We start from the raw sequence: 72089 nt of genomic DNA, 5'->3' as shown, positions 1-72089 counted from the left end.
ATAAATGGGAACTTCTTAACCTTTTCTCCTAAAAGTTTACTACCATTTGAAGTTTCCACTAACTAACAATGTGTTAAGCAGATGAAACGACTAACTCGAATCTAGTTTCCTTATGGCCACTGCAGTACGACAGTAGCACACTTTTTAGCACTCAGAGGCATATAGGTCAGGCGATAACCCTCTGCCATTGCTGGTTCATTAGTGGTCGTAAGCATTTGTTCGTCCAACCTGAATCCCGATTTTTCCTGCAGATTATAACGTCACTTATTCTTAATTATTTAGGAAGTAGAGGGTTGTGTATGTTGCATTGTGTCTTACTGCATGACTTTTAATAAGTGGGAGCTGTTTCCGAGAAGCAGAACAGAAGAGTGACTTATATTTGTTCCACTTCGAATGGTGATACGAAAATATCATACACTGATTTACGAAAGTTAGTTTAAATAGCTACGAAACGGACGATGACTTGATGCTTCAATAAGGGTTATGTCAACATATCTTTTCTTTTAGTCTCGTTGTACCACAAATTTCTTTTCACCACAGTCTGATGCTCTACATATTCATTAAATATCTGACCTCCTAACCATTTAATCTTCATTATTCATCTGCAGTGCCACTTTCCAAAGCTTATATTCTCTTCTTATTTCAACTCCTTATCGACAACATCTCACTTCCATATAGGGCTACAATCGGGATACAAACTGTCTGAAAATATTAATTTTGTTTGAAACATATATATTGAATGTCAAAAAAATTATTCTTTTTCAGGAACCCATTTCTTGCTACTATCAACCTACGTTTAATATATAATAGGCAATCATCAGTTGCTTTACTACGTCCAGTAAAAAATCATTTTTACTACTTTTAGTAGTGTGTCATTTCATATTCTGTTTCCCTCAGGATTAATTGATTTAATTCGACTACATTCCAAGCCCCTAGTTTAACTTTTGTAATTTCTTCTCTCTACACTAGCCATTGCGTTCTACTGTTCTTACAAGTTTGAATTTCTTCAACTTCAATTTAAATTGCCTTCTCGAAATTCCTCTTGTTTCCTTTCATACATAGCTCACTGCAGAGAGCACTTCTACTCCCTTCTGAAGTACTGCGCCACTTTCATTAATAATCTTACAAATTTTATAACTGCAGTCTGACTGCAGCGGAAACTGATTATACTCATTCACGTCGTGTATATGATGCATTCTACGCTCATAATTGAATTGGAATAAATGTATTCAGTTCATTATAAGTACATCAATTTAATTAGTAAATTAATAAGTAATTAAAAATATAAGAATAAATGGAACTATCATTCCTTGAAATGAGAATTAAAAGAAACCTCAGAGGAGCTGACAGAGAGTGCTGTATCTCGTGATGCGAGTCCAGTGGTCTAGTTTGGGCAACACGTCGTTGTGTTACTGTACGGATGCTAACGGCGCATACAATTTGCGCTAGGAAAATGTTGCTGCCCACTTATGACGCCTTACAAGCCATAAACAACAGCGTTCTAGTCTCTCTCCCGTGGCCCGCTGTGCTACACGATCGTTTACTTGCCATAAGCCGAAGGCTGTGGGTAAGTGTGTAATTTATTGCCTGGTTCTGTGATATACAGTGTTTACGGAGTTCAATATAGTTTGGTTCTTTGTTGTCAGTCACTGCAAAACACTAAAGATTTTCGTTATAGACAAGTCTGATTCGCACCTCATATGGTATTTTATTTTTATTTTGGAATAGTTTTATGATTGCTCTACAAATATGAAGTGTATGCCTGTATAAACTTGGAGACCGTGTATCCATTTTGCCCATGGCACATTCTACATTACCTCCCATATTTGTAAAGAGAATAGCTTGAAACGTCTGTTGTTACATTTTCTAAATGGCTGCCAAGAATGTTATCACAGAATGTACTATATATTATTCTACACTACAAATGCAGATGCCTTAAATTTTCTTCGGAATTTTTGCTAGCATCTGAAATAGTCTCTAACCCACAGTGCAGTAATTATGTGACACGTCCTTTACCTGTCTAGTTTCCTGACGTCTTTATAACGCCGGTCTACCTCATTTCCAGCTACCAGTGTCAATTGGGGCAGGTGACAAATCTGACCATTTTCTACAAGTTCTGGTTTATAACTGATCATAATATTTATTCGTCCAACCCAGATTTCGCCACGTTCTAGGACAATATAGCATAATACCTAACTAATAATATAGGTAGCGGATGACGGTAAACGTTACTTTTTTCGTTATTACATGATTTTAATAAGTGACAGCTGTTTCCGTAAAGCAGAACGGTAGTGTGACAGGATTTGTTTCACTGTGGATGGTGATCTGAATATACGAGGGGCGTTTGTAAAGACCGAGCAAAGTCCGAGAGATGGCGCCACCGGCGCTTATCGAGGTCAGGTTTAGTTAGTAACATCTTTGGAAAGCCCTCACACCAAGTTTCAGCCATATTGGTCTATTTCTTTGTGTTTGGCATTCGTGTGAATCAAGCAAGTCGAATGATTGTCAAAAAATGGACGAAAAGGAATATCGTGTGGTGATTAAACATTACTTTTGAAAGGCAAAACGCCTTAGGAGACTAAAGATAAGTTTGATAAACATTACGGTGACTTTGCACCTTCAGTTATAACAATTTATAAGTGGTGCTGAACGTTCTGGACGCCCTGTTGAGGTTACGACTCCACAAATCATTGATAAAATCCATGATATGGCGATGGATGACAGAAGAGTGAAAGTGCGTGAATTGCTAGTGGTGCGGGCATCTCGAATAAACGGGCACATAATATTTTGCATAAGCATTTGGACATGAGAAAGCTATCCGCAAGATGGGTTCCGCGACTGCTCATGCTTGACCAAAAACGCAATCGTGTGAAGTGCTGCAAGGATGGTTTGGAGCTGTTGAGGAAGGATCCGAAGGACTTTAAGCGTCGTTTCGTCACTGTGGATGAAACATGGATACATTACTATACTCCTGAGACCAAACAACAATCTAAACAATGGGTTACCAAGGGAGAATCTGCACTAAAAAAGGCGAAGACCATTCCTTCGGCTGGAAAGGTTATGGCGACCGTCTTTTGGGATTCGCAAGGTATAATCGTCATCGACTATCTGTAAAAGGGTAAAACTATTACAAGTGAGTATTATTCATAGTTATTGTACCGTTTGAAAACCGAGCTGCAGGAAAAACGCTGGCGACTGGACCGCAAAAAAGTCCTTTTCCATCACGAAAATGTACCAGCATAAACCTCAGCAGTTGTGGTCGCAAAATTAATGGAAACAGGATTCCAACTCTTTTCACATCCCCTCTATTCTCCAGGCTTGGCACCCACGGACTACTATTTGTTCTCCAATTTGAAGAAATGGCTGGTGGGACAAATATTTTATTCAAACGAGGAGGTGATTGCAGCAACTAATAGCTATTTTGCAGACTTGGATAATTCCTATTATTCGGAAGGGATCAACAAATTAGAACAGCCTTGAACGAAGTGTATACGTCTAAAAGGAGACTAAGTCGAAAAATAAAAAGGTTTACCCCAAACATGTAAGTAGTTTTTATTTTTGCACGGACTTTTCAAACGCCCCTCATAGGTGCCTTCACACTCTGATTTATGGAAGTTAGTTTTAACATTTTGTATTACATAAATAAGTCCTTCTCTTTTCTGTGCACCATTCCGACGTAAGATAGAGTACGAGCCGTTGGAAAACATTCGGAGCAAAGCTAATCTTGTTGTTATAAATGTTTTTGTGGTTCTCTGTTCGAGGACTGGATCGACACATCTATCCATCCTAGTTTTTTCTGTACAACCCTACCTCACTCCACTTCCAACCATTCCCAAATTGACAATATTTTGATGCGTCAGTAAGCGTCGTTTCAACTGATGCTTTCTTTTAGTAGGGTATTACCTTTAATTTCTTTTCACCGTCGTTCGATTCTGTACTAGTCATTAGATATCTAATCTACCCATCTGACCTTCAGCAATCTTCGGTCGCACCACATTTCCAAGTCCTATACTCTCTTCTTATTTGAACTGTTTATCGCCCATGTTTCACTTTCATACGAGGCTACAGACCAGATAAATACCCTCAGAAAGTACAACGTATGTTTCAATGGTAAGATACCCATTCGATATTCTGAAACTACAGTTTTTCTGATACCGTTTCCTTGATACTGCTCTTCTTAAGCCACTAGCCATTCCGTTCAGCTGTTATTCCAAGTTAGAATTTCTTTAGATTGAATTTTAATTGTCTTTCTGAATTTTACCTTGGTTTCCCTCAGAGCTTGCTCACCTTAGTGATAGGATAACACTTCTTCTCCCTTCTCAACTACTACTTTATTAGTCTTATAAATCTTATAACTGCAATCTGATAATGGTAGAAACTGTAGATAATCCTTCACTTGCTGTTTATTGTCAATTATACGTTCAGAATTTCAGGCAGGGTATTCACTTCAATGTAAGTACATAATTTAATAAACATAATTATCACAGCTATAAATATATATACCAGTACTGGATATGAGCGAATTAGAGAATCCACAGATGACCTGATCATGGATGATAAGATGGTTTTTAGAAATGCCATACTTTCTGATGCGCGTCCTGTGGGCCGGCTGCTGTGGCCGAGTGGTTCTAGGCGCTTCAGTCTGCGACCACTACTGTCGCAGGTTCGAATCCTGCCTCTGGCGTGGATGTGTGTGATGTCCTTAGGTTAGTTTGGTTCAAGTACTTCTAAGTTCTAAGGGACTGATGACCTCAGATGTGAGCTATACTAATAACGGTGGTCTGCAGGGGTCATAAGTGTGCATAGCCATTGCGTTAACAAAATGCCAAAGCACACTTGAGACCCCTTGCAGGCCACTGACAACGACGTTCCATCTGTGGCTTACTGTTCCACGCGATCGTCCACCAACCATAAGACGATATCTTGGGTAAGTGTGAAATTTATTAAACATTAATTTTCATGTATTATACTACTGCTTAGAGTAGTGATACGCAGTATTTGTGGATTCCTATGGAGTTTTCTCCATTGACGGTCATTCATTGCAGAACACTGAAGTTTTTCGTTACAGACGAATCAGTTTCCAATTACTGTATATAATTTTTATCTTGGGGTATTTTTATGTTTACTCGAGAAATACGAATTGCATGTGCGTATACTTGTATACCGGGAGAACGTTCATTAATTTTCTCAGGCTATATACTTTATTACGTCTGGAATTTTCAAGGGAAAACAGTTATTCTCTTCGAATATAGCTTGTAACGCCAGCTGCTGTTTTTTTTCTTGGTGGCTGCCAAGAATGCTCCTACATAACGTACTCCAACGTATTCTACACTATAAATGCTAATGTCTCACATTTTCTTCGAAATTTTTACTACCATCTGAAATTACCACTAAGTATGCGAGATGACGTATTCCCACCAAGTACCCTGAAGATCACTATAATGCCGGCGTACCTCAATTGCAGCCCCCAGTGTCACGTGGGGCAGGCGATAACTTAAGCATTTTCTGCTAGTGCTGTTTCAATTACGGATGACTTATATTTTCTTCGAAATTTGTACTACCAATTGTATTTATCATTAACTGACAATTCAGTAAGTGTGTGAGACGTTCTATACGCACCTAGATCGCTGATGATTACTATAGTGCCACAGGAGCCCTGTTACGAACCGCCATTGTCAGATGGGGAGCAACTTCTGCTAGTGCTGTTTCATTACTGGCCACAATGATTTACCCGTCCAGCCTGAATTATATCTCATTGTAGCATCGATTAGAGTTAAAAGTGTGAGTAGTAGTGGAGGGTGGTAAATGTAAAGCTGTTCCTTTATTATCTGGCAGCTGTTTCTGTAAAGCAGAACAGAAGTATGACATGGCTTTGTTCCACAGCGAATTTTGCTCTGCAGAAATCATGTCACTTAACATTGTATATAATTTAAGTTTACATTTTTTTTCGCGTCTAGAAATCCATGAACAACTCCAGTATCTATACTGTATACAGTTCCGACACACGATCGTTTACTAGCCTTTGGCAAATTTTTTGAATTAGTGCACGTTGTTAACCTTGTCGTGGTGTTCAGTACAAGGATTGGTGTGGGACAGCTCTCCATAGTACTCTGTCCTGTTCAAAGCTCTTAATTGCTGCATAATTAGAGTAACCTACATCTAGCTGAACCTGCATAGATTTGATATGGCTCTACAATTTTATACCCTCCCCCCTCTCCCGCTCAACTACGAAACGAACGATCACGTATTGCTTCGATAATGGTTCAGTCAACTGATCTCTTCTTTTAGTCTAGTTGTACCATAAATGTCTTTTCATTATAGTTAGATGCTGTAGATAATAATTAGATAGCCGGTCAAATCATTTAATCTGTATCGTTCTTCTGTAGCACCACATTCAAAAACTTATAATGTCGTCTTGTCTGAACCGCTTATCGTCAATGTCACATTTCCATACACTCCAGATAAATACTTTAACAAACGATTATTTCTGAATTAATCATGACATATGTTCTCGATGCCAACTTTGCATTTTATATCTACGTGGGCCATCGTCATTTATTTTGTAGCCCCTACAAAAAATTCATTTACTACATTTAATAGCGTCTCATATTCTATACTAATTCCCTCAACATTACTTGAGTTAGTTTGGCAACATTCCCTTGCTTAACTTTTGTTTACGTTCTTCTTGTAACATCTCGGGACATTATGGACTCCATTCAACTGTTCTTCCAAGTTTGAATTTCTTCAACATTCCCTTGCTTAACTTTTGTTTACGTTCTTCTTGTAACATCTCGGGACATTATGGACTCCATTCAACTGTTCTTCCAAGTTTGAATTTCTTCAACTTCTTTTTTTGCCTTTCCGAAATTCCCCTAGGTTTCGTTCACAGCTTGCTCGTTGTGCAGACAGGATAATACTTGTTCTCCCTTCTCAGCGACTGCTTCACCTTCGTGAGTACTCCTATAGCTTTGATAGCTGCAGTCTGATTGCAGCAGAAATTGTATTTTCCTACGGTCAGAATTTCTAGGAGTGTGTACAATTCAGTGTAAGTACATAACATAAAAATAAATACAGGTAGCATTATTTGAAATGAGCGATTTATTGAAATCACAGAGCACCTAAGCCTTGATGATCAGATAATAGTTTGTAGCGCTGTGCTTCCTGATCGAGTCCAGTACTGTACTTGTGTGTCACCAAGTTAAGTATGTTACATTAAAAAATGCTGGTCTGCCTGAGTCATAAGTGCGAATACACATTGCGTTATGCAGATGTCATTCTCACTTATGATGCCTTGCAGGCCATAGAGAACGACGTTCCAGTCTCTCTTCTGTGGCTCATTGTACAACGCTATCGTCCACTAACCGTAAGGTAATGGCTGTGGGTAAGTGTATAATTTATTAAATATTAATTTTCTTCATTATCCTACTTGTATCATACGCATGTCATATAGCAGGCCCTGCTTATTGCACTGCTATACAGTGTCTGAGTCTTATGCAGTGCACTCAGTTGACAGTCAGGTATTGTAAAACAACGGCGTTTATCGTTACGGACGGAAGAGTTTCGCGAGTTCTACCTTATTTTATATTTATCTCGGGAAACTTTTAAGTCTTCTTGCTGGCGTTTATAATACCTACTTGTATAAACCTGGAGGAAGTCAATATGTTTTCCTCATTTCACATATTTTAGTCCTTCAGGCATTTTCACATTCAATGAGATAAAAAATATTTCTTTCCAAAATACATTTTAGTGTCGGTTTTCATTTTTTCCGTACTGACTGGTAGGAATTTTCTTTTAGAATGGCCTCCACCACATTCAGCGCTAGAAATGAGTACGTCTTTTCTTCGAAATTTTTACTCTCTTTTGAAATTATACATAAATAGGTGAAACGATCCTTGCAAGCCTAGTTTCCTGACGACCACTGCAGAGCTGTTGTAGATCAACTTCTGCCAGTGGGAGGCAAATAGGTCAAGCGATAACACTGATCACTTTCAGACATTACTTTTTCATTACCGACCATAAGTATTTATTCCTCCAAACCGAATTTCAACTTATTCCTGCACATTAGAGCTTCATGTCAGTTTCATTATACAGGGTGATTCACTAACTATTGCCACCAAGAATAACTCCGAAAGTATGATAGGAGCTGAAAAGTTTCTGGGACAAAAGTTGCATGGGACAATGGGGGATATAATATGACATTGGTTTTTCGTTGCTAGGCGGGGTCGCTTCAGAGATATGAAGTTTAACTCTGTTTTTTTAAATGGTATGCTATAGTTTGGTATTTATTTTCTGATAGCGGCTATCGAGATGAATCCAATGATGTGTAACAAAATTACAGACCAATATCCTTAACATCGGTTTGTTGCAGGATTCTCGAACATATTCTCAGTTCGAATATAATGAATTTCCTTGACACAGAGAAGTTGCTGTCCATGCATCAGCACGGCTTTAGAAAGCATCGCTCCTGCGAAACGCAACTCACCCTTTTTTTACATGATATCTTGCGAACCATGGATGAAGGGTATCAGACGGATGCCATAGTCCTTGAAAATGGTTCAAATGGCTCTGAGCACTATGGGACTAAACATCTGTGGTCATCAGTCCCCTAGAACTTAGAACTACTTAAACCTAACCAACCTAAGGACATCACACACATCCATGCCATATTCCTTGACTTTCGGAAAGCGTTTGATTCGGTGCCCCACTAGAGACTCCTAACTAAGGTACGAGCATATGGAATTGGTTCCCAAATATGTGAGTGGCTCGAGGACTTCTTAAGTAATAGAACCCAGTACGTTGTCCTCGATGGTGAGTGTTCATCGGAAGTGAGGGTATCATCTGGAGTGCCCCAGGGAAGTGTGGTAGGTTCGCTGTTGTTTTCTGTCTACATAAATGATCTTTTGGATAGGGTGGATAGCAATGTGCGGCTGTTTGCTGATGATGCTGTGGTGTACGGGAAGGTGTCGTCGTTGAGTGACTATAGGAGGATACAAGATGACTTGGATAGAATTTGTGATTGGTGTAAAGAATGACAGCTAACTCTAAATATAGATAAATGTAAATTAATGCAGATGAATAGGAAAAAGAATCCCGTAATGTTTGAATACTCCATTAGTAGAGTAGCGCTTGATACAGTCACGTCGATTAAATATTTGGGCGTAACATTGCAGAGGGATATGAAGTGGGAAAAGCATGTAATGGCAGTTGAGGGGTAGGTGGATAGTCATCTTTGGTTCATTGATAGAATTTTGGGAAGATGTGGTTCATCTGTAAAGGAGACCGCATTTAAACACTAATACGACATATTCTTGAGTACTGCTTGAGCGTTTGGGATCCCTATCAGGTCGGATTGAGAGAGGACATAGAAGCAATTCAGCGGCGGGCTGCTAGATTTGTTACTGGTAGGTTTGATCATCACGCGAGTGTTACGGAAATGCTTCAAGAACTCGGGTGGGAGTCTCTGGAGGAAAGGAGGCGTTCCTTTCGTGAATCGCTACTGAGGAAATTTAGAGAACCAGCATCTGAGGCTGACTGCTGTACAATTTTACTGCCGCCAACTTATATTTCGCGGAAAGACCACAATGAGAAGATAAGAGAGATTAGGGCTCGTTCAGAGGCATACAGGCAGTCATTTTTCCCTCGTTCTGTTTGGGAGTGGAACAGGGAGAGAAGATGCTAGTTGTGATACGAGGTACCCTCCGCCACGCACCGTATGGTGGATTGCTGCGTATGTATGTAGATGTAGAACAGTAAGGTCTTTGAAGGTAAAAAAAGGTCACAAAGGTGGCATTAACGTCCATTTACAGAAGGTGTTCGAAGTCATGACCACTGGTATCAATGCAGTGCTGCAATCATCTTATCATGGATTGAGTAGTATTCCTTATCACATCGGCATTTATCGAAGAAACTGCTCGTACAGTTCTCTCTTGCCTATCTTCAGGTGTAGTTGGAACGTCTTTATAAACAATGTCTTTTATGGAGCCCCACAAGAAAGAATCCAGAGGCATGAAGTCTTGCAAACGAACCGGCCACGAGGTATCTCCTCCGCGTCAAATCCAACTATTTGGGAATTGTCTCTGCAACTCATTTCTAGCCATCAGCAAAAAATGTGCCGGACACCCATCGTGTTGATACCACATTCTGTTCCTTGTTCCTAAAGGTATCTCTTCCAATAACAGACCTAATGTTTCTTGCAGTAGTGTGGTGTACTTCCTACCATTAGGATTTCCTTCGATGAAATAGGGGCCTGTAATTCTGTCCTCCAGAATTCCACACCATGCATTCACCGACCACGGTTTTTGGTGTGCAACTTGCCGTAGCCAACAGGGATTTTCAGTTGCCCAATAATGAATGTTACGCAAATTAACATTTCCATGGTGGTAAATGTAGCCTTGCCAGTAAATAAAATCAAATTTATAAGTGTGTCATCCTTCTGAATTTGAAGTTTGAGCCCATCGACATAATTCAATGCGACGCATACAATCCGTACCAGTTGATTCTTGGTAGAGACCGATATGGTAAGGATGATATTTATGGCGATGCAGAACACGAACAACACTACCCTGGCTCATGCCAGATTCCCTTGCGATTTAACAAGAATTAACAGAAGGATCTCGAACGACAGTGGCAAGAATACCAATTTCCATTTCCCCAGTAGTAACTTTCCTTTGCCGGATATGTCTCCGATGCGTTAAAGATCCAGTTGTTCTCAATTTATCATACACATATTTAAATGTACGACGTGTAGGGTGAGTACGTCGAGGATATCTTTCAGCGTATAAGTCTCTAGTTCTCACTGAATTTCGTTGGCATTCTCCGTAAATGAGAAGCATATCGATTTGTTCTTCGAAGTTATACATCATTCACACTCGCTTGATACGACGATACTAGTCTTACCGTTCTTTTATTGCGTGTTTTATTGCGAAACCGTCGAATGGTGTTTACATGTCAATGGCACGTTAGATGGAGACGCCGTATTTGGCGAATGTTTACTATTTGTACGATATACGTGAGAGAATTGTCAGAGCATGTGTTTCGACAAGTGCCGAAGTGATAAGTAATACCACTGAATCAATGATAAGAAGACTGCAGCACTACATTGACACCAGTGGTCATCACTTGAACACCTTCTGTAAATGGGCGATCATGCCACCTTTTTCACCTTCCTTGACCTTCAAAGACCTTACTGGTACACTTCATTGGATTTGTCTCGATAGCCGCTATCAGAAAATAAGTACCAAACTATAGCATCCCATTTAAGGGGGGACGTACATGAAAATGACCAAATTTGTGAAAAAAATTTTATTGGCTCTTCATTTACTGCATGGTATTGAAATTTCAATTACCAAATATTACGTTCCAATTCCGCTTCTAAGGGGGAAAAAAATAATAATTTGTAATAGCTTGCACAGGGCGACGCCCCCCCATCTTGGTCTTCATCCTCTCGTATATCTATTTATACTGCGTTTTTTTCCAGTTTTGTGCAGTCACAATGCAGGGAACGTTTGTGTACTACATCAAGAAGGCTGTGGAATAATATCTCTGCCGCTGGTTTTATATTCTTTGATTTATAGCGTTTGTTTACGAGTGTTTGTTTGGAATACATTTTTACGAAAGTTGTAAGTAGACTTGTTATTATATTTTGCAGCATGCCGCGTTCTAGTAAGGTGTTTAAAAAGGTTAGAAAGTGTCAAGCTTCTCGATGTAGTAAAGACAACTTGAAAACCAGCCCCATAATAACAAATGGAAACGATACTTCAACCAAGAAAGCGAGTGCTTCGAGAAGGAAAATTGACAGCTGTCAATCACTTGATGATTGTGGCTCAGACACTCAAGCTACTAGTGGTTTTAGGCTTATTGATTTGAAAATACTATCTGATATTATATCATCTGCTTGTGTATGTGCTGACTGTGGTGCAAAAAGTTTGAGATTATATGACGAAGAAAACAGAATTGGAATAGTGTGTATGTTGCATCTTACTTGTGAAAGCTGTCATTCAGACACTGCTTTTAGAACTTCGGCATCAAGTAACCGGATATATGAAGCAAATATGCGTTTAATATATGGCATGAGATGTTTGGGCATAGGCAGGGAAGGTACCAGACTGTTTTGTGGGATCATGAACATGCCACAACCAAGTGCTAGGTACACCACTGGAAATAAAACACTGCTAAGTGCTCTTCAAGAGGAAGTGGAAGAAAACTTGAAGTCCTCTGCAAAGGAAGCTGTGAAGATGAATAGTGAACTAAAGACAGAAGCAGATAACACGCCAGACACCGATTTGTGTGTGTCATGTGATGGAACGTGGATGAAGCGTGGACATACATCACTGTATGGAGTATCATCTGTCATTAGTGTTGATACTGGAAAAATTCTTGACGTTCAGGTAATGAGCAAATATTGCTATAGCTGTGTACTCGGAAAGAGAGCTGGTGAAGTGGAAGAAAATAAGTGGCAGGTTGAACACAAGAAAGTGTGCTGTAGAAATTATTCTGGTTCTAGTGGTGGAATGGAACCTGCAGCTATGAAACTTATGTTCCATCGAAGTGTGGAAAAGTACGGTGTTAGATACACAAAATACCTTGGTGATGGTGACTCCAGCTCCTTCAAAACTGTTTTGGAAAGTGAACCTTATGGTCCCCATTGTGCTATAGAAAAGTTGGAATGTGTTGGACATGTGCAAAAACGAATGGGAGGCAGACTTTTAAAATTGAAACGTGAATTGAAGGGCAGGAAACTTGAGGATGGAAAACTTTTAGGTGGTCCCAACAGACTCACAGACAAAGAAATTCATTCTTTACAAGTGTACTATGGCAAGGCAATAAGGGACAACAGTGGAAATTTGAATAACATGCAGAAGGCTGTGTGGTCTATTTATTTTCATAAACTATCCACAGATGACAAACCTGTACATAATTTGTGTGACATATCGTGGTGCAAATTCAAGCAGGCTGAGCGTGATGGCATGAACTATTCACACAAGCACAGTTTACCTGTGGCTGTTTTAAGTGCTATAAAACCAACATTTAGGTGTTTAGCAGAGCCAGACCTCCTACGAAAGTGTGTGCATGGAAAGACACAAAACCCTAATGAAAGTTACAACTCACTGATTTGGAAACGTTGCCCAAAAACAACATTTGTTTCAACAATTATTGTTGAAATTGCTGCATATGATGCTTGTTTAGTTTTTAACAATGGTAATCTTGGAAGAATAAAAACTCTACAGAGGCTAGGATTTCATCCAGGAGCTTTCACCTATTCAATATTGAAGGACATCGATGACAAAAGAGTTGCTGCGGCTGATATTACAGCCAATAAAATTGAACAGCAGGTTAACCAAAGAAGACAAGCAAAGAAGAGACTGCTTGCAGATGAAGAGGAGTATGCATATGGCTTGCACTAGTTCACACAGAGACGGTAAGACCTAATACAAACACTATCAAATCATTGATTCAGTTTTCCCGTAACTTACATTTTTATAACTTTATGTACCTTTTTCTCAAAAACCACAAAAGGTAGAGAAGTGAAATTTGGTATATGACTAGTCAGTACTATAGTGAAAAATTCTGTGGAAGGAATTTTCATTTAATAAAATAGTAAGGTATTTATGGTAGAAAATATTCCTTAAATTTGATATATTATTTTTCAGGGAAATTGGGAGACCCGTAAAAACTGAACAAAAGAAGATATAAAAATTCTGCTCCACAGAGTTTTGTAATTATTTGGTATGAAAGTGTGTACAAAAATTCATTAACATTGCTCTCACAGTTTTCTCAAAAAAGGAACATTTGTAATTACATTGTTGAAAAAAAATTAATTGTTAATAATTAAAGATGTAAAAGGTCAATAAAAATGAAAATTTAGGTTCATATGCGCATAACATTTCTTAATAACTGTACCAAATTTGGATTGATTATCTTAAAAAATTAGAGTTTTATAAAATACTTTTAAAATTACTGCAGTTTCGTGTACGTCCCCCCTTAAAAAAAAACGAAGTTGACCTTCATATCTGTTACGCGACCCTACCTAATAACAAAAAACCAACATCATATTATCGCCCCCGTTGTCCCATGCAACTTTTGTCCCACAAACTTTTCAGCTACTATCATATTTTCGGAGATATTCTAGGTGTCAATAGTTAGTGATTCACCCTGTATAGAAAGCAGAGGGTAGTAACAACGCTTTGTGCCTTAATAAACGGTTTTTAATGACTGGCAGCTGTCCTTGAGAAGCAGAACAGATGTGTGACGTAGATTTGTTCTACTGTGGATGGTGATCTGCAAATATCGTAGGTGCCCTGTAACACCGCTTTACGAAGGTTTGTGTACGAGCTTTTAACATCTTATATTCCATGAAGAACTGTCTTTTTAGTGTACCATTCCGACACATTTTATTTTACCAGCCGCTAGAAAATATCTGAGTTAAGTAAATGTTATTGGTATTGTCGCTATTGTGGTTGTCTGTCAGGGGGCTGGGTTGATGCAGCTGTCCTGTAAAAGACTCTTCAGCTCTTCAGAATTATTGAGTCTACAATCACCTAAAACTGCAGACCGTAATCATGCTTTGTTATCCCTATATAATTTTACCCGCTACCTCCCTCCACTTCCCACAATGACGTAATTGACGATCACGTGTTTCGTAAATAAGGTCATGTTAACCAATCCCTTGCCTTAGTCTAGGTTTACCATAAATTACTTTAACCAGATTCGATATATAATCTACCCATCCAATCCTCAGCATTTTTCTATAGTACCACACGTCCAATGCTTATATTGTCTTCCTATTTGTACTATATGTTCGCCGGCCGAAGTGGCCGTGCGGTTAAAGGCGCTGCAGTCTGGAACCGCAAGACCGCTAAGGTCGCAGGTTCGAATCCTGCCTCGGGCATGGATGTTTGTGATGTCCTTAGGTTAGTTAGGTTTAACTAGTTCAAAGTTCCAGGGGACTAATGACCTCAGCAGTTGAGTCCCATAGTGCTCAGAGCCATTTGAACCATTTTACTATATGTTCAGGTTCAAATGCCTCTGAGCACTATGGGACTTAACTACTGACGTCATCAGTCCCCTAGAACTTAGAACTACTTAAACCTAACTAACCTAAGGACATCACACACATCCATGCCCGAGGCAGGATTCGAACCTGCGACCTTAGCGGTCACGCGGTTCCAGTCTGTAGCGCCTAGAACCGCTCGGCCACCCCGGCCGGCTATATGTTCAGAAAAGACTACTTCTGCTTTAAACATAATATATGTTACACATCGACACATCGGCAAATTAAGTATTTGTCGTATCCTTTGTCTTCCTCAAAGTTTGTTTCCTAACTTGGTACGTTTTTCTGTTTGAGAAGTGTAAGTTCTCATTTTGTAAGTGCAAAATAAGGCAGTGTGTGGCGCAGTTTTCATTTCTTCTGAACAGTCAGCTACTTAGCTCCTCAAGGCATCAGCGTCCATAGATGACACATCAGCAGGGTAGAATATTGCATGTCTAGGATTCTGTCTGCTTTTATAGTTTACTTCATCAGATAGTCCTGCTAGAATGGGTAAGATGTGTGCTTGCTGTGTGCAGATGCAGGTGGAGCTGTCCGCAGTTCATGAACAGTTGAAAGGGGTTTTGTCTACGGTTAGTCACCTTCATACTGCTGCCCAGGGATGTAGCGATGGTAAGTAATCTGGCACATAGCGTGGGACACGTCAGGTGTCGCTCGTTTTACTCAGGGGCTCCTTTGCGTAGGCACCTCCTAATGTACCTGACGCGTTGGAGTCGCCCTAACAGCAGAGTGAGTGGTAAGTGGTAAAGCGTTCGTGTCGCATCGAGGCGGTGTGGAGATTGGTCATCTAGCCTCGCCCATACAGCCTGTGAGTGGGAATGTGGCCACTGTTTCAGCAGGGTCCGAGCAGGCACATGGAAGGGGGGGGGGGGATGGGGGCTAGGTGACTAGTTATCGAGAGCTCCAACGTTAGGCGTGTTATGGAGTCCCTTAGGCAGATAGCGTTCAGCGCTGGGAAGAAAGCCAATGTGCACTTAGTATATTTGTCGCGCGGCCTCATCCGAGATGTGGAGATAGCTGTCACATGGGTTTTGAGGCCATTCTCAGTTCATGCAGGCGGCTAGTGGAGGTGGTTAGGGCTCCCGGTCTCATCCTTACGGTGCCAGCAGAGCTCGTAATTTGCAGCATTGCTCCCAGAGTTAGCCTGGGTCCTTTGGTTTTTAGCCGAGCGGAGGGTCTGAACCAAAGGCTTCGTCGACTCTGTGACGCTCTTGGCTGCAGATTTCTAGAACTGTGTTACCGTTTGTGGATTCGGAGGACTCCACTCGGTTTTTCAGTGGTGCATTACGCAAAGGAAGCAGCTACTCGGGCAGCAGATTACGTGTGGAGAACACTCGAGGGTTTTTAGGCTATTCTGTAGTTTGCAGCACTCTGATGAACACCGGACAGTCGATACATAGCAGGTGAAGTTGGACCACGTTCAGAGTAAAGACACTTCGACAGTCAAAACTTTATCAGTAAATTGTAGAAGTATCTGTAAAAAACTTTCCAAATTTACTGTCCTGCAGGAAAGTTCTCACACCTGAAATATTCGTGGGACAGCTAACTGGCCAAAACCCGAAGTGGAAAACTGTGAAATATTTAGCGAGTCATGGAACGCATGCCGGAAAGACAGATTAGAGGCCATAGGAGAGGGATTGTTCATTGCAGCTGACAAAAATATTGTTTCTATTAAGGTAGAAATTGAATGTGACAATGAAGTTATCTGGTCGTGTATGACAGGTGCAGGTGGAACCAGCTTAACTGTTGGATGCTTTTACCAGCCACCTGGTTTCACTACGACGGTTCTAGAGTCATTCACAGAAAGTCTACGGTCAGTAGCTCATACATACTCAGATCGTGCCATACTAGTTGGAGGCGACTTTAAGCCGCCGAGTATAGACCGGAATGTCTATGGATTCGTTGCAGAAGGTTCAGACAGACAATCGTGCGAAGTACTTTTGAACACGTTTTCTGAAAACTTGCTTGAGCAGCTAGTTCGGCAACCCACAAGCAGTAGAAATATCTTAAACTTTGTGCCTACAAATATGTTGGGTCTTATCGCAACGTCGGAATAGAAAGGGAGTTTATAGCTCAGTAAGTCATTAAAGCAACTATGGTTATGAAAGTTAATAAATGAGTCAAGAAGGATAGAAGAATATTTCTGCTAGAAAGAGCAGATAAGAAATGGTTAGCATTTCAGTTATGCAGCGAATTAACATCACATACTTACAGCAGGATGCACGTGGAGAAATTATTGCTCAAGGTTTTACAGGATATAAATGGTGATCTGGAGGTTTATGTTCCTAATAAGTGGATTAAGAACGGAAAAGCCCCGCCATAGTTTAATAACGAAATGCGGAAAATGTTGAGGAAGCAGAGGATGTTATACTCTCGGTTCAAAAGAGAACACGCAAATGACTAGAAGTAAAGGTTAGCAGAGATTCGTGCGTGTGTGAAAATATCTACGCGCGAAACATCAAGCAACTACCGACGTCATACCTTAGCAAAAGATCTGCCAGAGAATCCGAGAAAAATCTGGTGTTATGTGAAATCGTTAAGCAGGTCTAAAGCTTCCACCCACTCACTTATTGACCAGTCTGGTGTTGCAGATGAAAATAGCAAAGCGAAGGCCGAAGTTTCAAATTTCGCATTCAAGAAATCTTTCATACGGGAGGATCGTATAAACATACCGTCCTCCCCCTGCGGGTTCGGGGGTGAGAATAGGCCCGCGGTATTCCTGCCTGTCGTAAGAGGCGACTAAAAGGAGTCTCAAACGTTTCGGCCTTATGTGATGGTCCCCTCTCGGGTTTCACCTCTATCTTTCTAAATTCTTCCGAAGAGTGAGCCAATTGGGGAAGGGCGCCTTACATGGTGCGCTGTATCCATCGTGCGTTGAGACCTTGCGCCAGCTTTCTCGTCGTAGCAATGCTGTCCCGCTCGTTTTACATCTCTTGGACTAGGATACGTTCCCGGGTGCGATTACCACTCTGCACTCTGCAGTGTTGCTTTTTGCTGCGACGACGACCTTGGACTTTTTTGCACCTAAGATCCAGCACGGTAGCCAGTCCGTTGTGGCGGGGCCGCCATGTACCCTATGGTTGCAACCCCCTGACAACACAGGGATCGCTCTACTGATGCCTGCGCCATTTACTCCCCATGTATGCCAAGGAGTAGATGCCCATCTCCTTGGGGCATCAAGACTCCCGGCAATGGCCATCCTGGCAGGTGACCCTTGCTGTGGCTGGGTGGCGCACATGGGGAGGGCCCTTGGTCGGAGTAGGTGGCATCAGGGTGAATGACACGCAATGAAGCGTGACACATCATCTCTTGCTGGTGACCAGCCACCAGCAGTCTCTAAGTGTTCGAGGGCTCATTTTAGAGCTAACGTGTATGACCCCAAATCGTTCGCCTCCCTGGCCACACCTTGGGAGGAACGAAAGGCTATGAATGGCAGTGAAACGTATTCGCCCCAATATCTCGTCTGTACCAGAGGTGATAGGGAATCCTTTGTCTCTGGGAAGCCTCAGTTCTTTGTAGAGCATTTAAGAGGACAAGTTTGGGGAGGTGGAGGGCTTGTCCAAAATGCGCTCTGGGTCAGTTTTGATAAAAACGGCATCCTCTGCCCAGTCACGCCGGTTACTTGCTTGCGACAAGTTGGGGGATGTTAACGTTACCATCACACCACGTAAGAGTTTAAGTATGGTCCGGGGTATTATTTTCCATAGGGACCTACTTTTGCAGTCTGACGACGAGCTGCGCGCCAACTTAGAGCGTCGAGGTGTTCATTTCGTCCAGCGCGTTCATCGGGGTCCAAGGGACAATCAGTTTGCTACCAGTGCCTTCATCTTGGCCTTCGACGGTGATACATTACTGGAGAAGGTCAAGGTGGTGGTCTACCGTTGTGACTTCAAGCCCTATATCCCTCCCCCAGTGCGATGCTTTAAGTGCTGGAAGTTCGGCCATAAGTCTTCCCGCTGCACTTCCAGCCTCACAGGTCGAGATTGCGGACGCCCATCAAATCCCAATGCTCCATGTGCCCCGCCTCCCATCTGTGTCAACTGAGGAGTGCCTCATTCACATTGCTCGCCAGACTGCAGGATCTTACAGAAAGAGCGCAAATTCATGGAATATAAGACCCTGGACCGACTAACCTATACTGAGGCTAAGAGGAAATACGAACGCCTCCATCCTGTGCGAATGACTTCCTCCTAGCCGGTCGGAGTGGCCGAGCAGTTCTAGGCGCTACAGTCTGGAACCGCGCGATCGCTACGGTCGCAGGTTTGAATCCTGTCTCGGGCATGGATGTGTGTGATGTCCTTAGGTTAGTTAGGTTTAAGTAGTTCTAAGTTCTAGGGGACTGATGACCTCAGAAGTTGAGTCCCATAGTGCTCAGAGCCATTTCAACCATTTTTTTTTTTTACCTCCTCCTATGCCACTGCAACGGCAACTGTGTTAGCCCCATCAGTCACGCGACTTTCAGTCGGCTCGCCGATTCGTACCAAGTATGCCCCCTTGCCCGTAGGGGGCACTACACCTCCTGTTGCTCCTACGCCACCTAACTCGGGAGCAACACGCCCCCCCCCCCCCACACACACACACACACATCAGGGACATCCATCCCCGCTTCTAAGCCGGAGAAGCGTCCAACTTCTTCAGCTTCTCACGCTCGAAAGGGGTCCCTTGGGTCCCTCCCTTCCCAGGTTTCCACAAGCGGGAAGGCTGACGCCCGACAGTGGCATAAGTGCCCACAACCAGCTGGTCATAGGGCTTTGCGATCCTCCTCTGTCCACAACCTTCCAACTCTGCGTCTGAGGACGAGGTTGAGATTCTGTTCTGGTGTCTGCTGAGGACCTCGATCTCGCCGGTCAATCAGACGCAATGGATAGCACTTGCCCTGGTGCTCAATCGGAGGCAGCAGGTGACCCAGTGGCGTAATCTGTCTTTCACTCTCTTCACAGCGAGTCTGCCCTCTACAAACACCTTTAGAGGCTGTCGCTGTTTGGGTGTGGACGCCATAGGCTGTTACTGTCTGCAATCTTCCACCGGATGGTGATGTCCCGCAGCGTGTCCTGGCTACGCTGATATCCCAATTGCCGCCACCTTTCCTGTTAATGGGCGACTTCAACGCCCTTAAGTCTCTGTGGGATGGGTCAGTGGCGACAGGTCGAGGCGCCACAGTTGAGCATGTATTGGCACAGCTTGACCTCTCCCTTTTAAACTATGGAGCCTTCACACATTTCAGTGTGGCACATGGTATGTACTCCGCCATTGACCTTTCGTTCTGCAGCCCTAGCCTCTTACAGTCTGTCCAATGGAGTGTGCATGACGACCTATGTGGTAGTGACCACTTCCCGATCTTTCTGTCACTGCCACAGCGTCACTCTTCTGGGCGCCCTTGCAGATAGGCTATGAATAAGGCTGACTGGGACTTGTTCTCCTCCACTGCCGCTATTGAGCCTCTTTCTAATGAAGCCATTGATGAGATGGTTCACTCGGTCACCACCGGCATCGTTACTGCCGCAGAATCTGTCATTCGACCGTTCTTCTGGGTCCCCTCGGCGGAGGACTGTGCCTGCGATCCATGAGGCGATTAAAGATCGCAGGCGGGCGCTCTAGCGTCATACGCGGCATCCATCTTTAGAAAACCTCATCGCCCTTAAACGGCTCCGTGTTCGGGCCACCGCATCATTCGCCAACACATGCAGGAGTGATGGGAACGGTATGTGTCCACCATTGGCCTCCATATCTCTCCATCGCAGGTCTGGGCCAAGATTAGAATCCTCTATGGCTATTGGACCCCAGTCAATGTCCCTGCGCTGTCACTGAATGGAACAGTTTGTACTGACCCCGACATCATTGCAAACCGGTTAGCAGACCATTTTGCTCTCAGTTCCGCTTCTGTGAATTACCCACTGGCCTTCCGCTCCATTAAAGAGCGGTTGGAACGTGGTAGCCTTTCATTTCACACCCGCCATCCTGAATCCTACAATGTCCCATTCACTGAGTGGGAATTCCACAATGCCCTAGCTGCTTGCCCTGCTACAGCTCCCGGGCCAGATCGCATCCAATGTCAGATGCTGAAACACCTCTCAGTGGACTGCCAGTGACGCCTCCTCCACCTTTACAACAGTATCTGGGTCGAGTCCGAGTTTCGGTCGCAATGGCTGGAAAGCATTGTTATCCCCACTTTGAAACCTGGCAAGAACCCATTGGAGGTGGGCAGCTACCGCCCCATTAGCCTCACCAACGTTCTTTGCAAGTTGCTCGAACGCATGGTGAGCCAGCGGTTGAGTTGGGTACTCGAGTCTCGGGGCCGTCTGGCTCCGTCCCAGGGTGGGTTCCGTGAAAGCCGCTCTGCCGCCGACAATCTGGTGAGCCTGGAGTCAGCCATCCATACGACCTTTGCCCGCCGTCAGCACCTCGTCGCTGTCTTTTTCAACATGCGGAAGGCGTACGATACGACATGGCGCAATCACATCCTCTCTACGCTTAATGATTAGGGTCTTCGGGGTCCTTTGCCGATTTTCCTACGAAATTTTCTGTCGCATCGTACCTTCCGCGTGCAAGTCGCGGCCTCCCATAGTTCCTCCTGAGTTCAGAAGAACGGGGTACCACAGGGATCTGTCCTATGTGTTTTTAATTGCAATTAACGGGCTCGCTACGGCGGTGGGAACGTCTGTCTCAGCTTCCTTGTATGCCGATGACTTCTCCCTCTACTATAGCTCCATTGGCATTGCAGCTGCTGAACGTCAGCTGCAGGGCGCTATCCGCAAGGCGCAGTCTTGGGCTGTAGCGCATGGCTTCCAGTTTTTGGCTGCCAAGACCTGCGTTATGCATTTCTGCCGGCGACGAACAGTTCACCCTGAGCCGCGACTTTATCTTGCCAGCGAACTTCTTGCTGTGGTGGATACACATCAATTTTTGGGTGTTGTTTTTGATGCCCGATTGACTTGGCTCCCACATATTCGGCAGCTTAAACAGATGTGTTGGCGGCATCCTAATGCTCTGCGATGCTTGAGCCACGCTACCTGGGGCGCCGACCGATCTACCCTCTTACGGCTCTACCAGGCGTTAATCCAGTCCCGTCTGGATTATGGGAGCCTGGCTTATGGTTCAGCATCCCCTTCTGCATTGAAGGTGCTGGACCCTATCCTTCACAGCGGGATACGACTTGCCACTGGTGCTTTCCGGACCAGCCCTGTGAACAGCTTACTTGTGGAGGCAGGTGTTACTCCACTGAAGTTACGGCGCCAACGTTTACTGGCCGCTTATGCTGCACATGTTTTTTGCATGCCCGGGCAACCTAATTATCGGCTCCTGTCCCCTCAGTCAGTCGTCCGTCTCCCAGAACGTCGGCCCCGGTCGGATTGTACGATCGCGGTCCGAGTCAGAGAGCTTCTCTCAGGGCTTGAGGTTTTCCCTCTTCCACCTCCTTTCCGGGCCCCTCTGCGTGCACCCCCGTGGTGCGTGCGCTGCCCTAGCCTTCAGCTCGATTTGGCACAGGGCCCGAAGGACTCAGTCCCTCCAGAGGCCTTCCGCAGGCCGCTTTCTTTCCCTCCTTGCCACGTTTCAGGGCTCTGGCGTTGTTTACACTGACGGTTCGATGGTTGCTGGTCGTGTCGGTTATGCTCTGACTCTAGGGGACCACCGCTGAGCTGGTCGCCATCTTTCGTGCCCTAGAGTATATCCGCTCCTGCTCAGGTGAGTCCTTCGTTATCTGTAGCGACTCCCCTAGCAGTTTACGAGTTATCGACCAGTGATTCCCTCGCTGTCGTCTGGTGATGGCTGTCCAGGAGTCCCTCCATACTCTTGCCCGTTGCGGCCGCTCTATGCTGTTTGTGTGGACCCCAGGCCATGTTGGGATACCAGACAATGAACATGTCGACAGCGTGGCCAAATAGGCCACCAGTAAACCATCTCTGGAGATTGGCCTCCCGGATGCTGATTTGCGAGCGATCTTACGCCGCAAAGCTTTCGAACTTTGGGACACTAAATGGCGCAACCTGACGACGGCAAACAAACTCCGTCCCATCAAGGAGACGACGGATGTGTGGTGGTCATCCATGCGAGCCACTCGCAGTGACTCAGTAGTCCTTTGTCGGCTCCGCATTGGCCACACCCGCTTGACACAGAGCCATTTACTGCGCCATGAGGACCCGCCTGTATGTCGCTGCAGGTCGACTTTCACAGTGCTCCATATTTTGTTGGCCTGTCCCTTTTTAGCTGTGCTCAGGCAGACGTTTGCGCTGCCTGATACGCTCCCTGCTCTTTTAAAAGATGACATTGCTATGGCAGGCTTAGTTTTGCGTTTTATTCGGGCAGGGTTTTTTTGTCACTTAATCGAAGTGTTTTTCCTTTTTGTATTGATTCTGGCCTTTGGTCTACGATTTGAGTCTGAGTTTTTAGTGTGTTTCTCGGTGGTTGGCTTTTCCTTTTTCGTCTCTATGGTCGGCCAACCACTGTCACACTCTGTGTGATTTTAATTTCTCTTGCCTGATCTCTGTCTGCCTCTTTCTTGTCACATGTCGTCTGTTGTCATGTCCACTGTTCGTTTTTTATTCTTTGTGGGTGTTTGAAGGTTTTGGAATAAGGGACCGATGACCGTAGCAGTCTGGCCCCTTCAATCCCACAAACCAACTAAACGTACCGTCCTTTGACTATCGAACTGACTCCCGTATGGACGGCATAGTAATAAGTATCCCTGGCGTAGAGAAACGAAACAACCATGTCAGGATGGAATTCCAGTTCGGTTCTACTACGAGTACGCTACGGCATAAGCGCCTTACCTAGCTTGCATTTATCGTGAATTTCTCACCTAGCTCAAAGTCCCGTTGTTGTGGTTGTGGTCTTCAGTCCTGAGACTGCTTTCATGCATCTCTCCATGCTACTCTATCCTGTGCAAGCTTCTTCATCTCCCAATGCCTACTGCAATATACATCTTCTGAATCTGCTTCGTGTATTCATCTCTTGGTCTCCCTCTACGATTTTTACCCTCCACACTGCCCTCCAATACTAAATTGGTCATCCCTTGATGCCTCAGAACATGTCCTACCAATCGATCCCCTCTTCTAATCAAGTTGTGCCACAAATTTCTCTTATCTCCAATTCTATTCAATACCTCCTCATTAGTTATGTGATCTACCCATCTAATCTTCAGCATTCTTCTGTAGCATCACATTTCGAAAGCTTCTATTCTCTTCTTGTCTAAACTATTTATCGTCCACGTTTCACTTCCATGCATGGCTACACTCTATACAAATACGCTTAGAAAAGACTTCCTGACACTTAAATCTATACTCGATGTTAAAAAATTTCTCTTCTTCAGAAACGCTTTCGTTGCCATCGCCAATCTACATTTTATATCCTCTCTACTTCGACCATCATCAGTTATTTTGCTCCCCAAATAGCTAAACTCATTTACTATTTTAAGCGTCTCATTTCCTTATCTAATTCCCGCAGCATCACCCGATTTAATTCGACTATATTCCATTACCCTCGTTTTGCTTTTGTTGATGCTCATCTTATATCCTCCTTTCAAGACACTCTCCATTCCGTTCAGCTGCTCTTGTAGGTCCTTTGCTCTCTCTGACAGAATTACAGTGTCATCGGCGAATCTCAAAGTTTTTATTTATTCTCCATAGATTTTAATTCCTAATCAGAATTTTTCTTTTGTCCCACGGGAGTGGGAAAAAGTGCAGGTGACTCTTATGTTTAGGAAGGGTAGAAGAATGGACCCGCAAAATTACGGATTAATATCCCTAATTTTGTTTTGTTACAAAATCCTTGAAAATATTCTCAGCTTGAATATAATAAATTTTCTTGATAGCGAGAAGCTTATGTTCACGAATCGGCATAGTTTTAGGAAGCATCGCTCCTGCGAAACACAGCTTGCCCTTCCCTCAAATGTTATACTGCGAACTATGGATAGAGAGCAACAGGCACACTGCATATTTCTAGCATGACGGTTACAGGCTGTTAACGAAGCTACGAGCATGTGTTACAGTTTCATTGGGAGTATTCTAGGAAAGCGTGGGTCATCTATAAGGGGGACCGCGACCTATTCTTCAGTATTGCTCAAGTGTTTCAGATGCGTACTAAGTCGTATTGAAGTAAGACGTCGAAGTAATTCAGAAACGGGCTGACAGTTTTAGTACTGGTGGATTCGAACAAAGTGCAGGTGCTACGTAGATGCTCCGGGAACTTAAATGGGAATCTGCGGGAGGAAGGGAACACTATTGAGAAAATTCAGAGGAAAAACATGTAAAGCTGACTGCACAACGACTATACTGCCTACAACGTTCATTACGTGCAAGGACCGAACGGCTCCTACGGAGGCGTATAGACGCTCATTTTTCCCACGATCTATTGTTTGAGCGGAACGGGCTGTCGCTGAGCACTATGGGACTTCCGAGGTCATCAGTTCCCTAGAACTTAGAACTACTTAAACCTAACTAACCTAAGGACATCACACACATCCATTCCCGACGCAGGATTCGAACCTGCGACCGTAGTGGTCTCGCGGTTCCAGACTGTAGCGCCTAGAACCGCTCGGCCACTTCGGCCGGCCGAGCGGAACGGTAAAGGAAAGGATTTGTAGTGATACAGCGTACTCTCTGCCACGTGCCGTGCGGTAGCTTGTGTAGTGCGTGTGTAGATGTAGATGTAAATGCAGATATTATGGATGTCAAGAAACTGCTCTTTTTAAGAAACCATTTTCTTGCTGTTGATAGTCCACGTTTTAGGTCTACGTAGGCCATCGACAGTTGGTTCATTGCTTATAGTAAAAAATCTCATTTACTGCTTTTAGTAGTGTCTCATTTCCTATTCTGATTCCCGTAGCATTACTTGATGTAATTAGATTACATTCCAAGACCCTTGATTAACTATTGTTGATGAGCATCTTATAATCTCTTCTCCGTTCAACTCTTCTTCCGAGTTCGAATTTCTTCGCCTTGAATTTTATTTGCCTTTCCGGAATGCCGTTTGGTTTCCTTTACAACATGCTCACTGTACAGATAGGACAACACTTCTTTTCCCTCCTCTTCTACTGCTTCACCTTCATGAATACCCCTAGGGTTTTATAAATGAATTCTTATTTCAGCGGAAACTGTACAAAACCGTTCACGTCTCGTATATTATCCACAATACCTTCAGAATTTCGAGGAGTGTATTCAATTTAATATTAGTAAATGATTTGCTAAACATAAATATGATTGTAAATATGAGTACCAACATTTGCACTGAGCCATTTAGAGAAACTACGGAGAACCTATACCTAGATGACCTGATTGTGACTTTAACTGCCGGCTTTCCTGATACGAGTCCAGTGTTCTTCTTGTCCGCCACCACACTCATTGTATTACACCAGTACTGATGGTCTGCAGGAGTCGTAAGTGCGAATATACATTGTGTTCAGAAAATGTTTATTCACCCTTACGACTCCTTGCAGGCCATAAACAACGACATTCCAGTCTGTCTTCTCTGGCCCACTGTGCCACACGATGGTACACAAGCACTAAGACAATGGTAGAAGGCAAGTGGCTAATTTATTAAATATAAGTTTTACTTTATTATACCATTTAAATGATAAGTGTATAATAGAGCAGGCCCCTGCTTAGTGAACTGATATGCAATGTTTGTTTGGGTCCTTTGCAGTGTTTTCTGTTGACGATCAGACACTGCAAAACTCTGGCGACTATCATTACAGAAGGATGTGATTCGCACCTGCTACCGTATTTTATTCTTATCTTGGAACACTAGTATGTTTTCTCAATTAGCACCATCGATTCCGTTGAACTGTCCCTCTAAGTTCGAATTTCTGCACCTTTAATTCTATTTGCCTTTCAGAAATTAACCTGGATTTCCTTCACAGCTTGCATGCTGTACGAGTACAACAACAGTTTCTATCACTTCTGAATTACTGCTTCTTTTACGAATAATCTTACGACTCTTATAACCGAAATTTCGTTCCTTTAGACTTTAGATAATCATTCGCTCCTCCTATATTATCCTTGCCACCTTCAGAATTTTGAGGAGTGTATTAACATAAATACAGCATTATCTACATTGTGCGACTGAGTAAAATCACGGAGGACCTTAACCCGTATGACCAGACAGTGTTTTGGGCTGCTGTATTTCGTGATGCGAGACCGTTGTTTGACTTGTGCGCCAGTGTGTTACCTTAATAATCCTGGTCTGGAGGAGTCGTAAGTGTGCATACACATTGCTTTAAGAAAATGTATATGCCCACTTATGACGCCCTGCAGGCCTTAACGATGGACGTTCCAGTCTTTCTTCGGTGGGCCATTGTGGCCACAATCATCCACTAACCGTAAGATAATGCTTGTGGGTCTGTATTTTATTAAATATGAAATTTACTTTATTATTGCACTTGTATCATATGCAGATAACAGGGAAGGCCTCAGCTTGGTGCAATGCAATGTAGCGTCTTTGGGATCTTGGCATTTTTCTCATACGTTCGTTAAAAATACATTAAGCAAGGGCCCACTTTTTTGCGAGTACACAAGTCATTGTTTTGTTTTATCATCCAAACATGTTTCGCCACACTTGTGACATCCTCACTGCGTTTTTTCCTGAAATATAGGCTTACGCTGTTATATAAAAATATTATATTTTCAATCGGGGGCAACCACGGCTAAAATAGTTTTACATGGACGCTTGACAAAACATATACGGTAAAGTTTTTTTTTAAATACAGGTGTTAAAACTATTAAAATGAAACTAAATGAAATGTCGAATGGTCAACAGTAGCTGTATTTGTTCACGGCACTTATAAATCCACACAAACGGTTTCGCAACTTTTAAAAAATGGTTCAAATGGCTCTGAGTACTATGGGACTCAACTGCTGAGGTCATTAGTCCCCTAGAACTTAGAACTAGTTAAACCTAACTAACCTAAGGACATGACAAACATCCATGCCCGAGGCAGGATTCGAACCTGCGACCGTAGCGGTCTTGCGGTTCCAGACTGCAGCGCCTTTAACCGCACGGCCACTTCGGCCGGCTCGCAACTTTTAAGTTGTGTTGTCTGGTGCAAGTATAAATGATAAGTCATGTGTTACGGAATGTCTCAGAGTAACAACTGGCTTGGCTAGGTAAAATTATCAGCCCTCCCCACTGATAGAGAAGCATCGAAATTTGATAAAAAGACCATCGTCAAAGGTGAATGTCATATCTGTGTCGACTCGCGAACTGTGCACTTACGCATTGAAATATGCTCCAGTCGGCCTATGTGTGGCAACAAAATTACCCTCATAGATGTTATTCAGGGAACTACTGAGCCCTGTAGTGACAAAACGCGACACACACTCGTGTATTTACCACCATCATAGCAGCTGACAAAATGGTTCAAATGGCTCTGAGCACAATGATACTTAACATCTGAGGTCATCAGTCCCCTAGACTTAGAACTACTTAAACCCAACTAGCCTAAGGACATCACACACATCCACGCCCGAGGCAGGATTCGAACCTGTGACCGTAGCGGTCGCGTGGTTCCAGACTGAAGCGCCTAGAACCGCTCGGACACATTGGCCGGCAGCAGCTGACAAAATAAGCTACGAGCGTCCAATGCGTTTTATAATCGTTAGCTGCTATTGCCGTCCGGGTATGAGTTTTAACACCTGAATACATTCGAGGAGCTACAGCCCGGAACCGAGGGACCACTACGGTCGCAGGTTCGAATCCTGCCTCAGGTATGGATGTGTGTGATGTCCTTAGGTTAGTTAGGTTTAAGTAGTTCTAAGTTCTAGGGGACTGATGCCTCAGATGTTAAGTCCCATAGTGCTCAGACCCATTTGACCATTTCTGAACCTGAATACAAAAAAAGGACTCTTCACTGTCCGAATTGCCAAGCAATCATGTGCATAAAAACAAACTTGTCACAGCTAAGGACTAGCAAAATAATAGAATGATAAGGCCAAAAACGGGCATATGACACGAATTTTACCAGAAAATGCATTTTATAGATTGGGTAATAACCAAAAAATCAATGCAGACGATTTTCTAACATCTTTCATGTTTTCAGATGACATGGTGCACTAATTTAGACATGTGGCTGATATTAGTTGGAAGCCACAGGACACGTTCTTTTTGTGGTCTTCCGTCCAGAAACTGGTTTGATGCAGCTCTCCATGATACTCTATCCTGTGTAAGCTTCTTCATCCCCCAGTACCTACTGCAACCTACATCCTTCTGAATCTGTTCAGTGTATTTATCTCTTGACCTCCCTCTACGATTTTTACCCTACACGCTGCCCTCCAGTACTAAATTGGTGATTCCGTGATGCCTCAGAACATGTCCTACCAACCGATCCCTTCTTGTAGTCAAGTTGTGCCACAAATTTCTCTTATCTCCAATTCTATTCAATACCTCCTCATTAGTTATGTGATCTACCCATCTAATCTTCAGCATTCTTCTGTAGCATCACATTTCAAAAGCTTCTATTCTCTTCTTGCCTAAACTATTTATCGTCCAAGTTTCACTTCCATGCATGGCTAACTCCATACAAATACGTTTAGAAAAGACTTCCTGACACTTAAATCTATACTCGATGTTAAAACATTTCTCTTCTTCAAAAACGCTTTCCTTGACATTGCCAATCTACATTTTATATCCTCTCTACTTCGACCATCATCAGTTATTTTGCTCCCCAAATAGCTAAACTCATTTACTATTTTAAGCGTCTCATTTCCTGATCTAATTCCCGCAGCATCACCCGTTTTAATTCGACTACATTCCATTACCCTCGTTTTGTTTTTGTTGATGTTCATCTTATATCCTCCTTTCAAGACACTGTCCATTCCGTTCAGCTGCTCTTCCAGGTTCTTTGCTGTCTCTGACAGAATTACAAAGTCATCGGCGAACCTCAAAGTTTTTATTTCTTCTCTATGGATTTTAATTCCTACTCCGAATTATTCTTTTCTTTCCTTACTGCTTGCTCAATATACAGATTGAATAGGCTACAACCCTGTCTCACTCCCTCCCCAACCACTGCTTCCCTTTCATGACCCTCGACTCTTATAACGGCCTTCTGCTTTCTGTACAAATTGTACATAGCCTTTCGTTCCCTGTATTTTACCCGTGCCACCTTAAGAGTATTCCAGTCAACATTGTCAACAGCTTTCTCTAAGTCTACAAATGCTAGAAACGTAGGTTTGCGTTTCCTTAATCTATCTCCTAAAATAAGTCGTAGGGTCAGTATTACCTCACGTGTTCCAATATTTCTACAGAATCCAAACTGATCTCCCCCTAGTTCGGCTTCTACTAGTTTTTTCATTCGTCTGTAAAAAGTTAGTGTTAGTATTTTGCAGCTGAGGCTTATTAAACTGATAGTTCGGTAATTTTCACATCTGTCATCACCTGCTTTCTTTGTGATTAGAATTATTATATTCTTCTTGCAGTCTGAGGGTATTTCGCCTGTCTCATACATCTTGCTCACTATATGGTAGAGATTTGTTAGGCCTGGCTCAGCCAAAGCTGTCAGTAGTTTTAATGGAATGTTGTCTACTCCCGCGCCCTTGTTTCAATTTAGGTCCTTGAGTGCTCTGTCAAACTTTTCACGCAGTATCATATCTCCTATTTTACCTTCATCTACATTCTCTTCCATTTCTATAATATTGTACTCAAGAACATCGCTCTTGTATAGACCGTCTATATTCCTTCCTCTTTTCTGCTTTCCCTCCTTTGCTTAGAACTGGTTTCCATCTGAGCTCTTGATATTTATGCAAGTGGTGCTCTTTTCTCCAAAGGTCTCTTTAATTTTCCTGTAGACAGTATCTATCTTACCCCTAGTGATATGCGCCTCTGCATCCTTGCATTTGTCAACTAGCCATCCCGGCTTAGCCATTTTGCACTTATTGTCGATCTCATTTTTGAGACGTTTGTATTCCTTTTTGTCTGCTTCATTTACTGCATTTTTATATTTTTTCCATTCATCAGTTAAATTCAATGTCTCTTCTGTTACCCAAGGATTTATATTAGCCCTCGTCTTTTTACCTACTTGATCCTCTGCTATCTTCACTATTTCATCTCTCAAAGCTACCCATTCTTCTTCTACTGTATTTTTTCCCCCATTTTTGTCAATCGTTCCCTAATGCTCTCGCTGAAGCTCTCTACAACCTCTGGTTCTTTCAGTTTATCCAGGTCCCATCTCCTCAAATTCCCACCTTTTTGGAGTTTCTTCAGTTTTAATCTACAGTTTATAACCAATAGATTGCGGTCAGAGTCCACATATGCCCCTGGAAATCTCTTACAATTTAAATCCTGGTTCCTGAATCTCTGTCCTACCATTATATAATCTATCTTAGACATTCCAGTATCTCCAGGCTCCTTCCATGTATACAGCCTTCATTCATGATTCTTGAACCAAGTGTTAGCTATGATTAAGTTATCCTCTGTGCAAAATTCTACCAGGCGGCTTCCTCTTTCATTCCTTACTCCCATTCCATATTCACCTACTACTTCTCCTTCTCTTCCTTTTCCTGCTATCGAGTTCCAGTCACCCACGACTACTAAATTTTCGTCTATCTTCACTATCTGAATAATTTCTTGTATCTCATCATACATTTCGTCAATCTCTTCGTCATGTGCGGAGCTAGTTGGCACATAAACTTCTACTACTGTGGTAGGCGTGGGCTTCGTATCTATCTTGGCCACAATAATGCGTTCACTATGCTGTTTGTAGTAGCTTACCTGCATTCCTATTTTCCTATTCATTATTAAACCTACTCTTGAATTGCCCCTATTTGATTTTGTATTTATAACCCTGTATTCACCTGACCAGAAGTCTTGTTCCTCCTGCCACCGAACTTCACTAATTCCCACTATATCTAACTTTAACCTATCCATTTCCCTTTTTAAATTTTCAAACCTACCTGCCCGATTAAGGGATCTGACATTCCACGCTCCGATCCGTAGAACGTCAGTTTTCTTTCTCTTGATAACATCGTCATGCCGAGTAGTCCCCTCCCGGAGATCCGAATGGGGGACTATTTTACCTCCGGAATATTTTACCCAAGAGGACGCCATCATTATTTAACCATACAGTGAAGCTACATGCCCTCGGGAAAAATTACGGCTGCAGTTTCCCCTTGCTTTCATCCGTTCGCAGTACCAGCACAGCAAGGCCGTTTTGGTTAGTGTTACAAGGCCAGATCAGTCAATCATTCAGACTGTTGCCACTGCAACTACTGAAAAGGCTGCTGCCCCTGTTCAGGAAGCACACGTATGTCTGGCCTCTCAACAGATACCCCTCCGTTGTGGTTGCACCTACGGTTCGGGTATCGGTATCGCTGAGGCACGCAAGCCTCCCTATCAACGGCAAGGTCCATGGTTCATGGGGGGCCACAGGACAAACACGAAATAAAATAGAAGCTAAAATGCACATAACATTTTAAATGATAACAACACCTGATGTGTTATATTCCTTATCGTAAAATAACTTGTATGTACGTATTTCAGGAAAATAATAAAGAAATTGAGGATGCCACAACTGTGGTGAAAGATATTTGGGTGAAAAAACGAAACAATAATTTGTGTACTTGCAAAAAGGCAGACCGAGCTGTAATTCATTATTATTTTTTTGCAAGCACGAGACTAAGCTCAAAACTCTAATATTGCCCTACTTTTATCGTTACACACGGGTCAGTTTCACACAGGTTCTGGTACTTAAAATTTATGTCGAAACACGTTGATGCTTTTTTCGTAAAATATGTATTGCATGCTAGTATAAACTTGGAGAAAGTTCATACCCTCTTCTCGTTTCATATATTTTAGTACTCGTACTTCTGGCCTTCTCGCCGATCAATGGAGCAAATGATTATATCCTCTTGAAAATGACTTGTAACGTCAGTTTTCATTTTTCAAAATATCTGGCAGGAATTTTCTTTAAAATGAACTCTACCATAATCTACACGAGAACTGGTTATGTCCTGTATCTTTTTAAATTTTTACAAACATTTGAAACTATCACTAACTGAAAATATAAATTAATAGGTGAAACGACATTTACTACATGATTTTTAATAACTGGCAACTGATACCGGTAAGCAGAACAGAAGTGTGACATAAATTTGTTCCATTGAGGATGGTGACCTGCGCATATGTGGCTAGACACATTTCTTAACGAAACTTAGTTTAAGTGGTCTTAACATCTTGTATTCCCTGAACAAGTCCAATCTCAATGTAAGTACCCAATTTTCTAGCCATAATCGTAAATATTAATACCAGTACTTGCACTGAGCGACGTACGAGCAGAGATACCTAGGAGGATCTAAACCTCGTTGGCAACTTGGTTTTCTGAACTGCCATACTTGCAGGCGTGTGTCCAGTGATCCACTTGGGTGCCACAACGCACAGTGCGTTACAGTAATAACCGTAGTCTGCAGGAGTCATCAGTGCGATTACGCATTGCCTTAAGAAAATGTTTTTTTCTCATTTATGACGACCTGCAGGCCATGAACAACGACGTTCGAGTCATTCACCTATAGGCCACCATCGTACGCTAGCTGTAAGAGTATAGTTGTGTGTCATTGTGATAGTTGTGTGTCAGTGTGAAATTTATTAATTATTAAATGTACTTTGTTATTCTGGCTGTATGAGAAGCATGTAACAATAATGCAGTCCTATGCAGTGTCTGTGGGGTCGCATGTAGTTAACGCCATTGACTATCAGGCATTGCAAAACTTCGTTTTTTATCGTTACAGACGAATCAGTTTCGTATATCTTGCAGTGTCTTATTTCTATCTCGAAATGCTTTTATATTTTTTCGATAAGACATATGAAGAGTGCACGTATAACCTTGGAGAACATTTATCCATTTTTCTTTACTGCATTACTTCTGGCATTTTCAGTGAAATAAGAAATTGTTTATCTTGAAAGTATCTCGTAACGTTAGTTGTTATCTTTCTCAATAGGTGCCACAAGTTTTCTTTCAGTACACTAAAAATACCAATGTTTAATATTTTTTATTTCTTCCTAAATTGTTACTGCCATTTGAAATTATCACGAAGTGGCAATGTTCTAAGTGCGTTAGGTGTCCTTTACCCACCTAGTACCCGACAACCCCTATGGAGCCTTAATAGCCCAGCTCCAGGCAGCCACAGCCACTATCAAATGGGACAGGCGATAAGCTCAGCATTTTCTACTAGTGCTGGTTCGTTACTTGACAGGTTAGTAAATGCCACTTTGTTCCTTAGTACATCAATTTTATTTTCTGACAGCTGCTTTCGCGAAGCAGAACAGAAGTGTAACATGGCTTTGTTCACTGTGGATGGTGATGTGCAGAACACGTTAAGTGCTTTGGCAGTATACATTACGAAAGTTTAAGCGCTTTGTACGGCTTGCAGTCCATAAACCACTATAGTTTCTCTTCTGTACACAATTCTGACACATGATAATTTACGAGGATTTGGAAAATTTTTGCGGTTCACTAAATGTTGTTGTTATTGTTGTTGTAGTGGTCTTCAGTTCAAACACTGGATTGCTGGAGCTCTTCATACTACTGTGTCCCGTTCAGATAGATTGATCTGTGCATGATTCAGCGACTTACTACTATTTGAATCCGTTAACTCTAGTCGTGCTTTGGAATCCCCCCCGTCAGCCACCCTCCCACTTCCAACAATCACGCAACGGACGATAACTTGATGCCACAATAATAGTCCTGTCAACTGATCCCTTCTTTAAGTCAAGTTGTAACATATATTCCTCTTCACCAGATTCTGATGCAGTACATTTTCGTTAGGTAACCGATCGACCCATCTACTCTTCAGCATTCTTCGGTAGAAGCTGTTATTCTAGTCTTATTTGAATTGTTGATGATCCATGTTTAACGCAACTACTTCTCACTGAAACAAAAATATGTATGCGAAGCCAAGGAATTTCTCTTTCTCAGAAAGACTTTTCTTAGTATTACAAATCTTCTTTTTTTCTCCTCTTAGACCGTCATCACTCATTTCATTGCACCTACTCACAAACTACTTTTACTCCTTTTAGAAGTGTGTCACATGCTATTCTTATGCAATCAGATTACTTGATTTAATAGGATTAAATATCAGTGGCCATGTATACATTTTGATGACATTCGCCCTATAATCTCATCTCACGTCACTATCCATTCCGTTCAACTGTCCACAAAGTTTGAATTTCTTCCCCTTGAATTTTATTTGCCTTTATGGGTTGCTCTTAGGTTTCCTTCACAACTTGCTCACTGTACGGATAGGATAACACTTCTTCTCCCTCCTCTTCTACCATTTCACCTTCATGAATACCCTTATTGTTTTGTAACTGAAGTCTTATTTCAGCGGAAACTGTATATAACCGTTCACGTTTTTTATATTATCCACGCTTCCTTTAGAAATTTGAGGACTGTCTTATAGTCATTATTAGTGCACGATTTCCTGAACATAAATATGAATGTATATATGAGTACCCGCGTTTGCACTGTGCTATTTAGAGAAAATACAGCGAACCAACATCTAGATGACTGATGGTGACTTGAACTGCCGGCTTTCCTGATACGAGTCCCGTGTGCTTCTTGTTCGCCACCACACTCATTGTATTACACCAGTTCTGATGGTCTGCAGGAGTCGTAAGTGCGAATATACATTGTGTTCAGAAAATGTTTATTCACCCTTACGACTCCTTGCAGGCCATAAACAACGACGTTCCAGTCTGTCTTCTCTGGCCCACTGTGCCACACAATGGTCCAAAAGAAGTAAGACAATGGCAGAAGGTAAAGGGCTAATTTATTAAACATAAATTTTACTTTATTGTACCACTTAAATGATAAGTGTATAATAGAGCAGGCCCCTGCTTAGTGAACTGCTATGCAATGTTTGTTTCGGTCGTTTGCAGTGTTCTCTATTGACGATCGGACACTGCATAACTCCGGCGACTATCATTACAGACGAATGTGATTCGCACCTGCTATCGTATTTTATTCTTGTCTCGGTACACTTGTATGTTTTCTCAATTAACACCACCCATTCCGTTCAACTGTCCTTCTAAGTTCGAATTTCTGCACCTTTAATTCCATTTGTCTTACAGAAAGTATCCTGGATTTCCTTCACAGCTTGTATACTGTAGGGGTACGACAACTGTTTCTTTCGCTTCTCAACCACTGCATCCTTTACGAATAATTTTACAACTCTTATAACCGAAATCTCGTTGCTATAGATTATACATAATAATTATTCGCGTTTCGTATATTATCCACGCCACTTTCAGAACTTTCAGGGGTGTATTCATCATAAATATAGCAGCATCTGCATTGTGCGATTCAGTAAAATCACGGAGGACCTTAACTCGTATGACCAGACTCTGTTTTTGACTGCTCTGTTTCCTGATGCGAGACCGTTGTTCGACTTGTGAGCCAGTGTGTTACTTTAATGATTCTGGTCTGGAGGAATCATAAGTGCGCATACTCACTGTTTTAAGAAAATGTACCCACTTATGACGCCATGCAGGCCTTAACGATGGATGTTCCAGTCTTTCTTTGGTGGCCCATTGTGGCACACAATCATCCACTAAACGTAAGATAATGCTTGTGGGTGTGTAAATGTTTAGATATAAAATTTACTTTATTATTCCACATGTATCATATGCAGATAACAGAGCAGGCCTCCGCTTGGTGCTGTGCTATACAGTGTCTTTGGTGTCTTCGCATTGTTCTCATACGTTTAGTAATAATGGATTAAGGATGGGAATACCTTTTTGCGAGTACATAAGTAATTGTTTTGTTTTATCATCCAAACATTTTTCGCCACAGTTTGACATCTTAATTGCGTTTATTCATAAAATATATACATACATAGGTCGATAAGAACAAATAATTTTAAAACTGGGGCAACCATGGCTAAAATAGTTCTACATGATTGCTTGACAAATCGTACAGGGAACAGTTCTTTTTTTTTTTTTTAATACGAGTGTTAAAACCAATAAAATGAAACTTAATGAAATGTCAAATGGAGACTGTAGCTGTATTCGTTCACGTCACTTATAAACCCAGACAAACGGTTTCGCAACTTTTAACTGGTGCAAACATAAATGATATGTCTTGAGTTACAGAATGCCTCAAAGTAATAACAGACTTGGCTAGGTAAAATTTTCAGCCCTCCTCAACTGATAAACAAGCATCGAAAATTGATAAAAAGACCATCGTCAATGGTGAATGTCATATCTGTGTCGACTCGCGAACTGTGCACTTTCACATTAAAATATGCTCTAGTCGCCTGTGTCAAGCAACAAAATTTCCATCATAGATGCTATTCAGGGAACTACTGAACCCTGCAGTGACCAAAGGCTACACACACTCGTGTATTTACCATCAACATAACAACTTACAACATAAGCTACGAGCGTCCAATGCGTTGCCGAAGCGTTAGCTGCTTTTGCCGTCCGGGTATATGTTTTAACACCTCATTAAAAAAAAAAAAACTCTTCACTGTATGAATTGTCAAGCAATCACGTACATAAAAACAAACTGGTCACAGCTAAGGACTAGCAAAATAAGGTAAGGTGAAAGACGGGCATATGACACGAATTTTACCAGAGGATGCATTTTATAGATTGGGTAATAACCGAAAAAATCAATGCAGACGACTTTCTAACATCTTTCATGTTTTTAGTTGACATGGTGTACTAATTTAGGCCTGTGGCTGATTTTGGTTTTAAGCCACATTACACACACAAAGCAAAATAGAAGCTAAAGTGCACATAACAATTTAAATGACAACAAAATCTCATGTGTTATAATCCTTATCGTGAAATTAATTTCTATGTGCGTATTTCAGGAAAATAATAAGAAAACTGAGGATGCCACAACTGTGGTGGAAGATGTATGGATAAAAAAACGAAATAATAATTTTTGTACTTGCAATAAGGCACATCAATCCGTAGTTCATTATTATTTTTTTGCAAGCACGACACTAAGCTCAAAACTCGTTACGAACGGGTCAGTTCCGCACAGGTTATGGTATTTTAAATATATGTCATAACACTTTCATGTTTTTTTCGTGAAATATGTATTGCACGCTAGTATAAACTTGGAGAAAATTCATCCCCCTTCTCAGGTCGTATATTTTAGTACTTATGGCCTTCTCGACGATCAATGGAGCAAACGATTATACGATTATTTGGAAAGTTGTTTAAAATGAACTCTAACATACTCTGCACGAGAACTGTTTATGCCCTGTATCTTTTCGAAAATTTAACTAACATTTGAAATTATCACTAACTGAAAATATAAATTATTAGGTGAAACCACCTGCACAAACTCTGAATGCTGACGACGACTACAGTGCTGAGGTAGACCAGCGCCTGACAGGGAGAGGCAAACAGATCAAGCGATAGGGCTGATCACCTTCTGTCGTTCCTGGTACATTACTGACCATAAAAATTTATTCCCCCAATGTGAGTTCCATCTTTTTCCTCACGTTACAGCACTGCTTCAGTTTAATTATATAGACAACTGAGGGCTTTAGACGTGAATTTGTACCTTACTACATGACTTTTAATACCTGGCAACGGATTCCGGAAAGCAGAACACAAGTGTCTTAAATTTGTTCCATTGTGGATAGTGATCTGCACATATGTGGCTAGACACATTGCTTAACGAAACTTAGTTAAAGTGGTCTTAACATCTTGTATTCCATACAGAACTTCAATCTCAATGTAAGTACACAATTTTCTAGCCGTAAATATAGATAACAACACTTACACTGAGCGACGTACGAGTAGAGACACCTCGGAGGACCTAAACCTCATTGGCAACTTTTTTTCTGAACTGCCATACTTCCAGGTATGAGTCCAGTGTTCCACTTGTGCGCCACCACGTACTGTGTGTTATATTAATATCGGTGATCTGTAGGAGTCATCAATGCAAATATCCATTGCCTTAAGATTTTTTCTTATTTTTGACGTCTTGCAGGCATAAACAACGACGTTCGAGTTATTCATCTGTGGCCCACGATCGCACGCCTACTGAAAGACTGTAGTTGTGTGTCAGCATCATATTGGTGTGTCACTGTGAAATTTATTAATTATCTGATTTACTTTGTTATCCTGGTAGTATGAGGAGCGTGTATTAATAGTGCAGTCCTATGCAATGTTTTTGGGGTCGTATGTAGTAAACGCCATTGACCGTCAGTCGTTGCAAAACTTGGACTTTTATCGTTACAGACAAATCAGTTTGACACATCTTGCATTGTCTTATTTTTATCTCGAAATGAATTTATGTGTTCTCGATAACATATGTGAAGAGTGCACCTATAACCTGGGAGAACATTTATCCATTTTTCTTTACTGCATTGCCTGTGGCATTCTCAATGAAATAAGAAATTGTTTATCATGAAAATATCTCTTAACGTTGGTAGTTATTATTCTCGATGGCTGCCACGAGTTTTCTTTTGGTACACTAAAAATACAATGTTTAAGATTTTTTATTATCTTCGAAACACTTACTGCCATTTGAAAGTCTGGCCATTTTCTAAGTGTGTGAGACGTCCTTTACCCACATATTTACCCGATAAGCAATATGGCTCCATAGTAGCCCAATTCCAGGCAGCCACAGCCACTACCAAGTGGGACAGGCGCTAGGCACAATGTTTCCTACAAGTGCTGATTCGTTACTGGCCATAATCATTTATTCTTCTATGTGAATTCCAGCGCTTTTCAGCATCACTTCGATTCAATTATGTTGGTGGCACAGGTTGGTGAATGCGACTTTGTTCCTTACTACGTGATTTTTATTTTCTGACAGCTGCTTTCGCGAAGCGGAACAGAACTGTAATATGGCTTTGTTCACTATGGATGGTGATGTGCAGAAAACTTAAGTGCTTTCACAGTGTACATCACGAAAGTTTAAGTGCTGGTCGATTCATCTCTGCATAATTGAGCGACTTATTGTTATGTGAAGGTGCATACTGTAGTCGTGCTTTGGTAATCGCTCTGGAATTGATGCCTCAAAGGCAATTATCGTATCGCGACATTGCTCCTCGTGTTGGTAGATGTCCAATGACTGTTAGCAGAATATGGAATCGGTGGGTTCAGGAGATTAATACGGAACGCCATGCTGATCCCAACGGCCTCGTATCACTAGCAGTCGAGATGACAGGTATCTTATCTGCATGGCTGTAAGGGATCGTGCAGCCACGTCTCGATCCCTGAGTCAACAGATGGGGACGTTTGCAAGACAACAACCATCAGCACGAAAAGTTCGATGAAGTTTGCAGCAGCATGGACTATCAGCTCGGAGACCATGGCTGCGGTTACCCTTGACGCTGCATCACAGACAGGAGCGCCTGCCATGGTGTACTCAACGACGAACCTGGGTGCACGAATGGCAAAACATCATTTTTTTCGGATGAATCCAGGTTCTGTTTATAGTATCATGATGGTCGCATCCGTGTTTGGCGACATCGCGGTGAACGCACATTGGAAGCGTGTATTCGTCATCGCCCTACTGGCGTATCACCCAGCGTGATGGTATGGGGTGCCATTTTTACACGTCTCGGTCACCTCTTGTTCGCATTGACGGCACTTTGAACAGTGAATGTTACATTTCAGATGTGTTATAACCCGTGGCTCTACCCTTCATTCGATTCCTGCGAAACCCTGCATTTCAACAGGATAATGCACGACCACATGTTGCAGGTCCTGTACGGGCTTTTCTGGATACAGAAAATGTTCGACTGCTGCCCTGGCCAGCACATTCTCCAGATCTCTCACCAATTGAAAACGTCTAGTCAATGGTGGCCGAGCAACTGGCTCGTCACAATACGCCAGTCACTACTCTTGATGTACTGTGGTATCGTGTTGTAGCTGCATGGGCAGCTGTACCTGTACACGCCATCCAAGCTCTGTCTGACTCAATGCCCTGGCGTATCAAGGCCGTTATTACGGCCAGAAGTGGTTGTTCCGGATACTGATTTCTCAGGATCTATGCACCTAAATTGCGTGAAAATGTAATCACATGTCAGTTCTAGTATAATATATTTGTCCAATGAAACCTGTTTATCATCTGCATTTCTTCTTGGTGCAGCAATTTTAATGGCCAGTAGTGTATTTCTCATCACCAGATTTTGATGCAGTAGATTTTCGTTGGGTATCCGATCGACCCATCTAATCTTCAGCATTATTCGATAGAAGCTGTTATTCTCGTCCTATTTGAATTGTTGATCACCCATGCTTAACGCAACTTCTTCTCACTGAAACATAAGATACATATTCGATGTCAAGGGATTTCTCTTTCTCAGAAACACATTTCTTAGTATTATCAATCTACTTTTTGTGTCTTCTTAGACCGTCATCACTCATTTTATTGCACCTAGTCACTAAACTCATTTACTCCGTTGAAAAGTGTTTAACTTCCTCTTCTAATGCACTGAGATTACTTGATTTAATGCGATTAAATTTCAATACCCAAGTGTAATGTTTGTTGACATTCATCTTATAATATTACTTCACGGTACTAGACATTCCGTCTGTCAGCTCCACAAAGTTTGAATTTCTTCCCCTTGAATTTTATTTGCCTTTCTGGAATGCTCCATGGCTTCTTTCACAACTTGCTCGCTGGGCATATAGGATAACACCTCTTCCCCATCCTTTTCCAGCGCTTCACCTTCACGAACACCGAAATGGTTTTATAACTGAAGTTTTTTTTCGGCGGAAACAGTATATAACCGTTCACGTCTCGTATATTACCCACGCTACCTTTAGAAATTTGAGGACTGCATTATAGTCAATATTAGTGAATGATTTACTGAACATAAATATGAATCTCAATATGAGTACCAGCGTTTGCACTGTGCTCGTTAGAGAAACTACAGCGAACAAACACTTAGATGACTGTTGGTGACTTGAACTGCCGGCTTTCCTGATACGAGTCCGGTGTTCCACTTGAGCGCCGCCACACTCAGTGTACACCAGTACTGGTGGTCTGCAGGAGTCGTAAGTGCGAATATACATTGTGTTCAGAAAATGTTTATTCGCCCTTTCGACTCCTTGCAGGCCATAAACAACGACGTTCCAGTTTGTCTTCTGTGGTCCAGTGTACCACGCGATTGGTGACGAGACGTAAGGCAGTGGAAGGAGGTAAGTTGCTAATTTACTAATCATCAATTTTACTTTACCGGAAAACTCTAGCGCCTTTGTACGAATGGGATTCGCACCTGCTATCCTATTTGATTCTTATCTTCGAACAGTTTTGTGTTTTCTCGATTAACACCATCCATTTCGTTCTGCTGTCCTTCTGTTTGCCTTCCCGGATTTCTCCTTGATTTCCGTCACAGCTTACTCACCGTAATGGTACGATAATACCTTCTCTCGCTTCTCAGCTACTGCTACCATTACGAATAATGTTACAACTCCTATAACCTGGTGGCTATAATCATTTGCTTCTTCAGTATTATCCATGCCACATTCAGAATTTTGAGTAGTGTAATCAACATAAATATAGCAGCATTTGCATTGTGCGATTCAGTAAAATCACGGAGGACCTAAACCTGGATGGCCAGACGGTGTTATGTTCTGCTGTATTCCATGATGCGAGTCTGTTCTTCGACTTGTGCACCAGTGTATTAGATTAATAATGCTGGCCTGCAGGAATCATAACTGCACATACACATTGCTTTAAGAAAATGTATATGCCCACTTATGACGCCCTGAGGCCGTAACGTTCGACATTCCAGTCTTTCTTCGGTGGCCTATTGTACCACACAACAATCCAATAACCGTTAGACAATTCTTGTATGTGTGTAATTTATTAAATATGAATTTTCTTTATTATCCTATTTGTATCATATGCAGATAACAGAGCCGGCCTCAGCTTCGTGCAATGCAATGTAGCGTCTTTGGGATCTTGGCATTCTTCTCTTACATTTGTTAACAATGGACTAAGGATGGGCCCACCTTTTTGCGAGTACACAAATTATTGTTTGCTGGCAGGGTGGCCGAGCGGTTCTAGGCGCTACAGTCTGGAACCGCGCGACCGCTACGGTCGCAGGTTCGAATCCTGCCTCGGGCATGGATGTGTGTGATGTCCTTAGGTTAGTTAGGTTTAAGTAGTTCTAAGTTCTAGGGGACTGATGACCTTAGAAGTTAAGTCCCATAGTGCTCAGATCCATTTGAACCATTTTTTGAAGTACTTGTTTTTTTTATTGTCCAAACGTGTTTGGCCAAAGTTGTGACATTCTCATTGCGTTTTTTTCCTGAAATATATACATACGTAGATACATAGAAACAAATAACTTTAAAGCTGGGGCTAACAAGCTTAAAATACTTATACATTATTGCTTGACAAATCATTTTAAGTTACGACTTCTGGTGCAAATAGAAATACTACGTCAAGGGTCACAGAATGCATCACAGTTACAATTGGCGTTGCTAGGTAATGTTTTTAACCTTCCTCAAATGATAAAAGACCATTTCCAATTGATAAAAAGACCGTCGACAATGGTGAATGTCATATCTGTGTTAAGTAGCGAACTGTACACTTCCGGATTAAAATATGCTCTAGTCGGACTATGTTAAGCAACAAAATTTCCCCCATAGATGTTACCTAAGGAACTACTGGGCCCTGTAGTGACAAAAGGCGACACATACGCGTTTATTTACCACCAGCATAGCAACCTAAGCTACGAGCGTCCAATGCGTTGTCTAAGTGTTAGCTACTATTGCCGTCCGGGTATGAGTTTCAACACCTGAATAAAAAAAAAAACATTTTACTGTATGAACTGTCAAGTAATCATGTAAAAAAAACGAACTTGACACAGCTAAGGTTCAAATGGTTCAAATGGCTCTGAGCACTATGGGACTTAACATCTATGGTCATCAGTCCCCTAGAACTTAGAACTACTTAAACCTAACTAACCTAAGTACATCACACCCATCCATGCCCGAGGCAGGATTCGAACCTGCGACCGTAGCATTCACGCGGTTCCGGACTGAGCGTCTAGAACCGCGAGACCACCGCGGTCGGCACATCTAAGGAGTGGCAAAATACTGCAATGGTAAAGCCAATCGGGACACGAATTTTATCAGAACAAACGTTTGAAATATTGGGTAGTAACCAAAAAAATCTGTGGTGTCACCGCCAGACACCACACTTGCTAGGTAGTAGCCTTTAAATCGGCCGCGGTCCGTTGGTATACGTCGGACCCGCGTGTTGCCACTATCAGTGATTGCAGACCGAGCGCCGCCACACTGCAGGTCTAGAAACACTCCATTGCTCTCGCTCCAGTTATACAGCCGACTTTGCTAGCGATGGTTCACTGACTACAGACGCTCTCATTTGCAGAGACGACAGTTTAGCATAGCCTTCAGCTACGTCATTTGCTACGACCTAGCAAGGCGCCATATTCAGTTACTACGTCTTCTGAACAGATAATATTGTGATTCATGTACCGTCAAGAGCGACGTTCATCATTAATGGATTAAAGTTAAATATCAAACTAGCTACGTCCGCTTTCTAAATTCTAATTCCTTGTCATGTTCCAGACCTCACGTCAGTATAGTTCTTCCTTCCTCACGCCAGCCTGCGTGAGCTAAAACGCGTGCATTTCGGCCTCCAATAGTAACACGGTGTTGGCTCTTCTAACATCCTGCATGATTTCAGGTGACATGATGTACTGATTTAGACCTGTGGCTGATTTTAGTTGGCAGCCACAGGACACACACAAAGTAAATTAAAAGGTAAAATGCACATAACAGTTTAAATGACTACAAAATCTAATGTGTTATGTTTCTTACCCTAACAATAACTTGTGTATGCGTATTTCAGGAAAATAATAAAAATAACTGAGGATATCACAAATGTGGTGAAAGATATTTGGGAGAAAAAACGAACCAATGATTTGTGTACTTGCAAAAAGGCAGACCCATCCGTAATTCATTATTACTTTGTTGCAAGCACGAGACTAAGCTCAAAACTGTAATATGATCCTACGTTTATCGTTGCAGACGGGTCAGTTTCGCACAGGTTATAGAATTTTAGTTTTATCTCGAAAGGCTTTTTGTGGTTTCTTCGTGAAATATGTATTTCACGCTAGTATAAACTTAGAGAAAGTTCATACCTTCTTCTCGGTTCATAAATTTTAGTACCTCTGGCCTTCTCGACGACCAATGGAGCAACCAATTATTGCTCTTGAAAACGACTTGTAGCGTCAGATTTTATTTTTCAAAATATCTGGCAGGAATTATCTTTAAAATTAACTCTTGCATACTCTGCACTAGAACTGGTTATGCCCTGGATATTTTCGAAATTTTTACTAACATTGGAAACTATCACTAACTGAAAATATATATTAATATGTGAAACGAGGTTCACAAACCCTTCAGAATGAGAATTTCTCTCTGCAGCGGAGTGTGCGCTGATATGAAAATTCTTGGCAGATTAAAACTGTGCTTTGGACCGAGACTCGAACTCGGAAACTTTGCCATTCGTGGGCAAGTGCTCTACCAACTGAGCTACCCAAGCACGACTCACACTGTTTACTCACAGCTTTACTTCTGCCAGTACCTCGTCTCCTACCTTCCAAACTATAAAGAAGCTCTCGTCCAGCAAATAAATGTGAGGAGAGGGCGTGAGTCGTGTTTGGGTAGCTCATATGGTAGAGCACTTGCTCACGACAGGCAAAGGTCCCGAGTTCGAGTCTCGGTCGGGCACACAGTTTTAATCTGCCAGGAAGCTTCACAAACCCTGTTTTCTGACAACCACTACAGTGCTGTGGTAGACCAGCGCCTAGCAGGTCGAGGCAAATAGGTCAAGCGATAAGGCTGATCACCTTCTGCCGTTTCTGGTACAATACTGATCATAAGAATTTATTCCTCCAAACTGAATTCCAACTTGTTCGTCACATTACAGCACCGCTTCACTTTTATTATATAGAAAACGTGAATTTGTACCTTACTACATGATTTTTAATAACTGGCAACGGATTCCGGGAAGTAGAACAGAAGTGTGATATAATTTTTTTTCCATAGTGGAGGGTGATCTGCATATATGTGGCTAGACACATGGCTTAACGAAACTTACTTTGAATGGTCTTAACATCTTGTATTCCATAAACAACTCCAATCCCAATGTAAGAACACAATTTTCTAGCCATAAATATAAATATAAATACCTGTACTTGTACCGAGCGACGTACGAGTAGAGATACCTCGATGGTGACTTGGTTTTCTGAACTGCCATACTTCCAGGCATGAGCCCAGTGTTCTACTGGTATCCCACTATGCACAGTGTGTTACATTAATATCGGAGGTGTGTAGGTGTCATCAATGCGAATATGCATTACCTTAAGAAATTTTATTTTATCATTTATGACGTCTTGCAAAATGGTTCAAATGGCTCTGAGCACTATGGGACTCAACATCTGAGGTCATCAGTCCCCTAGAACTTAGAACTACTTAAACCTAAATAACCTAAGGACATCACACACATCCATGCCCGAGGCAGGATTCGAACCTGCGACCGTAGCGGTCACGCGGTTCCAATTGAAGCGCTTTGAACCGCACGGCCACACCGGCCAGCGACGTCTTGCAGGTTATAAACAATGACGTTCGAGTCATTCATCTGTGGACCACGATTACGCGCTGTTAGACTGTATTTGGGTGCCAGCGTCATAGTGGTGTGTCAGTCTGAACTTTATTAATTATCAGATTTACTTTGTTATCCTGGTTGTACGAGAAGCGTGTATTAATAGTGCAGTCCTATGCAGTGTTTGTCGGGTCATATGTGAACGTCATTGACCGTCAGGCGTTGCAAAACTTCGACTTTTATCGTTACAGACGAATCAGTTTCGCACATCTTGCATTATCTTATTTTTATCTCAAAATGCAGGCATGTTTACTCGATAAGATATGTGAAGAGTGCACCTATAACCTCGGAGAACATTCATCCATTTTGCTTTAGTGCATTGCTTCAGGCATTTTCAATGAAATAAGAAACTGTTTATCTTGAAAAAACTCGTAACATAGCTGTCATTTTATCTCAGTGGCTGCCACGAGTTATCTTTCAGCGCACTAAAAATATAGGTGCTTAATATTTTTTATTTTCCCGAAATATTTACTGCCATTTGAAACTATCACTAACTGGAAATTTTCTGAGTGTGTTAGACGTCCTGACAACCAATATGGCACCATAGTAGCCCAGTTTCAAGCAGCCATAGGCACTATCAAATAGGACAGGCGATAAGCTCAGCATTTTATACTAGCGCTGTTTCCTTACTTTCAATAATCATTTATTCTTCCATGTGAATTCCAGTGCTTTGTAGCGTCACTTCCAACTGTTTATGCAGGGGGCGCAGGTTGATGAATGCGACTTAGTTCCTTACTGTCCGCAGCTCGTGGTCGGGCGGTAGCGTTCTCGCTTCCCACGCACGGGTTCCCGGGTTCGATTCCCGGCGGGGTCAGGGATTTTCTCTGCCTCGTGATGACAGGGTGTTGCGTGATGTCCTTAGGTTAGTTAGGTTTAAGTAGTTCTAAGTTCTAGGGGACTGATGACCATAGATGTTAAGTCCCATAGTGCTCAGAGCCATTTGAACCATTTGAGTTCCTTACTACGTGATTTTTATTTTCTGATAGCTGCTTTCTCGAAGCATAACAGAAGTGTAACATGGCTTTGTTCACTGTGGATGGTGAAGTGCAGAACACTTAAATGCTTTCACAGTGTCATTACGAAAGTTTTAGCGCTTTGTACGGCTTGCAGTCCATAAACCACTACAGTTTCCCTTCTGTACACAGTTCTGACACGTGATAATTTACGAGCGTTTGGAAAATTATTACGGTTCACTAAATGTTGTTATTATTGTTGTTGTAGTGGCCTTCAGTCCAAACAATGGACTGCTGCAGCTCTCCAGACTATTGTGTTCCGTGCAGGTCGCCTCATCTCTACATAATTGAGCAACTTAGTGCTATGTGAAGGTGCATACTGTAGTCGTGCTTTGGAATCGCTCTAAAATTTATCCGCAGCCACACCTCCCCCAGCCAACTTCTACTTCCAACAATTACGAAACAGACGATAACTTGATGCCTCAATGAGAGTCCTGCCAACTGATCCTTTCTTTTAGTCTAGTTGTAACATGTATTTCTCTCCGCCAGATTTTGGTGCAGTACATTTTCGTTGTGTATCCGATCGACCCATCTACTCTTCAGCATTCTTCGGTACAAGCTGTTATACTCGTCTTATTTGAATTGTTGATCATCCATGTTTAACGCAACTTCTTCTCACTGAAACAAAAAAATATGTATGCGAAGCCAAGGAATTTCTCTTTCTCAGAAAGACTTTTCTTGGTATTACCAATCTACTTTTTTTGTCCTCTTAGATCGTCATCACTCATTTTATTGCACCTAGTCACTAAACTCATTTACTCCATTTACAAGTGTATAACTTACTCTTCTAATGGACTGAGATTACTGGGTTTAATGCGATTAAATTTCAATACACGAGTATAATTTTTGTTGACATTCATCTTACAATATTATTTCACGGTACTAGACATTCCGTTCATCGGCTCCACAAAGTTTAATTTCTTCCCCTTGAATTTTATTTGCCTTTCTGGATTGCTCCATGGTTTCCTTCACAACTTGCTCGGTGTACAGATAGGATAACACTTGTTCTCCCTCCTTTTCTATCATTTCATCTTCATGAACACCGAAATGGTTTTATAACTGAAGTCGTATTTCAGGGGAAACAGTATATAACGATTCACGTCTCGTATATTACCCACGCTACCTTTGTAAACTTGAGGACTGTATTATAGTCGATATTAGTCCATGATTTCCTGAACATAAATATGAATGTAAATATGAGTACCAGCGTTTGCACTGTGCTATTTAGAGAAACAACGGAGAACGTACAGCTAGATGACTGATGATGATTTGAACTGCCAGCTTTCCTGATACGAGTCCCGTGTTCTTCTTGTGCGCTGCCACACTCAGTGTATTACACCAGTCTTGGTGGTCTGCAGGAGTCGTAAGTGCGAATACACATTGCGTTCAGAAAATGTTTATTCACTCTTATGACTTCTTGCAGGCCATAAAAAACGACGTTCCAGTCTGTCTTCTGTGGTCCATTGTGCCATGCGATTGTCGACGAGCCATAAAGCAATGGTAGGAGGTAAGTTGCTAATTTATTAAACATCAATTTTACTTTATTATATCACTTGTATGATAGAGCAGGCCCCTGCTTAGTGAAGTGCTATGCAATCTGTTTGGGTCCTTGACAGAGTTCTCCGTTAACGGTCGGACCATGGAAAACTCTGGCGCCTTTGTACGGATGAGATTCGCACCCGCTATCGTATTTCATTCTAATCTCGGTACAATTTTATGTTTTCTCGACTATCACCATCCATTCCGTTCAACTGTCCTAAGTTCGAATTTCTGCACCTTTAATTTGCCTTCCCGAATTTTTTCATGATTTCCTTCACAGCTTACTCACACTAATGGTACGATAACACTTTCTCTCGCTTCTCAACTAGTGCTACCCTTACGAATAATCTTATAACTCCTATAACCTGGTTGCTATAAACTGTAGATAATCATTAGCTTGTCCTATATTATCCATGCCACGTTCAGAATTTTGAGGAGTGTATTCAACATCAATATAGCAGCATCTGCATTGTGCGATTCAGTAAAATCACGGAGGACCTAAACCTGGATGGGCAGACGGTGTTTTCTTCTGCTGTATTCCCTGATGCGAGTCCGTTCTTCGACTTGTGCACCAATGTATTACATTAACAATGATAGTCTGCAGGAGTCATAACTGCGGATACACATTGCTTTAAAAAAATGTATATGCCCACTTATGGCGCCCTGAGGCCATAAGGGTCGACGTTTCAGTCTTTCTTCGATGGCCATTGTAGCACACAATCGTCCACTAACCGTAAGACAGTGCTTGTGGGTGTGTAATTTATTAAGTATGAATTTTACTTTATTGTCCTACTTGTATCATATGCATAAAACAGAGTAGGTCTCAGCTTGGTGCAGTGAAATGTAGTGTCTTCGGGGTCTTGGCATTGTTCTCATACGTTTAGTAATAATGGATTAAGGATGGGCCCACCTTTTTTCGAGTACACAAGTAATTGTTTTCATTTGTCATCCAAACATGTTGTGACATCCTCTTTGCCTTTTTCTGAAATACATATTTTCGTTGGTACATGAAAACAAATAATTTTAAAACTGGGCAACCACGGCTAAAATAGTTGTGCGTGATTGCTTATCAAATCATACAGGGAATAGTTTTAAAAAAAAAAAGACCTTCCCACTTACAACAATTACGAAACAGACAATAATTGGATACTTCAATAATGGTCCTGTCAATTGATCCCTTCTTTTAGTTTCGTTATAACATATATTTCTCTTCACCAGATATTGATGCAATACATTTTCGTTGAGTATCAGATTAACCCTTATAATCTTCAGCATTCTTGGGTAGGAGCTGTGTCCCCAGTGTGGAAGATAGCACGTCGGTTGTGGGATCTTCTACGGCGAAGGCTGCTATGCCGTCATCTCGAACTTGAACTTGTGTTTGTGCTTTTTTTTTTGTGGGATGCTACTTGCCTATATCTACATATCTACAGAGGGCAAGATCTATAGCACTGACAATGATAGTAGGCGACATCTCTCATTAATGTATTCTATTTATTTACAAATTGAAATATAGATTTTTACACTGTCTTTTTCAAACTCTACCATCTGGTGAGCAAGATGTATGAAACAGGCGAAATACCCTCAGACTTCAAGAAGAATATAATAATTCCAATCCCAAAGAAAGCAGGTGTTGACAGATGTGAAAATTACCGAACTATCAGTTTAATAAGTCACAGCTGCAAAATACTAACACGAATTCTTTACAGACGAATGGAAAAACTAGTAGAAGCCAACCTCGGGGAAGATCAGTTTGGATTCCGTGGAAACACTGGAACACGTGAGGCAATACTGACCTTACGACTTATCTTAGAAGAAAGATTAAGGAATGGCAAACCTACGTTTCTAGCATTTGTAGACTTAGAGAAAGCTTTTGACAATGTTGACTGAAATACTCTCTTTCAAATTCTAAAGGTGGCAGGGGTAAAATACAGGGAGCGAAAGGCTATTTACAATTTGTACAGAAACCAGATGGCAGTTATAAGAGTCGAGGGACATGAAAGGGAAGCAGTGGTTGGGAAGGGAGTAAGACAGGGTTATAGCCTCTCCCCGATGTTGTTCAACCTGTATATTGAGCAAGCAGTAAAGGAAACGAAAGAAAAATTCGGAGTAGGTATCAAAATTCATGGAGAAGAAATAAAAACTTTGAGGTTCGCCGATGACATTGTAATTATGTCAGAGACAGCAAAGGACTTGGAAGGGCAGTTGAATGGAATGGACAGTGTCTTGAAAGGAGGATATAAGATGAACATCAACAAAAGCAAAACAAGGATAATGGAATGTAGTCTAATTAAGTCGGGTGATGCTGAGGGAATTAGATTAGGAAATGGGGCACTTAAAGTAGTAAAGGAGTTTTGCTATTTGGGGAGCAAAATAACTGATGATGGTCGAAGTAGAGAGGATATAAAATGTAGGCTGGCAATGGCAAGGAAAGCGTTTCTTATGAAGAGAAATTTGTTAACATCCAGTATTGATTTAAGTGTCAGGAAGTCATTTCTGAAAGTATTCGTATGGAGTGTAGCCATGTATGGAAGTGAAACATGGACGATAACTAGTTTGGACAAGAAGAGAATAGAAGCTTTCGAAATGTGGTGCTACAGAAGAATGCTGAAGATTAGATGGGTAGATCACATAACTAATGAGGAAGTATTGAATAGGATTGGGGAGAAGAGAAGTTTGTGGCACAACTTGACCAGAAGAAGGGATCGGTTGGTAGGACATGTTCTGAGGCATCAAGCGATCACCAATTTAGTATTGGAGGGCAGCGTGGAGGGTAAAAATCGTAGAGGGAGACCAAGAGATGAATACACTAAGCAGATTCAGAAGGATGTAGGTTGCAGTAAGTACTGGGAGATGAAAAAGCTTGCACAGGATAGAGTAGCATGGAGAGCTGCATCAAACCAGTCTCAGGACTGAAGACCACAACAACAACAACAACAACTTCTTCAAAACTGGACTTAGCTTTTTTAATAGTACGGTAACTTTTCTGACAACTTGCGATATAGAGTATGACATGTCCATCCAAAACAGAGATAGACGTCCGGCTACGAAGAATATCCGAAACACAATGACTAGCACAGCCGTAGTACTTCGTCTCCCAGTCGCGCCAAAGCGACACGAAGGTTTCCTAAGCACTTACTCTTTTGTTTCTCAAAACTAGTGAAATTTGATAAACAAAAACAGTAGATTCGTAGCGTGACCATGAGAGATTGTCATACTGAAAACTGGGTTAAATACGATGAAAATGATATAAATAATTAATAAGAGTAGTTAGGCGTTTTGGCGCCTAACGCCCGAAGGAGTCGATCAATCAAGCAATTCAATACAATTGGCGGACTCTCCCACGGGAATAGTACATACTGTACCATTCATTGCTTGTACCTTACTCCACTGTTGTACAAAAAAAAAAAAAAAAATGTGCTACTTCATGTATATCAGGCAGCATTAAAGCGAGCTTATAGCAAGATAAGATACTGGCGGCCACAGCAAGGAATATCATACTTACCTCCGTTGACTATCAGACGTTGCTGTACTCCGACATTTATCTCTACATACGAGTGAATTTCGCACATATTAGAGTACGTTATTTTTGTACCGGAATACTTTTGTGTTTTCTCCATAAGATATATGTTTAGTGCACGTACAAACCTGGAGAACAGTTACTCATTTTCCTTCCCTATAATACTTCTGACATTTTCAATTAAGTAAGAAATTGCTTTACTTGAATACACCTCTTAACATAAGCTGTTATTTTTTCTTGGTGGCTACTAGGAGCTTTCTTTTTAAATGTACTCCATCGAATTCTGCAGTAAAATAGAGATTTTTGCATTTTTTCGGAATTTTCACTGTTATTTGAAGTTATCACTAACGGGCAATACTGTAACTATGTGAGACGTCCTTTACCCACCTAGTCCCCTGATGATCACTTTAGTGCCACAACAGCCCAGATCCAGCCACGCAACTTCAAATGGGGCAGGAGATAAGCTGAGCATTTTCTGCTAATAATGGTCCGCTACAGACAATACTCATAACACCTCCAACACGAATTACAGCTTATTCCAGTGCATTAGAACATCACAGTGATTTAATTATATAGGTAGCTGAGGGTGGTAGCCGATATTTGGTTCCTTACTACATAATTATTAATATCTGGAAGCTATATCAGAGAAGCAGAACAGAAGTCCGACATGACTTCGTTCCACTGTGGTTGATGATCTGCATAAATAAGTAGTGCTTGGCTTGGTGTATTACGAAAGTTTAAATGTTTTTAACGTCTTGCAATCCACAAACAACCCCAGCCTCTCTTCTCTATACAATTCAGCCACACGATCATCAAGATTTCTGACGCGAAGATTTAATCTGAGATGTGCAATAGATAATAAAACAGTTCCATTACTGAAGGAAAGAAGAAGGCAGTATAGTTTCAACGTGCTGTCGGTAACATGGATCTGGAGAGGAGTGCAGCCTCGTATTGGGGAGTTATGTGGGCACAACAAGCTACGTGCTGCTAGTATTTGCCTTGAAGAATTTAGGGAATCCGCAGAGTACCTAAACTTTGATGGCCAGATGCTGATTTAATCAGCTGTTCTTCCCGTTGCGACTCCAGTGTTCTACGTCTGCGCCACCACGCTTGTGTTTTACACGAATAATGGTGATTTGCAGGTGTCATAAGTGGCAGTACACATCGCATTATGAAAAGTGTATACTGTCCCTTATGACGCCTTGCAGGTCACATAACAACGACGCTCAAGTATGTCTCCTGTGGACCACTACACCACATGATCGTCCACTAGCTGTAAGACAACAATTGTGGGTAAGTAAGTAATTTACTAAATGTCAGTTTTACTTTATTATCCTATTGGTGTCAGGTGCATGAAATAGAGGAGGCCGCTGCTGAGTGCAGTCCTATGCAGTATTGCTGGATCCTTGTGTATTGTTCCGCATTGATCGTGAGGCGGTTCACAGCATCGACTTTATCGTTACACTGGCGAAACAGTTTCACTACTCTTACAGTATTTTCTGTTTGTATTACGTAATGCATTGACGTATTCTAGGTATAGGCTGTATCGCATACAAGTACAGACGTCTAGAAGGTTCATACATTTTCTCAGTCCAAATTCTTGAAACTCTTTTTTTTTTTTTTTTTTCTTTTGGAGAAATTATGCATCGAAACGTACTACATCATAATCTGAGGCGACAGAAGTCATGATATAGCGATATGCACATATACAAATGTCGGTAGTATAGAGTACACAAGATATAAAATGGCAGAGTACTGACGAAACACTCGTTCGTAGTTACTTGATTCATGTGAGAAGATATACGACATGATTATGGCCATATGACGAGACGTAACAAACTTTGAAAGTGAAATCGTAGTCGGAGCGAGACGCATGGGACACTGCATTTCGGCAATCGTTAGGGAATTCAATATTCCGAGATCCACATTGTCAAGAGCGTGCCGAGAATAACTATGAGGGTTGGAACTTTAATAGTGGCAACTATTTATTTACAACTCGTAAAAAATAGATACGTGTTTCAAAGTTTTATTTGCCTGCAGAGTGGTCACCAGCATCGTGTATAACCCGCTGCCAGCGATATGGATGTCGTAGGATACTCTTAGCAGTGCCCGCTGTGTTGACAGTTGGAGAGGCGCGGTTTATTGCCCGACGAAAGTGTAGCAGTTCTGAAGCGAATATCGTGAAGTGTTTCCTTCAGTTTATAAATCGAGTTGAAGCTACGAGGGCTTAAGTGAGGGAAGTGCAGTAGGTGGCATAGCGCTTAGCAGCCCCATCAGTCAAAAAAGCAGTAACAGCTTGCCCTCTACGTGCGTAAGCAATGTCCGCAAAATGATGGTCAGGTCTTGCATAACGTGTCATCACTCCTGTCACTATGCTGTTCATTTTTGGAACACAATCTACGACCAGCTTAGAGACAGCAGTGATGATAATTTTTGCAGGACCTGACCATCATTTTCCAGGACAATGCTCAAGCACATGCAGTGCAAGCTGTTACTGATTGTTTGATTGATGCGGCTGCTAAGTGCTACACCACCTTCTGCTCTCCCCTGATTATGCCCTCGTAAGGTCAACTCGGTTTCTAAACTGAAGGAAACGCTTCACAGCATTCGCTTCAGAAAATGCTTCAGAAAAGAATTCGACGGGAAGCAGACCGCGCCTCTCGGACTGTCAACACGACTGGCACTGCTGAGAGTATCCAACGACTTCCACATCACTGGCAACGAGTTATACACAATGCTGGTGACTATTTTGAAGGTCAGTAAAACTATGAAACACGTATCTATTTTGGACGAGCTGTGAATAAATAGTTGCCACTATTAAAGTTCCAACCCTCGAAATTTCAGGTATTACTTTTCATCAAGTACGACGCAGTAGCTGACGGCCTTCACTTAAGGACGGAGAGCAGCGTCGTTTGCATGGAGTTGTCACTGCTGACAGACAACCAACACTGTGTCCAATAATCGCAGAAATCAATATGGGTCGTATGTTGAAAGTATCTGTTACGACAGTGATCCGAAATTTGTCGATAATGAACTATGGGCGCAGACGACCACTGCGAGTGCTTTTGCTAACAGGACGACATCGTCTGCAGCGCCTATCCGGGCTAGTGACCATATTGGTAAGAGCCGAGACGACTGGAAAACCGTGGTCTAATCAAATGAGTCCCGATTTAATTGGGAAGAGTTTATGATAGGCTTCGAGTGTGGGGCAGATGCCACGAGGCCTTGGACCCAAGTTGTCAACAACGCACTGTGTAACCTGGTAGTGGCTCCATAATTGTGTGGGCTGTGTTTACAAGTAATGGACTGGATGCTGTGTTCCAACTGAAGCGACCATTGACTGCAGCTGGTTACGTTTGGCTACTTCGAGTCCATACAGACATTCATGGACCTCTTGTTCCCAAACAGCCGTGGATTTTTTATGGATGATAATGCGCCAAGTAACCAGAGCACAATTGTTCAAGATTGTTTTAATGAATGTTCTGAGCAGTTCGAGCTAATGATTTGGACACTCAAATCACCCAACGTGGTTCCCATCAAACATTTATAGAACATTATCGAGAGGTCAGTTATGTACATAATCATTCACTGGCAACACTTACCCAGTTACGGAGGCTATAGAGGCAGCACGGCTCAATATTTCTACGAGGGCCGTCCTACAACTTGTCGAGTCCATGGCACGTCGAGTTACTGCATTACACGCAACAATGGGAGGTCCTACCCTATGTCAGAGGGGAAATGCGACTTTGATAATTAGTACGTATTCACAACAACTGGCAGTTCATTTCCAGTGGTAGAACAAACGTTTGGCAACTAATTGATTTTTTTGACTATGAATCGTGTTCTGCCTGAATTATAAGTGCTTGCACTCAGTATGTTAAGAAAGTGTGTATAGATATTTATAAAGTCGTACAGTCCATGAATATCAACACTGTAGTCACTCTTCTGTGGACCTTCGCATTGTACATCCGTTCTCTACTTGTTTTACAATGTTCAAAATGGTTCAAATGGCACTGAGCACTATGGGACTTAACTGCTGACGTCATCAGTCCCCTAGAATGTAGAACTACTTAAACCTAACTAACCTAACGACATCACAGACATCCATGCCCGATGCAGGATTCGAATCTGCGACCGTAGCTGTCAGGCGGTTCCAGAGTCTAACGCCTAGAACCGCTCGGCCACTCTGGCCGGCAATGGTTAAGTATGGAACTTATTAAATATCCAAGTACCACTAGTGCTGGGGTACTTATGTTATACCCAGGGAGTGTATGAAATGAGGTGGACAACAAGTCTGACCATTTCTTGGCATTTCTGATTAATTTGTGATGATGATAATTCCTTCCAGCGACCAGAATCCATCGTGATCCTGCTCTTAATGGAATCTTTCCCGTTTAGCTGTATAAGCAATTGTTGGTTATCAACACGAAGTTGTTCGTTAGCAAATAATTTAAAACAATTCACAGATATTTCTCACTATCAGAAGAAGTGTCTGACAGGAAATGGATTTGTCCACTGTGCATGGTGGTCTGCAGGGGTCAGAAGTGCTAATATACATTATGGTAAAAAATTGTGTATTGGTACTTTTGGCTCCTTGCGGTCCTTAAACAACAACTTTGAAGGCTCTCTGCAGAGGACTGTTACACCACGTGACCGTTCACTAACTGTAGCAGAATATTTGTGGGTAAGTATGGAAATTAATAAATTAGAGTCGCTGTCCAATTTTTCCCCCACCCTCACACTTCCCATTGCGACATACGATAATTTGCTGCTCGAAAAGGTCCTGATAAATGATCCCTTGTTTTAATGTAGTTGTAACATATATTTCTCTTCACTAGACACTGATGCGGTGCATTTTCATTGGGTATGCAATCAGCCCATCTCATTTACAGAATTCTTCGGTAGAAGCTGTTATTCTTGTCTTATTTGAATTGCTGTTGATCCATGTTTAACGCAAATACTTCTCGCTGAAGCATAACATTGCATTCGATACCAAGAAATTTCTCTTTATCAGAAACACTTTTCTGGGTATTAAAAATCTTCTTTTTTTACCCTCTTAGACCGTCATCACACATTTTATAGCACCTAGTCACAAATCACTTTTACTGCTTTTAGAAGTGTGTCACATCCTCTTCTTATGCACTCAGATTACTTGATTTAATAGGATTAAATTTCAATACCCAAGTATAATTTTATGACTTTCATCTTATAATCCCATTTCACGTAACCAGTCATTCCACTCAACTCATCCACCAAGTTTAAATTTCTTCACTTTGTATTTTAATTATCTTCCGAAATTCGCCTTGGTTTACTTCGCAGTTTGCCTACTGCACCGATAGAATAACACTATTTCTCCCCTCTAGAATACTGATTTGTTTTCATGAATCCTCTTATAACTTTTATTACTGCAATCAGTCTGCTGTAGAAAGTTTAGTCATTCCCCTCTCGTAAATTATCAGTGCTACCTTCAGAATCTCAGGGAATTCTTTCAATTCAGTGTTAGTACATAATCTTGTAAACATAAATGTAAATACTAGCATTTGCATTGAGTGATTTGCAGATACTACAGAGGACCTAAACCTGGATGGGCGGATGATGTTTTCAACTTACATACCTCCTGATGTTCGTCAAGTGTTCTACTTGTGCTCCACCACACTCATTGTGTTACATTACTAATGGTGGTCCGGAGGAACCATCAGTGGGGATATACTTTGCCTTACGAAAATGTTAATTCTCACCTATGACGTCTGGCAGGGCACTTATAGCGACGTTCCAGTCTCTCTTCTGTTGCCCATGAACGTACGCTACGCGAAGGCAATGACTGTGACAATGTGTGTAATTTACTATACATCAAATATGCTTTGTTATTCCAGTTGTATGAGATGCATGTAACAGAGCAGGGCACTGCTTAGTGTAGTCCTATGCAGTGTTCGTGGAGTCGTATGTTGAGCCGCTGACAATAAAGTACATTGAATGTAGTCAGAACGTTCTATCTGGCAACAGTGGCGACTCTCAATGCTGCACATGCATAGCGGTCGGTGTTGACAAACTGCCCCCACCGTAGTTCAATTGAGCATCGTGTGTGGCCGTGATAGACCTGTTAATACAAGTGCTTGTTCAGTGTATTAGTTCTGAAATGAGAACATGACAATGAACGAGCAAAAGATCAATTTAGAAAGTTCTTTTATGCTTTGCAAGACACCAAAAGTAATGCATGCAATGCTGGTACATGTTCCATGAAATCTGTGTACGAGTGGTTCGCGTAATAGTTAATAAGTCTGTTCCATTACTGAATGAAAGAAGAAGTCAGAAAAGTTTCAATGTGTTGTGAGTAACATGGTTCTGGAGAGGAGGGCAACCTCGTATTGGGGAGTTACGTGCTGCTGCTAACATTTGCCTTGAAATATTTAGGGAAACCTCAGAGTACCTAAACAGTGATGGCCTGATGCTGATTTATAAAGCTGTTCTTCCATTGCGACTCCAGGATTCTACGTTTGCACCACCACGATTGTGTTAAACACAAATAGTGGTGATTTGCAGGTGTCATAAGTGATAGTACACATTACATTATAAAAATTGTAATACTATCCCATATGACGCCTTGCAGGTCACAAACAACGACGTTCCAGTATGTCTTCTGTGGACCATTACACCACATGATCGTCCACTAGATGTAAGACAACAGTTGAGGGTAAGTATGTAATTTACTAAATTTCAGTTTTACTTTATTATCCTATTGGTATCAGGTTCATGTAACAGAGCAGGCCGCTGCATAGTACAGTCGTATGCAGTATTTGCTGGAGCCTTGTGTATGGTTCCGCATTGATCGTGTGGCAGTTGACAGCTTTGACTTTATCGTTAGAGTGGCGATACAGTTTCAACTCTTACCGTATTTTCTGTTCTTATTATGTAATGTATTTATGTATTCTAGGTATACTCTGTATCGCATGGAAGTACAAACGTACAGAATGTTCATACATTTTTTCAGTCCAATTAGTTTAGTGCTTCCTCCTTTTACCGCAGAAATTCTTGTAATGTAGTTTTTTTTTTTTTTCATAATGACTACCCCCTGCGGGTTCGGGGGTTAGAATATTCCCGCGGTATTCCTGCCTGTCGTAAGAGGCGACTAAAAGGAGTCTCAAGTGTTTCGGCCTATAATGTGATGGTCCCAATTAGGGTTTGACCTTCATCTTTCTAAATTCTTCCGAAGAGCGAGCCAGTTGGGGAACGGCACCTTACATGGTGCACTGTATCCGTCGTGCGTTGAGACCCTTAGCCGGCTTTCTCGTCGTCACAATGGTGTCCCGCTCTTGGGCTAGGATACGTTTCTGGGTGTGATTAACACTTTGCACTGTGCAGTGTTGCTATTTGCTGAGACGACGACCTTAGACATTTTTACACCTATGATCCAGCATGGTAGCCAGTCCATTATGGTGGGGCCGCCATGTACCCTGTTGATTGTACACCCCTGACAACACAGAGATCGCTGTGCTGATGCCTGGCCGTTAAGTCCCCACGTACGGCAAGGAGTAGGTGCCTATCTCCCTGTAGCATTGGGACTCTCGGTAATGGCCACACTGCCAGGTGGCCCTTGCTGCGGCTGGGTGGCGCCCGTGGGGAGGGCCCTTGGTCGGAGTGGGTGACATCAGTGTGGATGACCAGCAATGAAGCGTGGTACATCGTCTCTCGTTGAGGGCCAGCCACCAGCAGTCTCTAAGCGTTCTTGGGTTCAATTTAATGCTCAGAAATACTATCCAAACACGTTCCCCTCCCTGGCTACACCATGGGAGGAGTATAAGTTTCAGGATGGCGGTGACAGTTATTCGCCCCGGTTCCTAGTTTGTACAAGAGCTGATGGAGAGTCTTTCATGTCGACAAGGCCTCAGTTCTTATAAGAGCATTTAGAGGACAAGTTCGGGGAGGTGGAGGGCTTGTCCAAAATGCTCTCTGGGTCAGTTTTGATAAAAACGGCATCCTCTGCCCAGTCACTAGGGTTACTTGCTTGTGACTAGTTGGGGGATGTTAACGTTACCATCACACCACATAAGAGTCTAAATATGGTCCAGGGTTTTATTTTCCATAGGGACCTACTTTTGCAGTCTGATGAGGAACTGCATGCCAACTTAAAGCGTCGAGGTGTTCATTTCGTCTGGCGCGTTAATTGGTGTCAGAGCGATCATTAGGTTTCTACCGGTGCCTTCATATTGGCCTTCAAGGGTGAAACTTTACCTGGAAGGTCAAGATGATGGTCTACTGGTGTGATGTCAAGCCCTCTATCCCTCCCTCAATGCGGTGCTTTAAGTGCGGGAAGTTTGGCCATATGCCTTCCCGCTGTACTTCCAGCCTCACATGTCGAGATTGCAGACGCCCATCACATCCTAATACTCCATGTGCCCCGCCTCCCATCTGTGTCAATTGGGGAGAGCATCATTCACCTTGCTCGCCAGACTGCAGCATCTTACAGAAAGAGCGCAAAATCATGGAATATAAAACCCTGGACCCACTGACCTATACTGAGGCCAAGAGGAAATATGAACGACTGCATCCTGTGCGAATGACTGCCTCATATGCCGCTGCAACGACAAATGTACTAGACCCATCTGTTCCGCGAATTCCAGTTGGATCGCCAAACCGTACAACACATGCCCCCTTGCCCATAGGGAGCACCATAGCCCCTGTTGCTCCTGCGCCACTTACCTTGGGAGCGACACCCTCCCCCCCCCCTTCCCCCCCACACACACACATCGGGGATATCCGTCCCCGCTTATAAGCCAGAGAATCGTCCACCTTCTTCGGCTTCTCTCGTTCGCAAGGGGACCCTTTGGTCCCTCCCTTCCCTTGCTTCCACAAGCGGGAAGGCTGACGCCCGACAGTGGCATAAGTGCCCACAACCAGCTGGTCGTAGGGCTTCGTGATCCTCCTCTGTCCTGGAGTCTGATCGGTGAACCCCTCCCAGCCAGTGAAACACAAGGAGCAGCATGATAAATCCTAGAGGAAGATCTCTAAGGCCAAGGAACTTGCGGTGGCACCCACACCACCGCAACCTTCGAGCTCTGCGTCTGAAGATGAGATGGAGACCCTGTTGTCCGCTGAGGACCTCGATATCGCCGGTCCCTCAGACACAATGGATAGCACTCGCACAGGTGCTCAATCGGTGGCAGCAGGTGACCCAGCGGCGTAATCTACCTCACCAGTCCCTTCACGCCTCTGTCAGCCATGGACAATATCTTACTCCAGTGGAACTGCAGCGGTTTCTTCCACCATCTTGCTGAGCTCAGACAACTTCTCAGCCTCCACGCTTTCCTCTGCATAGCTCTTCAAGAAACTTGGTTTCCGGCAATGCGAACCCCCGCCCTCCATGGCTATCGAAGTTATTATTGGAACCAGGCAGCTTATGAAAGGGTATCTCGTGGCTTCTGCATCTACGTCCTTCACTCCCTTCACAGCGAGTTTGTCCCTCTACAAACACCTTTAGAGGCTGTCGCTATTCGGGTGTGGACGCCACAGGCTGTTACTGTCTGTAGTCTTTATCTTCCACCTGATGGTGATGTCCTGCAGCATGTCCTGGCTGTGCTGATAGCCCAATTTCCGCCACCTTTCCTGTTACTGGGTGACTTCAACGCCCATAACCCTTTATGGGGTGGGTCAGTGGCCACAGGTCGAGGCGCCACCGTTGAGAATGTATTGACATAGCTCGACCTTTCCATTTTAAATGATGGTGCCTTCACTTATTTCAGTGTGGCGCATGGCACATACACCGCCATCGACATTTCGATCTGCGGCTCTATCCTCTTACCGTCTTTCCAATGGAGTGTGCATGACGACCTGTGTGGTAGTGACCACTTCCTGATCTCTCTGTTACTGCCACAGCGTCACTCTTCTGGACGCCCTTGAAGATGGGCTATGAATAAGGCTAACTGGGACTTGTTCTCCTCCACTGCCGCTATTGAGGCTCTTTCTAATGAAGCCATTGATGCGGTGGTTCACTCGGTCACCACCAGCATCGTCACTGCCGCAGAATCTGTCATTCCCCGTTCTTCTGGGTCCCATCGGCGGAGGACTGTGCCTTGGTGGTCGCCTGCGATCGCCGAGGCGATTAACTATCGCAGGCGGGCTCTCGAGCGTCACAAGCAGCACCCCTCACTAGAAAACCTCATCGCCTTTAAACGTATCCGCGCGCGGGCCCGCCGCATCATTCACCAACACAAGCAGGAGTGCTGGGAATGGTATGTCTCCACCATTGGCCTCCATATCTCTCCATCGCAGTTTTGGGCCAAGATTAGGCGCCTCTATGGCTATCGGACCACTGTCAGTGTCCCTGCGCTCTGACTGAATGGAGCAGTTTGTACTGACTCTGACATAATTGCAAACCGGTTAGCAGACCATTTTGCTCTCAGTTCCGCTTCTGTGAATTACCCACTGGCCTTCCGCTCCATTAAAGAGCGGTTGGAACGTCGGAGCCTTTCATTTCACACCCGGCATCCTGAATCCTACATTGTTCAATTCAGTGTGTGAGAATTCTACAGTGCCCTAGCCACTTGCCCTGATACAGCTCCCAGGCAAGATCGCATCTACTGTCAGATGCAGAAACACCTCTCAGTGGACTGCCAGTGACGCCTCCTCCACCTTTACAACCGTATCTGGGTCGAAGGTGAGTTTCCGTCGCAATGGCGGGAAAGCATTCTTATCCCCGTTTTGAAACCTGGCAAGAACCCATTGGAGGTGGACAGATATCGCCCCATTAGCCTCACCAACGTCCTTTGCAAGTTGCTCGAAATCATGGTGAGCCAGCGGTTGAGTTGGGTACTCGAGTCTTGGGGCCTTCTGGCTCTGTCTCAGGGTGGGTTGCGTAACGGCCGCTCTGCCGCCGATGATCTGGTAAGCCTGAAGTCAGCCATCCGAACGGCCTTTGCCCACCGTCAGCACCTTGTCGCTGTCTTTTTTGACATGTGGAAGGCGTACAATGCGACATGGCGCCATCAAATCCTCTCTACGCTTCATGGTTGGAGTCTTAGGGGTCCACTGCTGATTTTCATACGAAACATTCTGTCGCATCGTACCTACCGCGTGCAAGTCGCGGCCTCCCATACTTCTCCCAGAGTTCAGAAGAACGGGGTACCACAGGGATCTGTCTCAAGTGTCTGCCTGTTTTTAATTTCTATTAATGGCTTCGCTGCGGTGGTGGGAACCTCTGTCTCAGCTTCCTTGAATGCTGACGACTTCTGCTTCTACTATAGCTCCATTGGCATTGCAGCTGCTGAACGTGTGCTGCAGGGCGCTATCCGCAAGGCGCAGTCTTGGGCTGTAGCGCATCTCTTCCAGTTTTCGGCCACCAAGGCCTGCGTTATGCATTTGTGCCGGCGACGCACTGTTCACCCTGAGCCGCAGCTTTACCTTGATGGCGAACCTCTTGCTGTGGTAGAGACACATCGGTTTCTGGGTGTGGTTTTTGATGCCTGGTTGACTTGGCTCCCACATATTCGGCAGCTTAAACAGATGTGTTGGCGGCATCTTAAAGCTCTGCGATGCTTGAGTCACACCAGCTGAGGCGCCGACCGATCTACCCTCTTACGGCTCTACCAGGCGTTAATCCAGTCCAGTCTGGATTATGGGAGCCTGGATTATGGGTCAGCATCCTCTTCTGCTTCGAGGGTGCTGGAACCAATCCTTCACAGCTGGATCCGACTTGCCACTGGTGCTTTCCAGGTCAGCCCTATGAACAGCATACTTGTGGAGGCAGCTATCCCTCCACTGCAGTCCCAGCGCCAACGTTTACTGGCCGCATATGCAACACATGTTTGCAGGTTACCCAGGCATCCTAATTATCGTCTCCCATTCCCTCAGTCGGTCGTCCATCTCCCAGAACGTCGGCCCCGGTAGGGTTGTACGATCGCGGTCCGCGTCAGAGAGCTTCTCTCTGCTCTTGGTGTTTTCCCTCTTCCACATCCTTTCCGGGCCCCCCTGCGTACACCTCCGTGGTGTGTGCCCCGGCCTTGCCTTCGGCTTGAATTGGCACAGGGTCCGAAGGACTCACACTCTCCGGAGGCCTTCTGCCGCCGCTTTCTTTCCATCCTTGCCACGTATCAGGGCTCTGGCGTTCTTTACACTAACAGTTCGCTGGTTGCTGGTCGTGTCGGTTATGCTCTCACTCTAGGGGCCATTGCGAACAATGCTCATTGATTGCTCGCTGCAGCGTTTTCACTGCTGAGCTGGTCGCCATCTCTCGTGCCCTATATTATATCCGCTCCTGCTCAGGTGAGTCCTTCGTTATCTGTAGCGACTCCCTGAGCAGTTTACAAGCTATCGACCAGTGCTTCCCTCGCTCTCGTCTGGTGATGGCTGTCCAGGAGCCACTCGACACTCTTGCCCGTTGCAGCCGCTCTGTGGTCTTTGTGTGGACCCCTGGTCATGTCGTGTTCCCGGTCAATGAACATGTTGACGCCTGGCCAAACAAGTGGTCCACATTTTGTTGGCCTATCCCCGTTTAGCTGTTCTCAGGCAGACATTTGCGCTGCCTGATGCGCTCCCTGCCCTTTTAACAGATGACACCGCCATGGCAGGCTTAGTTTTGCGTTTTATTCGAGCAGGGGCTTTTATCACTCAATATAAGTGTTTGACTTTTTTTGTGTTGAGTCGGGCCTTTGGCCTAAGATTTTAGACTGAGTTTTTCGTGTGTTTCTCGGCTGTTGGCTTTTCCTTTTTTTGTCTCTATGGTCGGTCAACCACTGTCACACTCAATGTGATTTTATTTCCTTTTGTCTGGTATCTTTCTGAGTCTTCCTTGTCCTGTGTCGCCTGTCGTGTTTTCTATACTTCGCTTTTATTCTGTGTGGGTGTTTGAAATTTTGGAAAAAGGGACCGATGACCATAGCAGTCTGTTCACTTCAATTGCACAAACTAACCGACCAATCATAATGACTGGCAGAAACTGTGTTCGAAACGTACTACATCATACTCTGAAGTGTCTTAAGTCATGATATAGCGATATGCACACTCACGAATGTCGGCAGTACAGCGTACACAAGATATAAAATGGCAGTGCATTGACAGAACACTCATTTGTACTTACGTGATTCATGTGAAAATATATACAACATGATTATGGCCACCGGCCGGGGTGGCCAAGCGGTTAAAGGCGCTACAGTCTGGAACCGCGCGACCGCTACGGTCGCAGATTCGAATTCTGCCTCGGGCATGGATGTGTGTGATGTCCTTAGGTTAGTTAGGTTTAAGTAGTTCTAAGTTCTAGGGGACTGATGACCTTAGAAGCTACGTCCCATAGTGCTCAGAGCCATTTGAAGCATTTGATTATGGCCATACGACGAGTCTTAACAGTCTTGGAACGTGAAGTCGTAGTCAGAGCGAGACGCATGCGACATTCCATTTCGGAAATTGTGAGGGAATTCAGTATTCTGAAACACAGTGTCAAGAGCGTGCCGAGAATAAATAATTTCTAGTTTTACATCTCATTAAGGACGACGCAGTAGGTGACGACCTTCACTTAAGGACAGAGAGCAGCGGCATTTGCGTAGAGTTGTCACTGCTGACAGACCACCAACACTGTGTTCAATAATCACAGAAATGAATATGGGTCGTATGTTGAAAGTATCTGTTATGACAGTGCTCCGAAATTTGTCGTTAATGAACGACGGGTGCAGACGATCAGCGCGAGTGCTTTTGCTAATAGGACTGCATCGTCCGCAGCGCCTATTCGGTCTAGTGACCATATTTGTAAGAGCCGAGACGAGTATAAAACGGTCGTCTAATCAAATGAGACCCGATTTAACAGGTAAGAGTTTATGGTAGGGTTCGAGTGTGGCGCAGACACCACAAGGCCTTGGACCCAAGTTGTCATCAACGCACTGTGCAACCTGGTGGTGGCTCCATAATTGTGTGGGCTGTGTTTACAAGTAATGGACTGGATGCTCTGTTCCAACTGAAGCGACCACTGATTGCAGCTGGTTACGTCTGGCTGCTTAGAGACCATACAGACATTCATGGACCTCTTGTTCCCAAACAACCATGGATTTTTTGAGAATGACAATGCGTCATGTCACCAGAGCACAGTTGTTCAGGGTAGTTTTGAAGAAATTTCTGAGCAGTTGGTGATAATGATTTGGACACTCAGATCACGCGACATGAATCCCATTGAACACTTACAGAACAGTACTGAGAGGTCAGTTATGTACAAAATCATTCACTGGCAACACTTTTCCAGTTATGGAGGCTATAGAGAGGCTCAATATTTCTACAAGGAACTTCCAACAACTTGTCGATTCCATGCCTCGTCGCGTTGCTGCATTACACCCAACAATGGGAGGTCCTACCCTATGTCAGAGGGGAGATGCGACTTTGTTAATTAGTATGTATTCGCAACAACTGATCGCTCATTACCAGTGGTAAGACGGACGTTTAGCAAGTAGTAGATATGTTTCACTATGAATTATACTCTGCAAGAATCATAAGTGCCTGCACTCAGTATGTTACGAAAGTGTATATAGATAGATTTAGCGCCGTGCAGTCTATGAATATCAAATCTGTAGTCACCCTTCTGTGTACCTTCGCGGTGTACAATCGTTCTCTACGCGTTTGACAATGTTGAGGAATGAGGATGGAACTTACTAAATATCCAAATATCATTTTGATGGTGGTGGTGGTGGTTAGTGTTTAACGTCCCGTCGACAACAAGGTCATTAGAGACGGAGCGCAAGCTCGGGTTAGGGAAAGATTGGGAAGGAAATCGGCCGTGCCCTTTCAAAGGAACCATCTCGGCATTCGCTTGAAATGATTTAGGGAAATCACGGAAAACCTAAATCAGGATGGCCGGAGACGGGATTGAACCATCGTCCTACCGAATGCGAGTCCAGTGTGCTAACCACTGCGCCACCTCGCGCGGTTATCATTTTGATTTTAAATTTGTATAATACACTCGTTTATGACGCGTATACACTGCCCAGATACCAATAGTGTTTGGGTAAATATGTTCTAGCCAGAGAGTGTGATATGAGGTGGACAAAAAGTCCGACCTCTTCTTGACATTGCTGATTAATTTTTGATGATGATAATTTCTTCCAGCGACCAGAATCCATCGTGATCCTGCTCTTATTGGAATCTTTCCCTTTTAGCTGTACAAGCAATTGTCGGTCATCAACACGAAGTTGTTCGTTAGCAAAGAATTTGAAACAAATCACAGATATTTGTCACTATCAGAAGAAGTGTCTGACAGGAAATGGAGTTGTCCACTGTGCATGGTGGTCTGCAGGAGTCAGAAGTGCGAATACACATTGCGATATAAAATTGTGTATTTGTACTTTTGACTCTTTGCAGTCCATAAACAACAACTTTGCAGGCTCTCTGAAGAAGACTGTTACACCACGTGACCATTCACTAACTGTAGCAGAATATTTGTGATTAATTATGGAAATTAATTAATTAGAGTCGTTGTACAAATTCCCCCACCTTCTCACTTCCAACAACTACGACGGACGATAATTTGATCCCTCAATAAAGGTCCTGTCAGCTTATCCCTTGCTTTGGTGTAGTTGTAACATACATTTCACTTCGCCAGCGTCTGACGCCGTATATTTTCGTTAGGTATGCAATTGGCCCATCTAATTTTCAGCATTCGTCGGTTGAACCTGTTATTGTCGTCTTATTTGAATTGCTGATGATCCAAGTTTAACGCAACTACTTCTCACACAAACATCACATTTCATTCGATGGCAAGGAATTTCTCTTTCTCAGAAAGACTTTTCTTGTTATTAGAAAACTTTTTTTATCCTCTTAGACCGTCATCACTCATTTTATTGCACCATGTCACAAACCTTTTTACTCCTTTTAGATATGTGTCACATCCTCTTCTTATCCACTCAGATTACTTGATTTAATAGGATTAAATTTCAATGCCCAAGTATAATTTTATGACTTTCATCTTATAATCTCATTTCACGACACTAGACATTCCACTCAACTCTTCCACCAAGTTTAAATTTCCTCACTTTGTATTTAGTTATCTTCCAAATTCGCCTTGTTTTACTTCGCAGCTTGCCTACTGCACCAATAGAATAACACTATTTCTCCCCTCTAGATTACTGATTTGTTTTCATGAATCCTCTTATAACTTTTATTACTGCAATCCATCTGCTGTAGAAAGTTTAGTCATTCCCCTCTCGTAAATTATCAGTGCTACCTTCAGAATGTCAGGGAATTCCTTCAATTCAGTGTTGGTACATAATCTTGTAAACATAAATGTAAATACTAGCATTTGCATTGAGTGATTTGGAGATACTACAGAGGACCTAAACCTGGATGGGCGGATGATGTTTTCAACTTCCATACCTCCTGATGTTCGTCAAGTGTTCTACTTGTGCTCCACCACGCTCATTGTGTTACGTTACTAATGGTGGTCCGGAGGAACCATCAGTGGGGAATTCAGTATTCCGAAACACAGTGACAGGAGCGTGCCGAGAGTAATTAATTTCAAGTAGTACCTCTCATTAAAGACAACGCAGTAGCTGACGGCCTTTGCTTAAGGACCGAGAGCAGCGGCGTTTGCGTAGAGTTGTCACTGCTGACAGACAACCAACACTGTGTCCAGCAATCGCAGAAATCAGTATGGGTCGTATGTTGAAAGTATATGTTAGGACTGTGATCCGAAAATCGTCCTTAATGAGTTACGGTCGCAGACGACAGGCGAGAGTGCTTTAGCTAATAGGATGACATCGTCCTCAGAGCCTATCCGGACTAGTGACCATATTGGTAAGAGCCGAGACGTCTGGAAAAAGGTCGTCTAATCAAATGAGACCCGATTTAATTGGTAAGAGTTTATGGTAGGGTTCGAGTGTGTTGCAGGTGCCACGAGGCCTTGGACCCGAGTTGTCAACAACACACTGTGTAACTTTGTGGTGGCTTCATAACTATGTGGGTTGTTGTAACACTTCAGGCTTTCTCGGTGATCTAATGACATCTTGGGTTGTCGGGTGCTCTGCCGGATATCAGCGACGCTGATATCCGGCAGAACACCCGACAACCCAAGATGATATGTGGGTTGTGTTTACAAGGAGTGCACTTTATGCTCTGTTCGAATTTAAGCGACCATTGATTGGTGCTGGTTTTTGTTTGGCTACTTTGAAATCATTTACAGCCATTCATGGACCTCTTGTTCCCAAACAACCATGGATTCTTTATGGATGACAATGCGCCATGGCACCTGAGCACAATTGTTCGAGATTGGTTTGAAGAACATTCTGAGCAGTTGGAGCGAATGATTTGGTAACTCAGGTCACCCGACCTGAATCCCAAGGGACATTTATAGAACATAAACGAGAGGTCAGTTACGTACAAAATTATTCAACGCTAACACTTTCCTATTTATGGAGGCTATAGAGGCAGCCAGGCTCAATCTTTCTACAAGGGACTTCCAACAACTAAACCTAAACTTTGATGGCCTCATGCTGATTTAAAAAGCTGTTCTTCCCGTTGGAGTCCAGGATTCTACATCTGCACCACCACGATTGTGTTAAACACAAATAGTGGTGATTTGCAGGTGTCATAAGTGATAGTACACATTACATTATAAAAATTGTAATACTATCCCTTATGACGCCTTGCAGGTCACAAACAACGACGTTCCAGTATGTCTTCTGGGGACCATTACACCACATGATCGTCCACTAACTGTAAGACAACAGTTGTGGGTAAGTATGTAATTTACTAAATGTCAATTTTACTTTATTATCATATTGGTATCAGGTGCATGTAACAGAGCAGGCCGCTGATTAGTGCAGGCGTATGCAGTATTGCTGGAGCCTTGTGTATGGTTCGGCATTGGTCGTGAGGCAGTTCACAGCTTTGACTTTATCGTTACACTGGCGAAACAGTATCACAACTCTTACCATATTTTCTGTTCTTATTACCAAATGCGCTTATGTATTCTAGCTATAGGCTGTATCCCATGCCATTACAAACGTACAGAACGTTCATATATTTCTTCAGTCCAATTAGTTTAGTGCTTCAACCTTATCACGCAGAAATTCGTGTAACGTAAATTTTTTTTCATAATGACTGACAGAAACTATGTTCGAAACGTACTGCATCATACTCTGAGGTGACAGAAGACATGTTATAGCGATATGCACATATACAAATGTCGGCAATATAGCGTACACAAGATACAAAATGGCAGTGCATTGACAGAACACTCGTTTGTACTTAAGTGATTCATGTGAAAACGTATACGACGTGATTATGGCCATACGACGAGTCTTAACAGACTTTGAACGTGAAATCGTAGTCAGAGCGAGACGCATGCGACATTCCATTTCGGAAATCGTTAGGGAATTCAATATCCCGAAATATAGTGTCAAAAGCGTGCCGAGAATAACTAATTTCAAGTATTACCTCCCATTAAGGACGACCTTCACGTAAGGAGCAAGAGCAGCGGCGTTTGCATAGAGTTGTCACTGCTGACAGACAACCAACACCTTGTTCAATATTCGCGGTAATCAATACTGGTCGTTTGTTGAAAGTATCTGTTAGGACAGTGCTCCGAAATTTTTCGTTAATGGACTACGGTTGCAGACGACCGGTGCGAGTGCTTATGCTAATAGGACGACATCGTCCGCAGTGCCTAACCGGACTATTGTTCATAATGGTAAGAGCCGAGACGACTGGGAAACAGTCGTCTAATCAAATGAGACCCGATTTCATTGGTAAGAGTTTATGGTAAGTTTCGATGGTGGCACAGACGCCACGAGGTCTTGGACCCAAGTCGTCAACAACGCACTGTGCAACCTGGTGGTGGCCCCTTAATTGTGTGGGCTGTGTTTACAACTAATTGACTGGATGCTCTGTTCCAACTAAAGCGACCATTGATTGGAGCGGGTTACGTTTGGCTACTTGGAGACCATACAGACAGTCATGGACCCCTTGTTCCCAAACAACCATGGATTTTTTAGGAATGACAGTTGCCATGTCACCAGAGCACAATTGTTCAAGATAGTTTTGAAGAACTTTGTGAGCACATCGAGATAATGATTTGGACACTCAGATCACGAGACACGAGTCCCATTGAACATTTATAGAACATTATTGTGAGGTCTGTTATGTACAAAATCATTCACTGGCAAGACTTTCCCAGTTATGGAGGCTATAGAGGCAGCATGGCTCAACATTTCTACGAGGGACTTCCAAAAACTTGGCGATTTCATGCCACGTCAAGTTATTGCACTACACCCAACAATGGCAGGTCCTACCCTATGTCAGAGGGGAGATGCGACTTTGTTAATTAGTATGTATTCGCAACAACTGGCAGCTCATTTGTGGTGGTAAAACAGACGTTTAGCAACTGATAGATTTCTTTGACTATTAATGACACTC

This window comes from Schistocerca serialis, chromosome 3 (genome assembly GCF_023864345.2).
Source record: "Schistocerca serialis cubense isolate TAMUIC-IGC-003099 chromosome 3, iqSchSeri2.2, whole genome shotgun sequence".
In the NCBI taxonomy this organism is placed as follows: Eukaryota; Metazoa; Arthropoda; class Insecta; order Orthoptera; family Acrididae; genus Schistocerca; species Schistocerca serialis.
This window is presented reverse-complemented; position numbering follows the sequence as displayed.